The sequence below is a fragment of the Rutidosis leptorrhynchoides genome, chromosome 5 (genome assembly GCF_046630445.1).
Source record: "Rutidosis leptorrhynchoides isolate AG116_Rl617_1_P2 chromosome 5, CSIRO_AGI_Rlap_v1, whole genome shotgun sequence".
In the NCBI taxonomy this organism is placed as follows: domain Eukaryota; kingdom Viridiplantae; phylum Streptophyta; class Magnoliopsida; order Asterales; family Asteraceae; genus Rutidosis; species Rutidosis leptorrhynchoides.
Genome location: NC_092337.1, coordinates 412,735,036 through 412,807,124, shown reverse-complemented (window position 1 = coordinate 412,807,124; position 72,089 = coordinate 412,735,036). Strand labels below are relative to the sequence as shown.

At 32.8% G+C, this 72,089-nt stretch overlaps 5 protein-coding genes and 1 non-coding gene across 6 annotated transcripts; 2 read left to right on the top strand and 4 right to left on the bottom strand.

Moving 5' to 3' along the window:
- The first annotated feature begins 8,640 nt into the window (after nt 1-8,640).
- LOC139847492 (uncharacterized) lies at nt 8,641-11,898 on the top strand. Its single transcript, XM_071837164.1, has 8 exons — nt 8,641-9,064; nt 9,173-9,267; nt 9,385-9,488; nt 9,717-9,817; nt 9,974-10,077; nt 10,156-10,593; nt 10,972-11,103; nt 11,403-11,898. The coding sequence occupies exons 1-8, from the start codon at nt 8,822-8,824 to the stop codon at nt 11,563-11,565; spliced, it is 1,380 nt and encodes a 459-aa protein (XP_071693265.1). The 5' UTR covers nt 8,641-8,821; the 3' UTR covers nt 11,566-11,898.
- A 7,007-nt stretch (nt 11,899-18,905) lies between these two features.
- On the bottom strand, nt 18,906-22,680 carry LOC139849943 (lysM domain receptor-like kinase 3). Its single transcript, XM_071839553.1, has 10 exons — nt 21,984-22,680; nt 21,688-21,900; nt 21,274-21,413; nt 21,106-21,195; nt 20,918-21,023; nt 20,237-20,388; nt 20,060-20,157; nt 19,831-19,969; nt 19,604-19,705; nt 18,906-19,080 (listed from the first exon to the last, which is right to left on the bottom strand). Exons 1-10 carry the CDS (start codon nt 22,678-22,680, stop codon nt 18,916-18,918), a joined length of 1,902 nt encoding a protein of 633 aa, XP_071695654.1. The 3' UTR covers nt 18,906-18,915.
- Nucleotides 22,681-24,001: 1,321 nt separating this feature from the next.
- Nucleotides 24,002-28,389, bottom strand: LOC139848267 (protein POOR HOMOLOGOUS SYNAPSIS 1-like). The gene is made up of 9 exons (XM_071838002.1): nt 27,924-28,389; nt 27,078-27,191; nt 26,375-26,443; nt 26,206-26,291; nt 25,696-25,755; nt 25,397-25,596; nt 24,854-24,903; nt 24,734-24,761; nt 24,002-24,375 (listed from the first exon to the last, which is right to left on the bottom strand). Exons 1-9 carry the CDS (start codon nt 28,215-28,217, stop codon nt 24,317-24,319), a joined length of 960 nt encoding a protein of 319 aa, XP_071694103.1. The 5' UTR covers nt 28,218-28,389; the 3' UTR covers nt 24,002-24,316.
- A 3,196-nt stretch (nt 28,390-31,585) lies between these two features.
- On the top strand, nt 31,586-34,354 carry LOC139849942 (uncharacterized). The gene has a single exon (XM_071839551.1). The coding sequence runs from the start codon at nt 31,586-31,588 to the stop codon at nt 34,352-34,354; it is 2,769 nt and encodes a 922-aa protein (XP_071695652.1).
- A 5,149-nt stretch (nt 34,355-39,503) lies between these two features.
- Nucleotides 39,504-40,134, bottom strand: LOC139849941 (uncharacterized). Its single transcript, XM_071839550.1, has 2 exons — nt 40,032-40,134; nt 39,504-39,940 (listed from the first exon to the last, which is right to left on the bottom strand). Exons 1-2 carry the CDS (start codon nt 40,132-40,134, stop codon nt 39,504-39,506), a joined length of 540 nt encoding a protein of 179 aa, XP_071695651.1.
- Nucleotides 40,135-65,279: 25,145 nt separating this feature from the next.
- On the bottom strand, nt 65,280-65,386 carry LOC139850897 (small nucleolar RNA R71). Its single transcript, XR_011760273.1, has one exon. It is a non-coding gene; the product is annotated as a small nucleolar RNA R71 (small nucleolar RNA).
- Nucleotides 65,387-72,089: the final 6,703 nt, after the last annotated feature.

Genomic DNA, 72,089 nt, shown 5'->3' with positions numbered 1-72,089 from the left:
ACCTCATCTTCGATTTTCAGGGGACCATCAACATAGTGCTTGACCCGGTGGCCATTCACTTTAAAAGTATCACCCTTCCAGTTCACCATTTCAATTGTACCATAAGGGTACACCTTTCTTACAACAAATGGTCCCGTCCATCGGGACTTAAGCTTTTCTGGTGATAACTTGAAACTAGAATTGTAAACAAGGACACGATCTCCTTCCATGAATTCCTTTGGATTTTTCAATCTCTTATCGTGCCATTGTTTGGTTTTTTCTTTGTAAATTAGAGAGTTGTCATAGGCTTCAAGCCTCAACTCGTCTAATTCATTTAACTGGGTCAAACGTAACCGACCCGCCTCTTGGTAATCCAAATTACATGCCCTTAGCGCCCAATGCGCTTTGTGTTCAATCTCCAAAGGAAGATGGCATGCTTTTCCGTATACCATACGGAAAGGAGTGGTTCCAATTGGTGTTTTGTAGGCCGTGCGAAAGGCCCACAATGCATCATTTAACTTAACAGACCACTCTTTTGGATTTGCACCAACGGTCTTTTCAAGTATGCGTTTTAACGACCTGTTGGTATTCTCCACATGCCCACTTGTTTGGGGATGATAGGATGTTGAAATTTTATGGATCACTCCATATCTTTTCAACACCTTTTCCAATTGCTTGTTGCAAAAGTGGGTGCCCCGGTCACTGATAAGAGCTTTTGGTGTGCCAAACCTAGAGAAAAGTTCCATAAAAAAGTTTACTACAACTCGGCCATCATTTGTGGGGAGAGGTTTTGCCTCCGCCCATTTGGAAACATAATCAATGGCTACGAGTATGTAGAGATAAGAATGAGATTTTGGAAAGGGCCCCATAAAGTCAATTCCCCAAACATCGAACACCTCGCATACTTGGATGCTTTGTTGAGGCATTTCATCCCGTTTAGTGATTTGACCGGCCCGTTGGCACGCTCACAAGCCTTACAAACGGCGTAGGCATCTTTGAATATTGTAGGCCAATAAAAACCGGCCTCGTAGACTTTTCTCCCCGTAATTTGGGGACCAAAGTGCCCACCCGTTGGACCACGGTGACAATCAAGAATAATTAGAGTGCATTGCTTTCTCGAAACGCACCTTCGAATCATACCATCCGTGCAACGCCTAAAAAGATAAGTGTCTTCCCAGAAGTAGTATTTCAGGTCACTAAAGAATTTTTTTCTTTTCTGATGTGACCAACCGGTTTCTAAGTACCCTCCAACAAGATAGTTGGCTATGTCAACAAACCAGGGATCATAAATTTTCTCAATTTTCATGAGATTTTCGTCCGGAAAGTTATCTTGGATAACAGTCTCATGGAGAACCTCAAGATTCGGGTTCTCAAGTCGAGAAAGGTGATCGGCAGCTAGGTTTTCGGCCCCCTTTTTGTCTTTAATATCAATGTCGAATTCTTGCAAAAGCAAGACCCAACGTATAAATCGGGGTTTAGCATCTTGCTTAGCAAGCAAGTACTTTAATGCTGAATGGTCTGTATAGACAACCGTCTTTGCTAGTACCAAATAAGATCGGAATTTATCAAACGAAAAGACAATTGCCATGAGTTCCTTCTCGGTAGTAGTGTAATTAAGTTGGGCTCCTTGCAATGTCTTACTAGCATAATAAATGGGCTGAAAATATTTTTCAATTCTTTGCCCCAAGACGGCACCAATAGCAAAGTCACTAGCGTCACACATAAGTTCGAATGGAATTGACCAATTCGGCGAAATGAGAATGGGTGATTGCGTGAGTTTTGCTTTAAGGAGGTTAAAGGCGTTAAGACATTCGTCCGTAAAGATAAATAGAGCGTCTTTTTCAAGAAGTTTGTTCATTAGGGTTGCAATTTTAGAAAAATCTTTAATGAACCGACGGTAGAAACCGGCATGCCCCAGAAAACTTCTTACACCTTTCACGTTCGACGGTGGTGGTAATTTAGCTATGACTTCCACTTTAGCTCTGTCCACCTCCAGTCCCGCAGAGGAAATTTTATGACCTAAAACAATGCCCTCTCTTACCATAAAATGGCATTTTTTCCAGTTAAGTACAAGATTAGATTCTTCACACCTAATCAACATACGCTCAAGATTATGAAGACATAAATCAAAAGAATCACCGAAGACTGAAAAGTCATCCATGAATACTTCCATAAAGTCTTCAATCATATCATGAAAAATAGCTACCATACACCTTTGGAAGGTGGCAGGAGCATTGCATAAGCCAAAGGGCATACGTCGATAGGAGAAAGTACCATAAGGGCATGTGAAGGTGGTTTTCTCTTGATCCTCGGGTGCTATAGGGATTTGGAAATATCTCGAGAAACCGTCAAGAAAACAATAAAAATTCTTTCCTGCCAACCTTTCCAACATTTGATCAATGTAAGGAAGGGGAAAATGGTCTTTTCGGGTAGCATCATTTAATTTTCTGTAATCAATACATACCCTCCAACCCGTGACAGTCCTAGTGGAAATTAATTGATCGTTTTCGTTGGTGATAACGGTCATGCCACCCTTTTTGGGTACACATTGGACTGGACTCACCCAAGGACTATCTGAAATTGGGTAAATAAGACCTGCATCAAGGAGTTTGACAATCTCCTTTTTAACGACTTCTTGCATATTAGGGTTCAGTCGCCTTTGTCTTTGTACACATGGCTTATAGTTATCTTCCATTAAAATCTTATGCGTACAATAAGAGGGACTTATACCCTTGATGTCATGAATTTTCCACGCTAGAGCCTGTTTATGGGCTTTTAACATGGAAACAAGTTTAGACTTCTCACTTACAGAGAGTTCGGATGAAATGATAACCGGGAGAGTAGAATCCTCTTGAAGGTAAGCATATTCCAAGTGACTTGGAAGTGGCTTCAGTTCCAAAACAGGAGGTTCTTCAATCGATGTTTTACATCGGTACTCATTTTTTAAATCCAACTTTATGTATTCTTCATTATTTGGCTCATAACCGTTAGCCATCAAAGCGGTCAACATCTCCACTTCTTCCACCATGTTCTCTTCATCACCTTTCGCAAAAATGCATTCTCCCGAACCTTGCAATTCTGGAAATTCCTGCAACAACTCTGAATATGTGTCTACGGTTTGCAAATAATAACATTGATCATCAGTAGACTCGGGGTATTGCAAGGCATGGTCAACGGAAAAGGTGACCTTAATATCCTCAATGCTAAGGGTCAATTTCTGCCCATGAACATCTATCATAGCTCTAGCGGTATTAAGGAAAGGTCGACCCAATATAAGAGGCACACGTGTGTCCTCCTCCATGTCCAAAATTACAAAATCGTTCGGAAATACTAGGGTACCCACTTTTACTAACATATTCTCTAAAATTCCACGAGGGAATTTAACAGAGCGGTCTGCTAGTTGAATTGCCATTCGGGTTGGTTTTAGTACCCCGGGGTTTAGCTTAACATATAATGAATAAGGCATCAAATTAATGCTAGCCCCTAAATCCGCTAATGCTTTAATGCATTCCAAATCTCCTAGGAGACATGGTATGGTAAAACTTCCAGGATCTGCTAATTTCTTTGGTATTTTGTTCATCAAAATTGCGGAACAATTAGCATTCATGGTGACGGATGAAAGTTCCTCCATTTTCTTCTGATTAGTAAGTAAGTCTTTTAAGAACTTAGCATACTTGGGCATACCTGAGATTACATCAATGAAAGGAATATTTATGTTAATTTTTTTAAACATATCTAGGAATTTTGACCTTTCGGCCTCTAGCCTTTCTTGTTGTTGCTTTCTTGGGTATGGGAACGGTGGTTGATATGGTTTCACTACGGGTTTCTCCCGTTCTTCCTTTTCAACCACTTGTTCCGGCTCCTTAACCGGTTCATCATTTCGGTTCAACGGAACACTGAAATCAGAATTTTTGGGCATTCTTGGAGCGTCGTATGCTAAACCACTCTGTGTGGTAATAACATTGGCGTGCTCATTTCGGGTGTTCTTATTGGTATCGCCCAGTAAACTTCCTGGTTTTCTCTCACTAAGTAAACTAGCTAAACCACTCATTTGCTTCTCCAAATTTTGAATTGAGGCTTGTTGGTTCCTAAATTGGTGTTCATTTTTCTCATTCGTTTGATTTATGTTTGTAACAAGCTGGGTTTGTGATGCAATCAACTTTTCCAACATACTCTCCAAATTTGACTTTTTTTCTTCCTGTTGGGGTTTTTGATAAAAACCCGGAGTTTGTTGTTGGTACCCACTACTTGTCCCTTGTTGGTAATTGGAATTTTGACCTTGAGGGTTGTAGGGGTTGTTGAAGTTTCGGTTAAACTGGGCTCTTCTTTGAAATTGATTATTATTTCTTTGGCTTGTGAAAGCCACTTCTTCTTTTTGAGCCATTGTTAGATCGGCATCACAATCTTTTCCTAAATGGAGTCCACCACAGTATTCACAACCTACTTTCATACTATGAATTTCCTTGGTGATTTTGTCCATGTTTTGAGCAACACCGTCTATTTTTACACTTAGGGAACTAAGGTCATCATAAGCACCGGCGCTTTGGACTTGAGCATTACGAGTAATTGGTCATTCTTGATGCCACTCATGAGAATAATTGGCTAGCTTCTCGATTATCTCACAAGCCTCTTGCTCGGTTTTGTCCATGAGTGAACCTCCGGACGCTTGATCAATGGAAATTCGGGTTGCAACATCACAACCCTTGTAAAAGATTTGGACTTTTTGGAAAGTATCCAAACCATGGTTTGGACAACCTCTTAGCATTTTGGAAAATCGATTCCATGCTTAGTACAAGGTTTCCATCGGCTTTTGACAGAATTGGGTAATTTCGTGTTGGAGTCTCGCGGACTTAGAAGCTGGAAAATATTTCTTAAGAAATTTTTCCAACATACCATCCTAAGTTTCTATCGTAGCCTCGGCCAATGAATCCAACCAACTTCGTGCTTCCCTGTGGAGTGTCCATGGGAAAAGTCTTAAAAATATGGCCTGGTCAGTTTCTGGTTTAAGTTTGAAAAGAAGACATATCTCTTGAAAAAGACGAATATGTTCGTTTGCATCTTCATTCGGACCACCACCAAATTGACACATGTTATTAATCATTTAGAGAATAGGTCCTTTTATTTCAAAATTTACCTCACTAGTGGGCGGAGTAATGGCACTACCTTGCCCGGTTCGGGTTGTCTTCATCTTGGCCGCCATTGATTGTCTTGGTACCACCGGTCTTGCTTCTCCTTCCATTTCAAATTTTGGAGGAGGAACGGGCTCACCAAATTCAGAATATCTCGGCTTGGTTGTACTTGATTCTGTATCAAAAGTTTCCTGTTTTGATGAAGATTCAAAAAGTTCAAGTACATCTTTCGGGATCCTACCAAGCTTTCTATAAGGTTCTGTAAGCGGTGTAAGTAATGGAGAATCTGAACTTCGGGTATGTGGCATATGCAACCTAAAATCTGTCAATCACACAACTAACAAAACTATTAATTGCACCGATTCTATAAGTCTAAAATTCTAATAACTATTAATAATTTAAAATAATTAAGAAACTACTTAATCACAAATTAGTCAATAATTCTATTTTGACACAAAACTGTCCCCGGCAGCGGCGCCAAAAACTTGATGTGCAAAATCAGGTATATAAATTATTGTATGGAAAAATACCGGTTAAAAAGACTGTTACACACTAACGGGCAGTGTACCCGATCGTGTAGTAGTATAAATAATGGTTTAGTTCCGTGTATCGTTCCAAGGACAGTTGTATTAGTCAAACTAGAATTAGAAACTATATTCTGATTAACTAAGTAAATGAAACTTAAAAGTATAAGATATTATGTTTTTGTGGCTATTTAACGATTTAGCCAAATCAGAGAAGGTTAAAAGTAAAAACAATATTTTTGGTCTTTTAAGTTTATAATGAAAACAGATGCAAAGAAAACAATTAAGATAGTTTGATTTAGATCAAAGAGATGAAATGTTCATCTAGATATTTTACCCTCGGTATTGGATGTAAGTTTTGCTATTAAGGCCTGATTGAATGATTATGTGTGTAAGTTATCTAATAGGTTCACTAAGAGTTCTCTTAAATAAACACGCAAACACAATTACAAGATCAAGGGTTCCCTTTTCTCTATAGTTCTTGTGTTTGTAATCAAATAACTATGAAATATGCTAATCACCTAAATCGACCCGCCAAGAGTTCTCTTTAGCGAGTACTCAAACTAGAATTATTAAGTGAGGGTTCCCTATTACCTAGACCTTTTCGTTTGTGACTAGTTGATTACCAAGATCAAAGACTTAAATAACAATTGTCTTTGCGTTCGCTCTACACAATTCATTCCTATATCGTTTAATCGTATTGATCTAATTTACCCCCTTGGTCCGGTTTAGTAAACAATCAATCTAAGACAAGTTGATTGTAAATCAATATGATACATCAATAAGAGTTCTCTTTATCAACAACATATCAATTAACTAGATACAAATGATTAAACATCAATAAGCATGGTTCTTTAATTCAAGCTTCAATCTTTCACACATAGTACATACAATCAATAGAATTACATCCAATACCTCGGTTATTAATCTAGACAAACATTATAGAAACTAGCCAACAATCATGGTAACAGACAACATAACAATCGGATTATCAATGAAAATCATTGCTTTAGAACAAGGAATAACCTACAAGAACAATGAGTTCTTGGATGAAGAAGGTTTTGATCTTTGATGCCTTGATGTTGAGCCTCTTCCAAGAGCTTGGAGTTCTCCAATATTGCTCCCAAAATTCGTCTCTGTACTCTCTGGTTCGTCTATTGTCAACTGGTCTTCAATCAATGAGGTTATAAAGTGGAGAAAGTAGGTCAGAAAGTCAAAAGTAGGCTGAAACCTACTTCTGGACGGCGTCCTGGATTTTGGACGGCGTCCCATTGTTAAGGCTTGGACGGCGTCCCAAATGTTTGGACGGCGTCCAAGTATGAAAATCTGGACGGCGTCCCACAATCTTGGACGGCGTCCAGATGTACTGGATTTTACTGTCTCGTTTTCTTTTCAATCTTCTTTTATTTAGCCGAACTCCCAATCATTTGAAGCCTTGTTTTACCATTTTATAGCACTAATTAGACCTTAACTTGTATCGGGATCAACCACGGTCATAAATCATCAAAACTCTTTACAAATCACTCTCCGATACAAATTTGCATATCTTGGCCTATCACTTGTAGAAACGCTTTCAGTACCCTTGATTCTAGAGCATTTTACACGATATTGCGATAGATATATATAATGTTATTGAGCAATATCACTCAACGAATAGGTTTTCTTCATCTCATCATTTCTAGGGGTTTTCATGTTCTTTAATGATTAGTCACTGTATTGTTGTAGGAACAACAACCTAGATAACTCGGGAGCAACATGATATGGAAGTACTTTATCCAAGTCAACAAAAAACTAACAACCATGTGTGATTTTCTTACTGATCGTTCTGATTTCTTTGAAGTTTGGTAAAGTTTTTAGTTAACGGTTTGATTAGTTATCTTACATATTTTTAATTCAATGAAAATTATTTTGATTTTGTTGATTCTGTAGGATTAACTTAGTTTTGGCATCTAAGTTTGATTTATTGGTCTATGTTGTTGGTGAAAGCTGTAAGATAAAGAAAGATTCTATGTTCCTCATATGTATTCTTAGAATCTTGAAACTTTGTTGAATGAACACAATGTGTTCGATGAAATGTCAAACAAGAATTTGGTGTTTGGAGTTTGTATTTGCATTTCTTCATGAACTAAGTCATATGCAGAGTAGTTTTTGTTGTTGGTGTTTTGCTCCTGATGCATATCCGTATGATCCAGGCGGGTTGAACATGTTGAAGACAATCTGGAACGTGGCAGTAAGCACCAAGCAAAATAATAGACTTCCAAATTAAATATGAGTCTAAGTTAAAATAATAAAGATAATAACTAATAGATAAATAAGTAGATAACTACTAGATTTTTAGTTAGATGTTTACTCCGTACTATTGTCACGTGAAAGATAGCATATTTATTTACGGAGTATTAGTTAGGATTATTATTTATCTAGCTATATATATAGGAACGTAAGTTTTAGTTTTGATTCAGTTTATTGATATTTTGTTTTATTGAAATAATATTAGGTGAAGTAATATAAAAGCCGTGAAGGTTTTTGGTTATCTGAACCGAGAAGGTTCTCCACCATTGATCCGAGAAGGATTAACTACTATCCATTCTTTATTTAGCCATCGATCCTTAAACTACGTTAAGTTCCTTAGTTAAACCCGTAAATTCACGGGTCAATAAACTAGTATTAAATTTAGATTACAAATTAAACAACACTTATCCATTCGACCATTCCAAAGTTTCATATGGTATCTCAATCTCAATGCTGAATTGCTGATTCACCTAAGAATGTGGGATCCACAATATTTTACTGTCTATGCAATGATTATTTTATTTTTGTAATTATTTGATCAACGTTTACTTCTATGCCACGTGGCACCAATCCACACCAACCTCGTTGGCCCTTTTCGAGTACAAATTTGTGCAAAAATGAATGAGTGAACAGAAACCTGCCTTCTGTAATTCGTTGTGACTTCCGAATTTTTGAGATGACATAATTTGAAAATAATGAGAAATTTGTGGAAAAAAACTTTTTCATCCTCCAACAAACCAACCAAACTCTAATCAATTTCTATAAAGAAAATATTTTTTTTATTTGGGTATACAAAATCTTGAAATAAATTGAAACCCCATAAAAGTTTCTTGAAGAAATTAGGGCCTTCTTCTTGTTCTTGATTTAAACAAAGAAGAAGGCTCTGTTTCTGGAAGAAATATGTTTAGGTTTTCTGTAGCAGCTCTTCAATTAATTGAGGTTTTTGTGAGTTCTGTTGTTCATTTATTATATGGGTTTTACATATTTAGCTCTGCTGTTGCTGGTGATCTTTCATTAGCTCTAAATGATTTGTTTTTTAAGTCAAATATTGAAGCATCAATTAGAGATGAACAGTTGATTGGGTCTGATAATGATCTTCCTCCCATTGTTCTGGTTCATGGTATTTTTGGATTTGGAAAAGGGGTAATGTTTTTCATCATAAAGTTTATGCCTTTTTGGTTTAATTTGACCCAACACAACACAATATAATATAATATAATCTAATCTAATTTTATTATTTGTATGATACAGAGATTAGGTGGGTTATCATATTTTGCTGGGGCAGAGAAGAAAGATGAGAAGGTTTTGGTGCCTGATTTGGGTTCATTAACAAGTATTTATGACAGGTTTGCATCTTCTTCTGTTAAATTGTACCAAGTTTGTTGCTTTCTTGATGTTTCTTATGTTATGTTGATCAAGATTTTTTGGGTTTTGATTAAAGATTATTGGGTTTATTGTATTAGGGCTAGGGAATTATTTTATTACTTAAAAGGTGGGCAAGTTGATTATGGTGAAGAACATAGCAAGGCTTGTGGGCATTCTCAACTTGGAAGGATGTATGAACAAGGTTAGCTATAAATGTATCATCTTTTTTATATTTTATTGAATGAATATATGTAATAATAGAAATTGAAATTGTTATTGGTAATCTTACATTGAAAATAAAGATGAAACCAGTGAAGACTTGAATACATATGTAATTGTAGGCTCTAAAATTTGTTGTAGATTTAAGGTTTGGGTTATGATTTGTAGAGATTTTTGCTAAATTCCGTTAATTGGTTTTATGGTGTTTTAGGACATTATCCTCAATGGGATGAAGATCATCCGATTCATTTTGTTGGGCATTCGGCTGGAGCGCAGGTGATACGGGTTTTGCAGCAAATGTTGGCCGATAAGGTTAGTTTTTGTTACGTGTTGAATTCAACATCTTCATTTTATAGATCTTTTACTTTTCATGAAAACACACATGGTATTATGGTCACAACTCACTAGGGTCACGTGATTATGGTCTTAAACGCATATTAAAAATGTGAGTGTTTGTAAAATATCCAGGCATTCAAGGGATATGAAAACACATCCGAAAACTGGGTACTAAGTGTAACATCGTTATCTGGTGCGATCAATGGGACTACTCGAGCTTACTTAGATGGATTACAGTAAGTTTAATTTCTTAAATTTCTAATCAAAATTTGTTGCTTTATTGAAAATAATATCAAAATTTGTTTTCTTTTTAGGCCAGAAGATGGGAAATCAATGAAATCTATATGCCTTCTTCAATTACTACGAATCGGAGTTATTGTTTACGATTGGATCGATATTCCATTCTTGAAATATTATTACAATTTCGGGTTTGATCATTACAACATGTCATGGAAGAAATCGGGTGTTTGGGGACTTGTTGATAATCTTGTTGGAAATTCAGGCCCGTTTGCAGCCGGTGATTGGATTCTTCCTGATCTAACGATCCAAGGGTCGTTACGTCTCAATAGCCATCTAAATACATTTCCTAGTACATACTACTTTAGTTATGCAACTAAACGTACCAAAAAGTTCATGGGTCATATTGTCCCTTCGAACATATTCGGAATCCACCCGTTGCTTTTCGTTAGAGTCTTGCAAATGTGTCAATGGAGGCACCCGCCCGATGTCCCGCCACCTTTTAAAGGCTACAGGTTGATCTACATTTGACAAAATCTGTAATATTTGACAATTTTGTGCTTTTTTTAAACTGTTTAGGATTTTTCTAACGACAGCCCTTAGGTTTGTCGTTAAGTTGCATAAAAAGCTTGTCAAATTTAATAACCGCCACTTTAAAGTTAAAGATAACTGCTATGTACAAGTCTTTTTATGTACCTTAATGACAGCCACAAGGGCTGTTGTTAGAAAAGTCCTTTTTTTAATAAGACAATATTGGACATTTTTAGGTAACTTTTGACCCGTCTTACTCTAAGCCTATCTATTATAACCCATTTGACTTGTTTCCAATAAAATACAACATGAATGAACCGATTTCTAACATAGTATGTTCGTATTATAAATTTGATTTTTAGGGACGAAGAATGGTGGGATAACGATGGTGCGTTAAATACCATATCGATGACGCATCCTCGACTACCAACCGAACACCCTAGTCGATTTGTGGTTCAAGATTCTGAATGCCAACCATTGCAACCAGGCATATGGTACACCCATTCAAAACCCATACGAAATAGTTACTATTTATTTTATTATTATTATTATTTTTTTTTTTTATCTTGCCAACGACAACCTTTAAGGCTGTAGTTAACGCCCATAAATTCATTGTACATTTTCATAACCACCATCAAGTTAATCTCAACCACTATGTACAATACAATTATGCACGTTAACGACAACCCAAAGATCCGTCGTTAACAAAATCCTCGTTTTTTATGTATAATAATTATAAGTTATATTAGGTAAAAAATATATCCCATATTAATATATGTTTTCACTCGTGTAGGTATTACAAGATAGTGGAGGGGGATCACATTCTTTTTATAGTGAATAGAGAAAGGGCAGGGGTACAGTTTGATCTGATATATGACAGTATTTTTGAGCGTTGTAGGAAACACGCGTTTAGAAAAATTCCAACAATGCCTGACCATGTTCAATCAGGAGATTAATCTTCTAGCTACTATTATACGCATTTGACATTTAGAAGTAACGAGCGTGTCTTTTTCATCACGTGTGTGTCGATGTTGTGCTGATTGAATGATGCATGCAGATACACATTGCTGTTGTATAGCTCTTAAACTGTCAAGATTTGTATGCAAATTCAATGTATTCGCCCTCTTCTGTTATAATATTACAACCCATATATTCTTTCGCATTCTTTTGTCTGTTTTGTCAAGGTTGTGAAAGTATAGTTTTTGTGATCTGTTTATTGTCTTTAAACATTGACTTTGGTAGTCTTTTGGTGATCAGGATTAATTAATTTGTCGATAGATTCTATATTAGTGCCTAAACAGAAAGAAACGGAAGTTAATAGTTGGAAGCTTGTAAAAACAGTTTAGATGTGCTTTCCGGTCTGTTTTTCTTTACCATGTTTCTATAATTGAGCAAATGTACTTGTAGACCTGCTCTCTGATTCGTTTTAGAATGCAAAGTTAACCAATTCTTATAATCTGAAACGAAAAAAGCAGTGATGTATGAATCGTCTCGCTTGTTTAAAACATTCGCTTGACCGTGTTAACGCTAGTTATACTATATCTCGAGTGAAATTGCGAGAACATGTTTTAGCTCAAAGGTACTATTCGATACATTACTATAAATCTGTCAGCATGTAGCACGGTTGATTAGAGTTGAATGGGACGGTTTAGCATTGAATGTTGTTTAGCATTCAGCTCGTCTGTTTGTTCTGATTGACAAATGATGTCGCCCGACAAAAAATTGTGTTAAAACTATCAGAGTTGAAATAGTTCTTAATCATTCAGCATATACATTTACCTTTAAACTTTTTTATTGAGTATATTTAGAATATTTATCAACAACTTTATACTTTTTATTATTCATGTAATAGTTAATACGGAAATTTTACGTTATTCAGGGTGTACATTCAGAATGATTATCAAACGGTATTTTCAATTAGAATAAATTCATTCACAATATGGATAGCAATTACAATCAGTAGGACACTTGAACTTATTACGTGGAGAACATTTCCATTTGAATGGAAAACCCACATGGACACTAGTCTCTCCAACCAAAATGTCCACTAATATAAATAGTTTGCAACATGAGATTATTTAAGTACTATGTGTTATAATTCAGTAGGCTTATAACTACCTTTAGTGATTTGATTCTTGATGTTATAATTCAGTAGGCTTATAACTACCTTTAGTGATTTGATTCTTGATTAAGAATACTAATAATGAAGTGTAAAAACAAAGATGATAATGGAGAGAAAGAAAGAAACACTTTGTAAGTGTGAGAAATGGTGCAAGTTTAATGCTTGCATTCATGGCTATTTATAGCAAAAATATCACAAGTTTAGGTAATACAATAATATTACTTTTGTGTATCAATAATTGACTATCCATTTATATATATATATTTATATATTATAACACTCCCCCTTGGATAGCAATTTTGTTTGTTGAAGATCAACTGTAAGTTACTGCCTCGTTAAAAACCTTGCTAAAGAAAACCCAGTGGGAAAAACTTTAGCTAAGGGAAAAAGAGTGCAGCATGGAGTTGAATCCCCCTCAAGTAGACATCGCTTCGGTTGTTACATCTTTTGAACATGTCTCATGCCAATGTTATGAACGTGTGTTCTGAAAATAGCAGTTGGAAGTGCTTTCGTGAAAAGATCAGCAGAGTTTTTGCTGGATTGAACATATCTCATTTCAATCTCGTTGTCCTTAATGAGATTTTGAGTGTATGAGAAGAATCTAGGAGGTATGTGTTTGGTTCGGTCACTTTTGATATACCCTTCTTTCATCTGTGCTATGCAAGCTGCATTATCTTCATAGATAATTGTTGGACTTTTATCGCGTTCTAGTCCACAAGAATCAGTAATGATTTGTGTCATTGATCTCAACCAAAAACATTCCCGAGTAGCTTCATGTAATGCAATCACTTCGGCATGATTTGATGATGTAGCAACAAGTGTTTGTTTTTGAGAACGCCATGATATTGCAGTACCTCCATTTAGGAATACATATCCAGTTTGAGATTTAGCTTTATGTGGATCAGATAAATAACCTGCATCAGCATAACCAACCAAATCTTGTTTTGATTCGTTAGAATAAAATAATCCTAAATCAGTAGTTCCTCGAAGGTATCGAAATATGTGTTTGATCCCATTCCAGTGTCTTTTGGTAGGAGCAGAGCTGAATCTTGCCAACAAATTAACTGCAAAAGAAATGTCAGGTCTTGTACAATTTGTAAGATACATAAGAGCTCCAATTGCACTAAGATATGGTACTTCTGGTCCAAGAATATCTTCATGATCTTCACATGGACGAAATGGATCAGTTTCAACATTGAGTGATCTAACAACCATAGGAGTACTTAATGGTTTTGCCTTGTCCATATTGAAACGTTTCAAAATCTTTTCAGTATATGTTGTTTGATGTACAAGTAAACCATTAGGCATATGCTCAATTTGTAAACCAAGGCAATACTTGGTTTTTCCGAGATCTTTCATTTCAAATTCTTTCTTTAGAAGTTGAATGGCTTCATAGATCTCTTTATTTGTACCTATGATGTTAAGATCATCAACATAAACAGCTATGATCACATATCCGGATGTTGTTTTCTTAATGAAAACACAAGGGCAAGTAAGGTTATTTGTATACCCTTTGCTTATCAAGTAATCACTTAATCGGTTATACCACATACGTCCAGATTGTTTTAACCCATATAAAGATCTTTGTAATTTAATCGAATACATTTCTTTGGGTTTTGCATTTGATGCTTCTGGTACCTTAAATCCTTCAGGTATCTTCATATATATATCACTATCAAGTGATCCATATAGGTAAGCAGTCACAACATCCATGAGATGCATTTCTAAATTTTTAGAAACTGCCAGGCTGATTAAGTACCTAAAAGTAATTGCATCCATAACAGGGGAATAAGTTTCTTCATAATCAATTCCCGGTCTTTGAGAAAAACCTTGAGCTACAAGTCTAGCTTTATACCTTGTAACTTCATTTTTCTCATTTCTTTTTCGGACAAAAATCCATCTGTATCCTACAGGTTTCACATCTTTAGGAGTGAGAATGATGGATCCGAAAACTTTTCTTTTATTGAGTGATTCTAATTCAGCTCGTATTGCTTCTTTCCATTGAGCCCAATCATGTCTATTTTGACATTCAACCATAGATGTTGGTTCTGGATCATCATCATTATTCATGATGTCATATGCAACATTAAATGAAAATTTCTCATCAAGATTTTTCATTTCATTTCGGTTCCATAATATTTTTGAATATGCATAATTGATTGCAATTTCTGTATTGACATCATCAATCTCCTCTGCAGTAGGAGTACTGATTTGTGGTTCTTCTTGAACACTTTCTTTTACTTCATTATCAGCTGATTTTCTTTTTCGAGGATTTTTATCCTTTGAACCAATTGGTCTTCCACGTTTCTGACGTGGCAAAGATTCATGAGTGACGTTATTGCCAGCTTTTGGAATTTCAATTCGAGCTGGAGTATTTACTGCTGGTATATATGATTTTATCACCGTTTTTGTATCTGTAAATGCATCAGGCAATTGATTTGCAAGTTCTTGTATATGCATTATCTTTTGAACTTCTGTCTCGCATTCTTTTGTGCGAGGATCAAGATACTTTAATTGAGGTTCACACCATGAAACATCATTTTCTTTATTTTTCATTTCTCCCCCTAATCTAGGGAACAATGTTTCATTAAAATGACAATCAACAAAACGTGCTGTAAAAACGTCACCTGTCATAGGTTCAATATACCTTAATATTGAAGATGTTTCATATCCAACATATATTCCCAACCTCCTTTGAGGACCCATTTTTGTACGTTGTGGTGTCGCAATTGGAACATACACTGCACAATCAAATGTTCTAAGATGGGAAATATTTGGCTCTTGACCAAAAGCAAGTTGTAGGGGGGAATATTTATGACTTGCACTTGGTCTGATGCGAATCAATGCAGCAGCATGTAAAATTGCATGACCCCATATAGATACAGGGAGTTTTGTTCTCATTATCAATGGTCTAGCGATTAACTGTAAACGTTTAATCAATGACTCGGCTAAACCATTTTGTGTATGCACATGAGAAACAGAATGTTCAACAACAATTCCTATAGACATGCAATAGTCATTAAATGCTTGAGATGTAAATTCACCAGCATTATCAAGTCTCACCCTTTTAATGGTGTAATCAGGAAAATGAGCTCTCAATTTAATAATTTGGGCAAGAAATTTTGCAAATGCCACATTACGGCTTGATAACAGACAAACATGAGACCATCTGCTAGATGCGTCTATTAGAACCATGAAATATCTAAATGGTCCACATGGTGGATGAATTGGTCCACATATATCACCTTGAATTCTTTCAAGAAACATTGGTGATTCTTTCTCAACCTTAAGTGGTGAGGGTCTAGTTATCAATTTTCCAAGAGAGCAAGATGTACATGGAACCATTGTATCATGATGGATTTTTCTATCCTTTAGTGGATGTCCATGAGTACATTCAATAATCCTTTTCATCATTGTTGATCCTGGATGGCCTAATCTGTTATGCCATAAACTGAATACACCAGGATCAATATATTTTTCGTTAACTACCATATGTATTTCTGGTACATTTATATGTGTATAATGTAATCCAGAACTAAGTCTTGGCAGTTTTTCAACCACATGACTCTTGTTAGTGATACTTAAATATTTCTCATTTTCTGTTGTCACTGACTGATAATCATACCCGTTAAGGTATATGTCGGAGAAACTCAATAAATTTCTGCTTGACTTGGGAGAAAATAAGGCATCATTTATTAAAAATTTTGTACCATTTGGTAGTATGAAATTTGCCTTTCCTATCCCTTTTATCAAGTTAGCAGGTCCTGATATTGTATGTATAGTTCCTTCCGTTGGTTTTAGATCAATAAAATATTTCTCGGATTTAAGTATAGTGTGTGTAGTTCCACTATCTGCTATACAGAGATCTCCACCACTTGATTGATGTTGTATTCCAGCAAAATTCATATTGAACTTCATATATAAGAAATAAATAGTGAGTACATTAATATTACACAATATTTTAAACGCAAATAGATAGTACTGAAACATTTAGCAAACATAATGACAAAGACAGACGATATTAAATCGTTTATTTTTCGAAAGACACAACTTAAACATTCAAGAAATCTTCATATAAATCAGATGGTTTCTCAGTGACTGTTGGATCGACGTTATCCACAAAGTTTACTTCCTTTTCTTTATCTTTCAGCGAATCCTGATACATCTTAACAAGATGTTTAGATGTTCGGCAAGTATTAGCCCAGTGGCCCATTCTACCACATCTGTAGCAAGATTCTTCAGAATTTTTAGAAGAATTTTCTTCAACATCTTGTTTAGTGGGCTTGTTTTGTGGTTGATATTTATATTTTCGTGGATTATTGTTTCTTTGACCACCACGGCCACGACCACGTCCTCGCCCATTACCATTACCATAAGGATGGTTTCTACCATAGTTATGGCTTTTGGCATGATGATGGTGATGGTTATTATAACCACGACCTTGCCCGCGTCCTTGTCCCTGTTTATAATTATTTGCAGTATTTGCTTCAGGGATTGCAAGTGTACCAGTAGGACGGGATTGCTGATTTTTCATTAATAGCTCATCATTTTGCTCTGCAACTAAGAGATATGAATTAAGTTCAGGATATGTTTTGAACTTTAGCATTCTCAAATTTCTTTGCACTGTGATGTTTGCAGCATTCATTGTGGAGAAAGTTTTCTCCATCATGTCTGCATCACTTATTTCATGTCCACAGAATTTAAGTTGTGAACATGTATTATACAGAGCTGAGCTATATTCATTTACTTTCTTAAAGTCTTGGAACCTTAATGTTCTCCATTGTTCCATAGCAGCTGGAAGTAAAATTTCTCTTTGATTATTGAATCTGCTTTTGAGACCTTCCCATAAAACATGGGGATCTTCTACAGTCACATAATTATTTTGTAAGCATTCATCAATATGTTGATGAATAAAGCAACATGCCGTTGCTTGTTCTTTTTCAGAACAAGTGTTGTTTTCATTTATGGCTTCAACAATGCCCATTGATTTAAGATGCATTTTTACTTTTATAACCCATGGCATGTAGTTGTTTCCAGTTGATTCTAAAGGAGTAAATTTAAGCTTTTCCAGATTCGACATTTTCTATTAAAACAAACAACATGATAAATTATAGTCACTTTATATTCATAAGTATATAAACATTAAACATAAATTTAATATAACATAAATGATAAGTAGGTGACAGTGTCGACCATATGTAAGCAATCATTAATAAATGTTATATAACATAAATATAAATATTAGTAAACATAAATGATAATTAGGCGACAGTGTCGGCCATATAAATGTTAGATAATAGAAATATAAATGTTAGTAACATAAATGATAATTAGGCGACAGTGTCGGCCATATAAATGTTAGATAATTGAAATATAAATGTTAGTAACATAAATGATAATTAGACGACAGTGTCGACCATATATTATTCAGGTGGTATAACCGACCATATATCATTTAGGTGGCAGAGCCAACCATAATTAGTATTAAGATTATCGTGCTGATAACGTGTTATAATTCAGTAGGCTTATAACTACCTTTAGTGGTTTGATTCTTGATGTTATAATTCAGTAGGCTTATAACTACCTTTAGTGATTTGATTCTTGATTAAGAATACTAATAATGAAGTGTAAGAACAAAGATGATAATGGAGAGAAAGAAAGAAACACTTTGTAAGTGTGAGAAATGGTGCAAGTTTAATGCTTGCATTCATGGCTATTTATAGCAAAAATATCACAAGTTTAGGTAATACAATAATATTACTTTTGTGTATCAATAATTGACTATCCATTTATATATATATATTTATATATTATAACACTATGCTAATAATCAGATGCCAAAAAAGTTGTATTTTTGGAACGAAAGTATATAGTACAATATAGGAATTGATATTTATAATGTGAATATCTACAATGATTATACTTGAATTTAACAAGAAAAGGTACTCAATTAATATACTAAACTTGATGAATATTACAAGAAATTAACTAATTGCAAGTGAAAACTGTGTTGTTGAAAAAAGTAACAGTATAATAAGCACAAGATACACCAAAATGAGAATTGTTCCAATTTCCATTGCACCATATGAGCTAAAAAATGGCTTACACATCATGCACATGAAAGAAAAATCATTGACAATAATATCAGTTTTTATAACAACAATCAACTGGTATCCAAATATTTTTAGCGGCCATCGAATACACCACTAAAAACCTGGCTACTCCCTCCCAACGATGCTTCCCATTCAACTGATGACATCACAATTCGCGCTAACGATTCCACCACCTCTCGTATTTCTGGTCTGTTATTAGGATCTTCACTTAGACACCAGTACGAAATTTCAGCCATCTGCAAATTAGGCGCGTTGACCAGATGTAATTCAAGGAATTAGCATATACTTAAACTGTGTTTGATAAAACATAATGATTAAGCATTGAATGGATCTAATTGGTTCAAAGAATCTGAATGAACTTGATTTTGAATGACGATAACCTGTTTGATAATTATTCTGAATGATCAATATGAATAATGTACAATTACATTATTAACCTTTTACATGAATAAAAAATTCAATATAGTTGTTTGATAAGTGTTATTGATACACCGTGTAATTTGAGGAGGATATTACTGATAATTTAGATTCTTAATGGTTAAGAGAGTGTTTCAACTCTGAATGGATTGGTGCTAAACCATTCAGCATCATATGTCATTCAGAGGTCAGAAACAAACGCGTTAAATGCAACATTCAGTGTTGAACTATTCAATTAAAAGATAAACAAAAACACCCTCAAACTGATATACAAGCTAAATTTAGTTGGTTCTTATTGTTCCATAAAGACAAAATGTACTAGGAGTAATTTACGAGACTAACCTTGTATAAATCGTCCATAGGATAACTATCTCTCATGCTACCGTCTCTAATAGATACTAGTGCAGCTTCTGGATCGTCTTCTTCTTCAAATACTTTAGTTATCTGAGCACGCGACAACATAAAACTTTAGTTACATCCCTAAAAATGTGCTAATATGCGTACCATCAGCATGTTCCTTATATTATATTTGCAAGTTTATGTGAGTAGTGATTTCTGTATAGACTTACAATTGTGATGAGTGATTTCATTTTATTGGATTCTCGATTGTCACGCATAAGTGCACGCTTTCCAGTTATAAGCTCTGCTAGAACCACTCCAAATGCAAACACATCTGTTTTTGTTGTTACATGTAATTCCTTAACAGACCTGTTTCATGAGGTGGGAATTGTAGGTTTTTTAGAGAGTTAATCGAGTTTTGGTGACGTAAAAACGTGAACGTTTATCTGGAAAACTTACTCTGGAGGAAGATATCCTGGTGTCCCAACAAGGCGAGTTGCTATAAAATCGTCGTCGTTTGTTCTTCCAACAAGTTTGGCCAAACCAAAATCTGCAACCTTGTGAACATTTATTATAAGGTCAGTCTAACTTTAATCCTTATTGCATTTAGATTTACCTAAATTTGTTAGTAGGTACCTTTGCTCGGATGCTTCCATCAAGTAGTATGTTACTTGTTTTTATATCACGGTGTACATATCGCTCCTTTGTGTGATCATGAATATACTCTATACCTTTTGCAGCATCTAATGCTATCTGTGCTCTTGCGGTCCAAGATAATGGCTGGTGACCTGAATTAACTTCAGATCAGCAATGATTTTTCTTAAACTAACACATCATGTGTTTATTTTTTCTTTTGACGAGACGTGGCAAAATGGGCAGGTTGGTTGATAAATCAAAATGATAAATTTTAAGTGTTGACCAAACATGCCATGTCAAATTGGGCCGACACACTAAAACTTTTTGTCCTTTTTTTTTTGTTAAAGTAGACTGCAATGTATTAAATATTTGAATACATAACAAAAACGGTACTTTTAAAATAACAAGATAATTGTTTGTAAAAAAAATGATTTAGGACATTGATAAGAATTTCAAGTTTTCAACAGCATTAGGAGGCCGTTGACCCATATAGCCCATTCAACCCATTTTCTTTTCTGATAATTATACACTTTTGAAAGGAAATCAATTGAAAATAACCCAGATTTGACCTGTAATTTGATTGGGTTGATTTTACCACCTTTAGTATCGGCGTTAGTTCATTAATTTCTAGTTATCCTACAGAACTTCAAAATCTTAACTGGTATGATTGAAAGTTAATACCTTTGAGTAAAGGGTCATGCAGATGCTCACTTAAAGATCCATTTGAAACAAACTCATAAACCAAGTATAAATGGTCATCACCACTTGCAAATCCTAATAGCTCCACCTATTATTCACTTATTTAATTATGATCATCAAATTAGTTTCATTAAACTATAAAATTTTGAGACACTGAAAATATATCTTACCACATTGATATGATGAATCTTACATAACACTTTAAGTTCTGCTAGAAATTCTTTCGACTTGTTGGATCTCATTTTCTTTACAGCAACCTCCTAAAAGCATGTCATTCAGATCACGAATTTGAACATCGAATGTTTGTCAAAATTGAGAAAAAAATAAAATTTTTGTACCTTTCCTCCTAATATACCGAAATATACACTCCCATATCCACCTTCTCCTATTTTCCTACTATCATCGAAATTGTTTGTAGCTTCAGATATCTCATCAAGATCGTATACTAACGGTCTTTCAGTGTCAAAACCTGTGATACCTATTTATATGTTTGCATAACGCTTTAGTAAATAGTTACTGTCATTTATGGTTAGAAAATGTATACTGTTTCTTCGGCAACTTAATACTGAATAAAATGATTTGAGAGGTTGTAAGCACTAAAATGGATCAGTTCTTGCCACGTGCCACTCGTTAACTTTTAAGATACTTTTATTTCCTAATTTTCCATGTTAAAGATAATACATAGCCTGAATTAGCCCATTAATATATATGGGTCGCAATTGCTACCTGTAGGAAAAAAAAAATGAACTCACCATCCATATTTTCTTTACTCAGGTATCGAGTGTGCTGAGGACCTGATTTACGATAACTCATTGCTTTAGATACAACTTTTGAATTTTCCGTATCAGATTCTCGGGATCTTTTTCTCTTCACGATTAATACGAGTGACATGCATAATAAAAGTGCAATAACTGCTAGTAGTACACCAAGTACAATCTCCCACTTATGATTCTTTCTCGGTGAACCTAAAATAAGACGAGTAACATTAGCTATCGAATTTGAAACAAAGAATACATACACATAATAAAAAGAATACAAAAAAATTTACCTTTCTTCGCTGTTAATGATGGAACACCGTTTTTATACATAGGAACATAAAGGACCCAACCAGCCTCTATGAACCCAGGTTTCTGAATCAGATCTTTATTAACGTTCTCAATCTCAGCCACGTCAGCAGAGAGCCGACTAGCAATATCAGAAAGTGTATCATGTTGTTCAACCGTATAAGTGATCATAACTTGAGAATCTGTTACCGTACACCCACACAATAAATGCATCGTGACATTCGTTCCATTAATAAATTGTGTCCCAACCTCCCAAGCTTGCCCACTGTAAAACTGATCAGAAACATTCAAGAATGTATCATCTGGTTTAACCGAATAAACTGTATCATAAAAGTATGCAAATTGGTGGTCCACATTTTGGCAAGAACATGGGACTGTTACAAGGTGGTCTCCTTGACCAAATGTTTGAATTTGTGATTTATTAACTGAGTAAAGTGAAGAGATATTGTTTTCGGTAAGATCATTGTTTTGATATAGTATGGAATTACATGGCTTAGATTGTTTAGAGCAAGTGAAAGGGATCTGGTTTATCTCATTTGTCGTAGGAAGAGCAAGAATCGTTTGGATTAAGAACGAAGTGAAGATAATAAGGAGAGAAACTTGTTTGTGAGAAGCCATAAATTGTTTGCATAAGAAAAGGCAATTGAAGGAATATGAAGGTTGGTTTAATTTGTTTGTCATTATCTTTTTGTTTGTTAATGCAGTGACAGATCTTTTTGTGTTCTTATTCTCTCCATTTGTGTAGTATACAAAAATTTGGTTTAATTTCGCTTTGTCGATATAAACAATTCATGGCTAGCAGCTTGGTGAATCAGACAATTTTTCGGCATGAATTTCTTGTCACTGTCTTCAGTTTATCCTAAGACATTTGCACGCAAGAAGCTGTGCTTTGTTTTTATCTTTGATGGTGGGTGGAGACTTCAACACCATCCTAACGAGCTGTTTCCAGTCTGTTTACCATTTACCAAAACACGTTTAAACCGATTTAAGTATCGTTATTTTTCCATAGTGTGCAAGTCATATAAAGTAGTAACATTTCATTTCAGCTTTCAAGTTACATATAAATAACCAATCGAGTCATTAAGATTAACATTATGGTCTTCCTGTTGTTTCTTGTGTTTTTGGATGTACGCTTTTTGTGTGTCTGACATTGTTTGTTAAACATATACAATTGTGATAATGTTTGGTTAGTTGATAGTTAAATAAAGTCAAGTTTATAAGTCTAAAGAAGGGAAGATGCCAAAGATTCAGGCCGGCAAGGATGATGAATACATCATCACTATCACATAACAGATGTAAATGTAACAATGAATTTTTATTTATTATTATAATGATAACGAAAACTTTACATGTGACAGTATAATAAAACTGTGATCAAGAGTGACTTCAAGTGATATACTCTTGGTCAAATCGGCCGGCCACCCAGTTTTTTTATTTTGAGTGGGATGGGATCAGCCATCGGTGGGCCATACCAATACTCTTGGGCTCTTGGCTATTATACTTTATATATTGAAGCCTGGTAGGGCATTGGGCATGATTCACTGAAAATAGGAGCCTAATATTTGTTGGTTTGTTAACTGATCTAACCTCTACAACTGGTAGTTACTCCTAAATTTGTAAAGGTCAATTAGATATCTGACTTTTTAAAGTGTAATTAATATACATTTCAAAAACTAAACACTTTTTGTCTAGTAGACACTCGTAAGATGAAGCGACTATATTTCAAGTATGTTGGGTATATATCAATCAAGATTAATCTTAATAACAAGGCTAATCAGATCCTAACCACATTATGATAGGCATATATGACCCAACTTCACCGCTCATCCGCAGCATTCTACTTCTCATTACTGATACATAAAGAGGCTCATATTGCCCAAGTATAACGTACAAGTACTAATGCATGTATGTATAGAAGACAAACAGTAAAACATGATTAGTTATTCAAAGTCTAACCATAGTAGCAGGTTTATATACGAAACTTCTGCCATCAACCCAAATCAAATTAGTAACAATGCCTAAGTTTGCGTTTCCATAACTATGGACCTATAGGTCTAGGTCACCCTTACGAAGTCCAAACCACTTACGTAAGCCAACAAAACTTCGCTTACTTATTATTCTTCTTTTAACCTTCTAATGGTTTATGCATAATGATGTGACATACTTGCAATACTTTTCATCTATATAATAGATTAGTACTCAGTACCATGTAGCTGATGACAATACTAAAAAGAAAAGGGAATACAGTTGAATGTACTTGTGTACTTTTCAATGCGGCCACGGTTGAATATTGATTGGCCCCATACCATCGGGATGGTTACATTAGAAGATCGTCTTCAAATTCACTCATGACCTCCTGTACCTTGCTTAATATATCTGTCAGCGCATAAAAGTCACACCTTAGCTTTTCAACAATAAAAATATATGAAACAATAGTAACCTTTCGAGCAGCTATTTTAAGATATATACTCCATCAGTTCTAACAGAATCATGGCAATCCCCAGAATATTTCATATTATGTATTATATTTTCATTTTTGTCTTTCGTCATATTTCCACAAGTAACTAATGATGGTATCTTTATAATTTATATTTGGTCACAAGGCTCCACCTATTTAAACTAATATATAGTAACAATTTGCAGTTTACACTGTATTATGAGCTTAAGGGATATTGATTCGAATTGTTTGTAGCACTAGCATGGGCTTATGAACAGTATCAAGAGCAACAAATACCTTGAAAGGAAGAGTCTTCTAAATATTTCTGTGAAATACAATTAAGTTTGTCATTGCAAAAATGAAGAAACCGTATAGATGAAGTAGGGAAATGTGAAAAGATTAAGCGATCGATATTACCAGGATTTCCTTTTTGAGATTGACTTCATCGGTAACAGTTTTTTGCGTTGCTGTCATGATAAATTACAAGTCCAATATCATCAATTGTAGCAAATTCACTACACTTTATTCTTTTTCTCTTTTGCCTTATGCCCTCATGCATCCAACTCAAAGAATAACAAGTAGCATAGGCAGAGAAACAGATGGTCAGCGGGTAGAGTAACGGGTTGAAGTAGATTGGGTCGGAACCAGTAAATATTAATACATATCAAAGGGACGGGTTGGATTGTCTGCTCAAATTTAATGTTTCTATTTCCTTGAAGGATATGAGAAAACTATCAGAATACTAATTTATTCTCTTTCTTTTACCAAAGAGTTTTAAATAGCTTTAAGCACTGAAATGTACCATTGATTACGCCCAAGGGCCCAACCAGTGTAACACATTTCATTTTCAACCAAGTTAATGAAGTTGACCCGTTAGAAATAATTTATAATCCATATCTACTTTTAAATAAATGGAATCAGAGAAGAATTAGAGAGTAAGAAAGAGAAAAAAACACGCACCTTGTTCATTAACAGGGTAGCAGCCCGTGAGTAATGATGTAAAACTAGGAGGAAAGGCTGAGAGCTTTTGAAAATCCTGAGTAAGCGTAGTTTCCTGGGAAGTTGAGTTTTCGCCAGAATCATGGTTCTCACTTGGGTCCACTGGTTGATTATAAGTGTCAGCAGGAGATGTTTGTGGACTCCACTCCGGTATTAATGGTCTGCACAAACAAGTTAAAACTCGGCTAATCAGCCTACATTTTCGCTGTGGACTTTAAAATGTTGAAAACATGCAGATAAGTTATTATATTCTCTCCCACCTATACACATCTTGAGAATAATCTGCAGTTGACGTTATTTGGTCCAAGTCCTCTAGTGAACTGCAAGAAGACATCAGAGCTTAACTTCTATAATAGAACTAGTCATTGAATTTTCGATAATTTCTATTCGTTTTTCAGAGAAGATTAAACCACCATTCTTGTTATATAACAAAAGCATATCAATTTTTGTAAACATGAGCTACAAAAAATTAGTATTTGTTATTGCAAATTTACTTTTTTAATCATCTCAACTACCTCCCAAAAGGTCTCGGGTTCAGACCTCACTGGAAGCATATCTTGGTTGGTCAGGGAAAAGGGTTGAAAACGGGCTCGTGATACCCAGTAACCCAGATAAGCCACGTACATCTGAGTAAAAATACTTCCCTGACCAGTGAAAACCTCATCTGTTTGCAAAATTACTTTTTGCTGGTAGTTTCACACAAAAAAAAGGTGCTCAGCTTCTTAGATAACTTCTGTAAATTTAGGTTCAGTTGGGCATGATAATCTCACCCACGCAAGATCTCAGATTGATAGGGCGTTTTGGATTTAGAGATTGCAGACATAGACGAATCACTTTTTTCATATCCAAAGACCTCCTGGAGATGAGATAATGATGTTAGATTTGTCAGCGTCACACATAAATGAGCAGTGGAGAGGGGGAAAAGGGAAAGGTTCAAACCTTTATACAATTTACAAAGCTTTCAGTCTCCTCAACTGAGTGAAATCGCACAGCGAACTTTTGGATCTGCAAACAACAAAATGCCTTATCTGAGATCGTAGATTGTAGACTAGTAGTATGAGAGTAATCATTGGTGAATAGTGATGAAGTAAGTGACGATGGATGGGTTCAATTAGAACAGTAATGATCTCGATTAAGGGGTAACATTCTGATTGTAATACACATGCACTACTTCGCTAAATCGGAAGGGGATTAAATGAAAGCTCGTGGTCAGTAGACAAAAAAAAAAAACTTTCTCAAGCTCACTATCGAAGCCAAAGACACAAAGTTCGCACAAATTTATTATGCTTAGTGGAGGGAAGCAATCATGTATCCAACCTGGTTATCAGACAAAGTAGACATGTGGAGTCAGTCAGATGAGCAACAGCTATTTCAAAATCCGGCCAGATATAGTTATTATAATTGTCCCGTCTCAACATTAGAGTTCGCATGTTTGATCTTTAAAATCACATAATGAAAAACGACATATGTATACACACGCACACACACTCACGGCCAATGCATTTGCCATAAAAATCATGGCTCACTAACTAAGTAAATGTAAACAGCAATAGGTTATAGTTGGACATGACAAGATCTACAAAAACAAAGGGTATAAGTAGGTAAATATATACAGAACATGCAGGTTCGAGGGCCTTTCCTGGCCCACTTGATCTCTGTAGCTGATGAATACAGATTTGCTGCCTCTAGGAGGGTATCCAGACATACATGTGATCTGCGGCCAGGTGAAATGTAGATTTGAAATGTAATGTTCTTCCTGGAATGATTCAGATGCAAAGTCTTGTTAGCTTCAAACAGTATTATATGAAATGCATTCCTAAACAGATTAGACAAGCACAAAGGCTACCAACATAAGTATACAAGATAAATGAACAATTATACTTTCTAATAAGATATACATTAATACATATACGAAATTAAGACATCAGAACTACAATTGACAGCTAAGGTTTCAGGCAGCTACTTAGCAACTGTACATAGTACTACCTACCTACCAATAACAGATATATCAACAAGGAATCTGCAGGCCTTTAGGACTCGAATTGTTGCAGAGCAACATACATAACAAACATTTTAAAACTTCGATACGAATATGATAAATACCGATCGCATTTACTTATCAACATCACACACTCGAATCCTGCAATTGTAGACCTGAGACTATTTATCTGCTACTTGCAAACAATACCTATTATTGAGCTAGTGAAGCCAGCCAACAGAAACATACCAAATCATATCTAATTCATTACATCTAATATCACTACCAGGCAGTATAAAAAAATTAACTCGTTCGATATTCGAATGTAATCAACTAACATCAAATAAGTCATTTGAACACGATTTAGGTCTCAACGGCGTTGATAACTGCTTCAATTTGTGATCTGATAACACATAAGGCGTATAAATGAATAATAATACTAAATCAATTTATTACAGTAATATAAAATATAAAATAAAATTACATAAACTAAACAATAATATAACTTACGATGACGTTGCCGAGGAGATTAACAGTAAGGATGATTGATGGAAGAGTATGAGAGTGATCGGTCGTAGCAGTTAGCAATTTGAGATCGGCGAGTGCAGTGACGGATGAAAGCCACGTGCCTTTGAATTTTTTAACCGGATGAGTGAGCGACGGATGAAGACCGGCGGAAGAGGAACGTGACGGAAAGTTGAAGTGACGAGCGTATTGAACCTCCCAATGTTCTTCGATTGAAGCGGCGGCGGCGGCGGTTGTTATAATTGATAAGTCTAATAATCCTTGATTATTGATATTCATTTCTTCGTTTTCGTTTGATAGATGTGATTCCTTCACGTTTGAGCTCTCGAGCTATGCAGTTTGTTACGATTCGAAATTTTTTATGATTCCTTATCCCGCCATGTTTAGCGGTTTATGCGCACACGTTTGAAGGAAAATAAGGTTTTTATATAACGTCAGAGCTTCAAAAGCTTGAAATTAGCTTGATATATTGATAGTCCGTAAATTGGGAAATTGGGTAAAATGCCCTCATCTCCAAAAGATTTTAACAATATGACCTTAAAAACCGAAATTGCGAAAAATATTTTCTAACCACGCATCACACACAACGCATGATGCGTGTAAATCTGTTCATGATACGTGTTTTCGAGATATTCAGTGAGACAACCTTTTTTGCTCGTAAACACGCACAAAAAATCGCGCAACACGCACCGTACGTAGTGCTTGGTGCTACGAGTCAATACGTCCATTCAAAGTTCTGCTATTTTAGCACCAAACACCAAGTATCACGCACCGTCGGTGGCGCTTGGTGCGAGTTTGCGAGGGAAAATAGTTGTCTCGCTAAATATCTCGTACACACGGGCTTGCGCGCATCATGCGTGGTGCGTGATGCGTGTACAGAGGGCATTTCTTTCAATTTCGAATTTTTGAGGACATATTGTTAAATAGGGGTGTTCATCGGTTTGGTTTTTATTTTTCGGTTTATTCGGTTCGGTTTATTCGGTTTTGAAACTTATAACATCAAAACCTAAAACCAAACCGAAACCAAATTTAAATATCAAAATCATAACCAAAACCGAACCGAAAACCGAATTTGATTTCGGTTTGGTTTCGGTTAAAATCGAAAATCACTAAAGATAAAAATCCTAACTAGCATAAACTTACATATAAATTAGGACTAACGGTTGTGAAATTAATTTAAGTTTACAGGGTATATAACATGTTTATTGTTTAATAAATATGTAATAATACATCAAATATAATATAAATATATAAATATTATAATCATAAATATGTTTTAATGTATTATTAATTTGAATTCGGTTTTTAGTTCAGTTTTCAGGTTAACCGAATTTAAAATTTTCAAAACCGAAAATCAAACCAAAAACAGAATTACGAATTCGTTTTCGGTTTCGATCGATCCGAAAACCGTTTAAAAAAATTCTATTTGATTTTTTTGTTTGGATTTGATATTCGGTTTATTCGGTTTGAAACCAAATGGTTCGGTTTGAAACCAAATGGTGCACACCCCTATTGTTAAACACTTCAAAAACCGGGGGGCATTTTGACCATTTTCCCTCATGATAATTCGTTTCGCTTTAAAAATCCATTCTTCTAATGTTGTTTAATAAACTAAATGATTTAGTGGTAAATGTTTTATAATCTGAATAATTTAAAGTTTCTGAATAAACTTGATTCTAAATTGAAATAAATTGTTTGATAATCATTTTCAACAAATGATATGAACTGGCTAAATTTACTTTTTTTATCGTGTTACATGCAAAAAAAAATAAAAAAATGTAGGTGTTTAATAGTTAAGTAAAATGTTTAAACTTTGAATATTTTAGCACTGAATTGTGAACCATTATGATGTCATTAGCGCTGAACCAATCAATTAAGAAGTAAACCTAAGCTCATAAAAGTGGCACGGCCTTTGTTTCCTTTATTGGATTCAAATCCATTTGAACTAAGATATGTTGTTGATATCTGAAGTGTTTATCAATTATAACTTTTATGTTTTTTCAATTTATTATGTTCGAATTAAATTATTTGAAATAATAGCAAAATACCTAAATTAAAACTAGATTAAGATTCAAAATCTAAACCGGAGTTAAATTCATAAACTAAACTGAAAATCGAATTCCGTTCGGTTTCGATTATAAACCATAAAGGTTTGTAATTTTAATCAAAATAAGTATAAAAGTTGATTTTGAATTGTTTGTAATTGGTTAGTGGCATGTGTGTGTATATTATCATATCGGTTTATTAGTTTGAGACAAACAAAAATATCTATATTCATATGTGGTTGGTTCAAAATGTATGTAGTTATATATCATACGTCTATGAGTAAAAACTTGTGGACATGACTATCTCCGGTTGCCAAGTTTTCGGAATTAGCTAACTCCATGTATTTATATTATATTATTAAACTAGTTCGGGTCTGGCCCGCGCGATGCGGTAGGGGCTTTCGGCCTGCGTATTCATATTTAACGTAGCTTTATATATTTACAGAAGGGAAAACGACCCATATGGTAAGCGCCGTTGTTGGTGTTGTCGTCTTTACTGTTTTTTTAAAATATGTCTGGTTCGAGCGTAGTTAATTTCGTTTTGTTGATAAAATTATTTCGAGCCTGACGGTGCTGGGGAAAAATATAACTCGCGGCGAGCAGGAAGATACGGATTGTCGTTGTTTTTAGCGTTTTTTAAAAAGTGTCCGTTTCAAACGTACCTTTTATCGTTTTGTTCATAAAATATTTCGAGTATGACACTCATGTCGAAAAAATTTAACTCGCGGCAAGCGGGAAGATACGGGTTGTCGTTATGTTTAGCGTTTTTTGAGAAGTGTCCGTTTTGCGTATAGTTAGTCCCGTTTGGTTCGCAAGATTTTTTCGAGTTGAACAGTGGTCTCGGAAAAATTTAACTCGTACCGAACGAGAAGATAGAGCCCGTTATAAATTCGGGTGAAGTTAGTTTCTTTTATTTTAATAAAATTATATATTTACATTTTTACTCTTGAAAAAGTGTAAACTTGAGGGGCCGTTATGTAAATATAGTCGAAGTTGAGTGACTGTTTGTAATGTGAAAGCAAACTCAAAACACAATTCGATATAACTGAAACGACGCAAACGGCCACCACTTTTAGTATATAAAGTATTTATATTAATATTAATATTAATACTAGTATTAATATTAATATATAAGTATTAATAATATTAATAATTAATAATATTAATAATTATGTAGAATAGATAGAAGATAGATAGAGAATAGAAAAGAAAAGAAATACGTAGAATATAGAATAGAATTAGAATTATAGATTAAATTATTATTATTATTGTTATAGAATAATAATAAAAGGAAAAGGGATTGGAATCGTTAACAAAACATTGACATTGACATTGACTTATGTCTAATACTACATTCGTTCTAAATCTATTACTAATGTATTAATTTAAGAAAAAATGATTGACACGTATATTTTTTAACTTTTTAGTTGTATCATTTATTTTTCATCGATATTTTCATTCTACATGTTAAATTAAGAGAATAAAGAACGTTGTTACAATATTTTTATCTATTTATGAAAAGTGAACAACTAATTTCTAACATTGAAATATGAAATAGTAAACAATAAATTCAATAAATTGGATGAAGAGATTAAGGGGTTAATGGAAAAGGCAAATGACATAGAGAAAATTGCAGAGTCTCGAAGTTTGGTAGACAGTGAGTTGCTAGTATGGAAAGAAAGTAGGAAGAGTTGGATTGAGAAGGAGAAACTAAAAAGTGACATGCTCAAACAAAAGTCGAGAATTAAATGGTTTGTAGAGGGAGATGAGAATTCCAAATTTTTTCACTCGTTTATTCGAAGGAACTATAACAAATGTAATATTAGAGGATTGAACGTTAATGGAATTTGGATTGATACGCCTTCCTTAATCAAAGACGAAGTATGCAAGCACTTCGAACTCAGGTTCCAAGAGACAGATTCCGACAGGCCCTCTATGGAAGACCTGATCTACCCGTCGATATCACAACAGCATGCTGAAGAAATTGAGGCTGCTTTCGGTGAAGAAGAAATCAGGTATGCGGTTTTTGAGTGTGGAAGTTCGAAGGCCCCCGGACCTGACGGGTTTAATCTTCGTTTTTTCAAAGAATTTTGGGAACTTATTAAAGGGGAGCTAATTGAGGCTGTAACATGGTTCTGGAATCGGGGCGAATTCTCACGTGGTTGTAATGCTTCATTCGTTACCCTTATCCCAAAAGTTTCGAATCCATCGGGGCTTAACGACTTCCGACCTATTAGCCTTATTGGGAGCTATTATAAAATAATTGCAAAGATCCTTTCCAACCGGTTGAAGAAGTGTATCCCGAAGCTTGTAGGTAGTGAGCAAAGCGCGTTCATAAAAGGTAGATTTATACTCGATGGCGCTTTAATTGTGAATGAAACGATCAACTTTCTTAAAAATTCCAAACAAAAAGGACTCCTATTTAAAGTTGACTTCGAAAAGGCGTTTGATTGTATTAATTGGAATTTCTTGATGGACGTTATGAAATGTATGGGATTCGGTGATAGGTGGAGGAAATGGATATTTGCGTGTCTGAACTCGGCTTCTATCTCGGTACTTGTTAACGGGTCGCCTACTAAAGAATTTGCCTTAGGACGTGGGATTCGACAAGGTGATCCGTTATCGCCATTTCTTTTTATCCTTGCAGCGGAAGGTTTGAACATACTTGTAAAATCGGCTCTAGATAGAGGACTTTACGAAGGTATCAAAGTGGGGCGTGATAATGTGACAGTCTCTCATCTTCAATACGCCGATGACACGATTTTTGTAGGAGCTTGGAATCGTGAAAACGCTCATAGTCTTCAAAACCTACTTAAATGTTTTGAACTAGTTTCGGGCTTGAAAGTCAATTTTCATAAAAGTTTTTTGTATGGTATTGGTGTTGGAGAGAATTCCATACGGAACATGGCTCAAGGTCTAAATTGTCAAGTTGGTGCATTACCTTTCACATACCTCGGGCTTCCAATTGGTGCAAATATGCGAAAATCACATAGTTGGAACCCGGTTATTGATAAAATTAAGGCTCGGTTGTCAAGTTGGAAAATGCGTAAGTTGTCGTTTGGTGGTCGGCTAGTCCTAATCAAATCGATCCTCTCGAGTTTACCATTGTACTTCTTCTCACTCTTTCGCGCTCCGGCGAGTGTTTTGAAATTACTTGAGAGTGTGAGGCGTGTGTTCTTTTGGGGTGGGTCCGATTCGGGGCCCAAACTTTCGTGGGTTAAATGGGTAAATGTGGTTTGTTCTTACGAACTTGGGGGGCTAAATATTGGGTTACTAAAACACAAAAATCTAGCCTTACTAGGGAAGTGGTGGTGGAGATTTTTCTCCGAACCTAATTCCCTTTGGGTTAGAATTATTCGAAGCATCTATGGCTTATATGGGGGTTTGGAGTTAGGGCGTGAAGAAATTCGCGCCTTAAAACCAAGCACTTGGCGTTCTATTATTCTGACAGGTCATGATATTGAAGATACAGGTGTCTCCTTCGTGAACTCTTTTGTACAACAAGTTGGATCAGATTCGGCAGTCTCTTTTTGGGACGGGTTATGGTTAAATGGGAACAAACTTAGGTGTGCCTTTCCAAGACTTTATCAACTCGAAGACAACAAAGAGGCGAGGATCAAAGATCGGGTGGAGGTTCGAGACAAACAGGTGCTGTTCAGCTGGAGTTGGCTGCGTGATCCTCAAGGCAGAACAAAGGATGAGCTCGACACGTTATGCAGTCTGATTTCGGCGTACAGCTTCGTGGATCAGGGGTGTTCGGTTGTAAAATGGATGCATGCTGACGGGTTTTTCAAGGTAAAAGATTTATGTGGTCTGATCGAAACTCAGGCTATGGATATCTCGGTAAACAACTTAGAAACGATGCGGAATAATTTGGTACCCAAAAAGATTGAGTTATTTGTATGGCGAGCGGTTCAGAGGCGCCTTCCTACCTTGGTCGAACTTGATAAACGGGGAGTAGATCTACATAGTTTAAGGTGTCCACTTTGTGACGATTGCTTGGAATCAATCGAACATACATTGGTTTTTTGCAATCACGCCTTGGATCTTTGGAAGCGTGTGTATTCATGGTGGGGTTTAGGTCATGTTTCCAACCTTAGCATGGCCGAGATCCTACGTGGAAACACCACGACTCCATGTTCGAGAATAGGGAAAAGAATTTGGCAAGCGGTTGAGTGGGTCTGTGCTTACTTAATTTGGAAAAATAGGAACAATAAAGTGTTTCGGGGGAAATGTTGGAACACATTAGCTGCGTTTAACGAATTGCAAATCATGTCGTTCGAGTGGATCGCGAATAGGATATCAAAGAAGAGAAAAATCGAGTGGCTTTCTTGGGTCAATGATCCTAGTGTGTATTTAAAGTTGGCATAAGATTTTGTATATAGGTGGTGGTGTGCTTTCTCCGCAACCACCATTCGTGTTTTTGTTCTTGTAATTGTTTCGTGTTTCGCCCCGTCTTAATTGGGGTGGCTTGTAATCACATTTTAAGTGAATAAAATTATCTTGCCTTTCAAAAAAAAAAAAAAAAAAAAAAAAATAGTAAACAATAAAATTAGAATGAGTTAGTATATTGCTAGAATATTTAGAAGATTATTGTACAAGATTATTACTTTTAGGTCCTCAATTCCTCATCTTTTGGAAAATATACATATATTGTCTTCACTTTTTCACTTAATATATGGAGAGTGGTACAAGTGTTGATAACATAAAAAGAAGAAACATAACATGTGAAAAGCTAAATGAAAGCATAACTGAAAATCTGAAAGAAAACAAAAAACTTTTGAATGGTCGAATGTTAGCAACAGAAAATGGGTGGTTAACATTTCAAGTCTTCATGAATGTAGAAACACCGAGAAATTGCAATGTAAAGAGGACACGTGTGATGTGAATCACGACAAAAGGGGTGACACCTAGACAGCCTACATTTACAAGTGTCATTCTGTATTGTATAGGTCGATCTCTCTGATGAATAAAACGTTAAGATACAGTATGAATATAGGGTTTTTGTGATTTTAGCAATCGGTATCCACTTCTATTTCAGCGTTAGCGGTGATTGATGATCGGCCGACACCGTATTGACGTCAGTTCGGCATTTTCGATCACAAGGGTCGCCCAAGCAGCGGTGGTTTTGAATGAAATGGGAGGTTCAATTTCGAATTTTACAATCATTGAAGCCAACATATTTGTTATTATTTTTTATATTATTATAAATACTACTAACCATTTAACATTTTACACACCATTTCAAAAAGTTATACACTATTTCTCTCATAAACCGATTTCAAATTTCAATAATTTCCTTTGATTATCAAATAAACATTGTCTCAATCCAACAACGATATCATAGCAATCGACGTTTATGTTAGTGGTGAATTTGACTCAAAGAAAAAGGTGTACGCGAATGGCTCGAAAACAATCGTTTGATGATATAAATGTCCGTGACGTTGAGTTATCGACATTGTATGTGTTACTTGAAAACGAAGTACCTTCTCTCTACACGGAAGTTTTGTATTTCAGCGACAACACGGAAGTTTTGTATTTCAGCGACAACACGCAAAGATTTGAATATCTTGACTATCCGAAAAGAGGTATGAAATCGTAGGGAAAGTCAAGATAAAAGAGACCAAAATTAATATGTATCTTGAATTCAATCTTGTCAATTATTATCTTTTCTATAAGCATACGAATAGTTCCGATGACAGATACTATACTGACTAGTAATTTCATGGAACATTTAGTATTTTAGGAGTTTATTTTATTGTGTACTCGTAATTTTAATTATGTAATCGAATTTAAGAAATTATGTAATCGTATTTTAGCAACTTATGTACTCGCAGTTTAAATTTATATTATTTTAAGTGTGTTATTTTTAATATAAATTAACAATAAAATGAATAAATTAACTAAAATAAATTAACTAAAAAAATATATAAATAAATAAGTATAAATAATAAATATTTTCTCTCTCTGTAAAATACTTAAAACTGACACGGAACGACTTCATCACTTTATCACCAATGTTTGTTTTTAACAGTCAGTCACCATTCAGTAATCAGCAAGATACTGAAAAACACTTGGTGCTCTTATGGTGTGATGATGTAAAATGATACGAGTATCAATGAGACTTGGACACTAAGTGTTCTCGGATGGCGTTTTCACTAATCAAAGCGGTATTTTTTGAATAAATTCATACCAATTTATTTTATTTATGAACATCACAAAATAATTGATATTAAAAATTGCATTTATATGTCGTGTAGTAGCATTAAACATGAGTTTTAATTTTACTCATATCCCAAAATACTAAAAGAAATTAAAGGGCCTTTGACATAGCATTATCGACAAATTTCTCTGACTTTAAGTTCGTGAATTCGAGTCATGTTTATGACATTATTTATGAAATATTATAGGGTGCATGAGTTGCCGTTGTAAAAGAAATACCAAAAAAATAATATAGCTACAGATACAGATACAAAGTTATACTCCGTAGTAAAAGAGTCGGTCTATATGAACGCAAGGTGTTAATATTCATTTTTATACGAATTCGATCAAATCAAATTGAGAATATCTTCATTCTTTCTTTTTCATTTCTTTTCACTTTAGTTTATTTTCTTTCGTTAAAGAAACTCGGAAACAGTCGCGAACCTTAAATCATAGTCAGTCATTGGCCGACATGATACTCAAACATAGGAGTAATAATATCTTTTCAATTGTCCCTCACAAAATGCACACGAAAGCAAGAATCCGAAGACCCATACCCGATTACCCGGAACAACAACAAACAGACTATGCCCCACCTCACCTCACCTAAACAGCATCTATCATGGAACCTTTAACAAGGTCGACATCTATACTTCTGTTCTATAAATAATGTGGCACCAATAGCTCCCTCTTTAACCTTCAAGAAGCAACCAAAAAAAAAAAAAAAAAAATCCTATTTTTTCAACTTTTAAAAATGGCAAGACCTTCTATTAGCAACCCTAAAACCAAAACCAACACAACTATCAAATTTGTTTGTAGTTATGGTGGTAAAATTCTCCCTCGTTTTCACGATGGCAAACTCCGTTACTACGGTGGCGAAACTCGAGTTCTCTCCTTTAACTGCTCCCTCTCTTTCTCCGGTTAGTACTCCTAAATCGATTTTACCTTTTAATTACCTTTTAGATAAACGAGTCTCTTTCGCGTAATAAAACAGTGATTGTTTGTTTACATTTTACCTTCTCGTATAACAAAGGATAATGATATGTACACAACATTTTTTCCTTCATACACAACCAAATCTAATTTTTTAACTATAATACCCTTCCATGTTTAAAAGAGTCAGTTTGTTATAGGTGGTGGTAACATGTACATAACCTTTTTTTTCTTCATTAACAACCAAATTAAATATTTGGACTATACTATCCTTTCCTCATCTTAAATTTAATCACACCTCTTAAACATGGAAGGGTATTATAGTTAAAAAATTAGATTCGATTGTGTACGAAGAAAAAAAGATTGTGTACATATCACCACCCACCTATAACAAACTCATTAACTCAAAATTTAAGTATTACTTTCTCCGTCTCAAAATTAGTTTTTAGTTTGACTTTTCAAGATACTTATTTTGATATTATTTTGATATTTTGACTTTAGATATTTTTATTTATATTATATAATATTTGATAAAATTTATATAAATAGTTTCGATTTGATATGTTATCGTTGATATAATTTTTATTAAATATTATATAGATATCTGAAATCTAAGTTTTAACGAAAGATCATGAAATGTTAACAATTTATTTTGGGACGGAGTATTAATTTTGTTGTATCACTTTTTTTTTTTAAGAAAATGTAAAATTAATACTTCCTCTAATCACAAATAATATCATTTATATTACAGAATTACTTGTGAAGCTTGAAGAACTTTGTGGTACTCCAGTAACTCTAAGGTGTCAATTGCCAACAGAAGACTTGGACACGCTAGTTTCAATCACCTCCAATGAAGATCTCGCTAATCTCATTCAGGAATATGATCGAACGGTTAGCGTGCAATCTTCACCAATTCTCAAAATTAAAGCGTTTCTTTCTAAGAAATCATCCCCAATTTCGTCACCAAAATCTCCTCTCCCGAGATCTCGGATGGCTGCTACGAATCATTGTATCCAACAGATGATAAAGCCACCAGTAAAACAAAAAGTTACTGCCGGGAATTTGTTACGTTATGCATGTCAAAATTCGAGCCAGTGTTACCTCGTTCAATATGGTAACCATTGGCAATACCAATAATAATTTTAATTAGTTGTCTAATAATATTTAGAACAGTTATGGAATTAAAGAGATTATATTAATTAGATTATGTACATATATATAGATGATGATGATGATGATGGTATATGAATTGTTATTGGAATCTATATGAATTTATGACACGAGGATCGGTGGTTTTTACGATCCATTAGTCATATAGATACGGAGTATTTATATTATTTATTATATAAAAATATACACAAGCTTTAATCTTATCGTGTATCGTATATGTTGTAATTTGAAAAATGGGTACAATTTGATGAGATCAGCGTCCGTTGTGAGTTAACAGAAAATGCAGAGTTTGTCTTTTTGTGATAGGTGTTTGTTATCTGTGTACTTACGTGTCACACTATCTTGGTAAGTTTTCAACTTTACGTAATGAAAGGTGTCGTTTACTGTCCCATTTCCGTCCCATTTCCAGTGATCATTTTAAACATTGAAATTGATTGATTGTGCTAAAAAATTGAAGACGTCCTTCCGCGTTCAACGTCTAATGTTCTTCTGTGTCTATTTTCAGTCTTCAATTTTACTGTATTTATTTACTTTAATTATCTATCTTTATTTAATTCATTTTAGTTTAAAAATAATATTTAAAATGAACAATTTAAACTTCAAAAAACACTCATAATACAAAAAATACAGTTCATAATAAATAAATTAAATTTCATAAAAAATATTTATTCTCGAAAACACCACAAATGCTCAACCAAATAAAACCGTAATGTTTCGTGTGCTTCTCGACCACGTAGTTCCTTATTTCTTCGATCGTGAGATGAACACCTATCGATCCAAGTGCGCTACATATTTTGAACTGGTTCATATATGTTATGACTTGTTTTTAACAATCATGTTGTGTAATATGATGCAACAATACTCGAGTCTTCTCATAATATTCACCTCGTAAACCCTTACAGGTTGTTGAAGAATATGCCACAGACCTGGTAGAATTTGGAAAGTCCTCTCGGTGTCCTTACAAGCACTAGCTTGTTTCTTTGAAAAATAAGCACGCTTTGGATCAACTACACTTGAATACGATTCACGAATGACGACCACGTTGGGTAATACCGTCAGCTAAATAGTACTCTCTTATGTACTCTACGCCGTTACAATACAAGGAATGTATGGAATCTCCTTGTTAAGCATTGAGATGAACAAATTACTATTGTTTAAAACTTTTATGTCGTCGTTTGAGCCCGCTACACCAAAGTAAACATGTCATATCCAATTATTATACGAGAACGGCTTCAAGCATTATAGTTGGGTAGCCATGATCACCTCGGGTATATTCGCCTCTCCACGCCTTTGGACATTTTGCCCATGCCCAATGCATACAATCAATGCTCTCCAATATTCCCGGAAATCCACGAAGTCTTTCATGAGCGTCGTACAAACGTACAATGTCATGATGTGCATGCTCTCTCATGTACACAATTGCATACAAATCAATTATGCACTTTGCGAAATTTTGTCGAGTTTCTCGTGAAACTCGTTCCGAAATTTGCAAATACTTATCCAGCGCATCTGGTGTACTACCGTATGCCAGTTGACCTAAACCCGATGTGATTTTTAATTCGGTACTAATACTCAAATCGCCTTTTGCGTCGCGTCTTTGATGAAACCATCCATAATTCTGAGAAAAACGCGTCGTTTCATCTAAAATCTTCGCTTGAAATTGTCAGAAGTATACTTACAATTTTCTACAAAATAATCACTATAAATCGGTCATGAGCCGCATAATGTTCACGACTTATGTAACAAAGAGAATATAATGTAGCAATTGAACTTAGATTGTCATCTTCAGAATCATCGTCTAACGCCATTAATTCATATTCATCTTTGGAAGAAAATGATGATGACATTATTTAATAAAATTACGAACGTATACAATATAATATATTGAGAGGGCTTGCTTTTGTTTAAAATAAATGGGATACATTGCATATATAGCTAGTAAATATTTTTTCAAAAAAAAAAAAAAAAAAAAAAAATTGTTTAAAACCTTCAAAGCCAACGTTGATTTGCCGAGGGTGAGAAATCGACGTCGGCCAGGGACGCTTGGTGTCGATTTCTCAACTGTCCTCGACGTCGATTTAGTATAAAGGCGAAAAATTGCAACGACACTCGGTGGTCTAACAACTTATATAAATGTTAATGATTTTAGATTATTATATAATATGTTGAACCGGGTTAATTTCTGTCATCGGCATCTCGCCAGCGCCAGGAGGGTTTTTCTGTCCTTTTTTTCTCCCCTCACTCTCTGACGGTAGTTGTACTATCTCCGATGGTGGTTGTTAGTTCTGGTGGTGTTTATCTTTTCGTTCATCGGTCTTCCTCCTCTCGGCGTTAGGTTATTTCACTTTCTCTGTCTTTTAGCTGGAGTTTCGTAATTTCGTTCGGCTTCCTTTTTCTTGTTTTCGCGAGGCAGACGACGAGTGCATCTAGTTCTTTAAGTGCATTCCACTCTCTGGCGGTGGCTATGTCACCGGGGTTCTTTTTCCGGTAACTTTACCTCTAATGTGCGCAGGAGTCGAATTACTTTTGGAGTTCTGCGTCCATTTCAGGTTAGTGGTCAGTTAGTGGTCGGTTTATTGTTGGGTTGTCGTTCATTTCCGGCTGCGGGACTGAGCGGCAGAGTTTTTTCAGTAGTGTTATTTTTCCTGGATCTATGTACCGGTGATCTTTTTTTTATTTCAAAATGGTATTTTTTTCATATCTGGAAGGATTTCGTTGTTTCAGCATTTTCTACCTATTTTCTTTTCTTTTGTTTCCTCCTAATCACCATGCTTTCCGTTTCCTATTTGTTCTCGGTTTTCAGCAAGAATTGGTGTTGATGCCGCTGTTTTGGCTGAAATTTACCGGTGCGCTTTTTCTATTATGTCGTCGTGTCTTTCGCTTCCTAGTTCGGTTCATTCGGTTTTAGTCTCGCTCATTCCACCCTTTGTGATGACCCGGGAATTTTTGACCAAATTTAAACTTGATCTTCATCTGAAACCGACACGATAAGCAAAGTCTGTAATAATGAAGTCTCAAAAACTTTGAACTGTATTCATGTATACATTTGACCTCTGACTATTCCCGACGATTCACGAATCAATATTATATAATAAATAAAATGTATACATTCATCAATTAGAATTAAAAATGTAAGATAACAAACAAAATAATTAAGTTGTTATAAAAATAAATATATATAAATAGATATATGATATTATTATAAATCTATATAGTTATAAGATATAAAGGATTTCTATATTGAAGTATTTATAAAATATATAAATAATAAATATTCAATAGATGTAGTCATATAGTATATAATATAAATTGTAATATAACTATATTTAAAAGTAATTACAAGTTTAATTATAAGTTAAATTATAATTTAGTAATATTATTACTTCATTATTATGACTACTAATATTAATAACTAATATCAGTATTCGATATATTATAGACATTATGTAGATATGAAATTTGATATGTATAACCTGTTTTATCCTAAATATTATTTGTATTATCATTAGATATTATTATTACCTTTATCATTAATAATCATTATTTATATCAGTATTAATAATATTATTGTTATCATTATTAATATTATAAATAGTAGTAAAATTATAATTTTAGTTACTACCGTAATTATTATTATTATGAATAATTATCTTTTATTTAAAATTATTTATAATTATTGATATTATTATTATTACTTTTATTATAATAAGTATCATCTTGATATTATTGTTATTAACATCATTATTAACATTATTATCAATAATTATCATTATATTTAATAATGATATTATTATTATTATTTTTGGAATAAAAAATATATTATTATTATTAATAAATATATATATATTTAATAATTATAAATATCAACTATATATATATGTAGAATCATAAAGGAATCAAATACTGCTTGCATCCCTATATATCCGCTTAATTTGTCTAATAAATTATGTAAATGTTGATTTCAGTCCACAGAGCAATCCAAAATCAGTTATCGATCTGTTTCACTTTTCAATTTATTTTAATTTTTTACTGATTAATTCATATTGAGAGAGATTTGTGTACCTTCTGTCTGATATTGTTACATGTCCACATCAATTAATCCATTTAGATTTCTATAACCTTTGTACACTTACATTCTATCTAACATTCATCTGCAACTCGAATTCTTAAAAACAAAAACCAAGAAAAATAGTCCCGTATCATTGTTCTTGAAGATTTTAGTCAAAATTCGAATTCGAGCTTTATTTAAAAATCTATAAATGTGGAACTGTTAGGAATCATTTAAGTAAACTACCTGCAAAAGATTATCTTCCAATTCTTCTTATTGAATCTGAATTTCAAGGTCAAAGTTTTGATTTTTAAAAGTCAACCGATCGTTCTTTGATCAAATTAGAGATTGTGTTTATGTTTCTGGCTCTATTGAAGGTATAGAAAGTTTCAGGGAACAATTTAGAAACCAATTCATGTAAGAATCTTTGTCTAAAACGTCCAAAAATTTGAAATTGGTCATGAGAGTCATTGTGTTCTTCGATGGGCTGTTACAGCCTTTAATTATTATTATTTTCTTTATCTGTTTTAAATAAACTCAATTACTCAATCAGCTGTTTTCGGTTTAATCATAAAGCCTAAATTAAGATTAGTAATTCATTGGTGGATTTGAATTTATCCCTGGTCGAATTCAAGTTTGAGAGGAAGGGATGAAAAGGGAACACAAAGATATACGACTTTTTTTTAATAAAAAGATAGATTAGAACAGATAAACACAAACGGAGCATTGGTTAAGGGCGTTAGCGGGCGAACGAGAGGTCGGGGGTTCGAGCCCGGGCTATGGCAACATTTTTTTTAAAGCCTTTACTTTGAGGTAGTAATCTTATTATTATTATTATTTTTATTTCATTAATATTATTATTATTATAATTATAATTATTAATATTCTGATTATTATTATTTTTATTATTATTGTTGGTATTAAAATTAGTATAAGTGTTATACTCATTACCAATACAAGTAGTAATTATTATTATTATGATTATAATTGCAAAAATATATATTATTATTAAGTTAGGTATTATTATAACTATCATGTTACAATTTATTATGATTATCATTAAATATTAGTATTATCATCATATTTAAAATTATTATTATAGAAATGATTATCATTATCAATATGGTTATTATTATTATTAGGGTTAAGTTAATTATTTGTATTACTATAATATTTCAATTACATATTATTATCATTAAAATGAGTATTATCATCATAATTATAATTATTTTTGATTTTTTATTGTGAAAATAATACAAATTATTATTATTTTTGTAAATATTAGTATTAGTACCTTTTTATAAATAATAGAATTGTTAATATTAACATAAGTATTATTATTTGCATTATCACGAGTATTATTATGTAAATTACTAAAATAGGTAACATAACTATTATTAACAGAAAAATTAATATTTTACAAATATAATTACTAATATCATTATTATTAACATTAATAATATTTTACAAATATAATTACTAATATCATTATTATTAACATTAATAGAATTATTAATATTATTATCTCATTAGTAATATTAAGTATCATAATTACTACCATTTCTACCACTATTAATATTATTTTGGTTTTATTATAAATACAATTATTAAAATACAAATGATATGTATATATATGTGTTAAAAATATTTAATACATATAACATAACGAAAATTAATATCTTATATAACAAAATGAATATATGAAACATATATATTATTAATATAAAAAGTATACAACTAATAAATTTATATATATATATATATATATATATATATATATATATATATATATATATATATATATATATATATATATATATATTGTTCTATTTCAATTATGTTTATTAATAAATATACAAATGATATAGGTTCGTGAATTCAAAGGCCAACCCTGCATTGTTCAATATAGTCATATGTATTTTTACTACAAAATACATTAGGTGAGTTTCATTTGCCTTTTTATCCTTTATATTTTTGGGCTGAGAATACATGCGCTGTTTTTATAAATGTTTTACGAAATAGACACAAGTAATCGAAACTACATTATATGGTTGAATGATCGAAGCCGAATATGCCCTTTTTGCTTGGTAACCTAAGAATTAGTAAACCGATCTACTAATTGACGCGAATTCTAAAGATAGATCTATTGGGCCTAACGAACCCCATCCAAAGTACCGGATGCTTTAGTACTTCGATGTTGTTTTTATCATATCCGAAGGATTTCCCGGAATGATAGGGGATATTCTTATATGCATCTTGTTAATGTCGGTTACCAGGTGTTCAATCCATATGAATGATATTTTTGTCTCTATGCACGGGACGTATATTTATGTGAAATGAAAATCTTGTGGTCTATTAAAATGATGGAAATAATTATTTATGTTAAACTAATGAACTCACCAGCCTTTTGGTTGACACTTTAAAACATGTTTATTCTCAGGTATGAAAGAAACCTTCCGCTGTGCATTTGCTCATTTTAGGGATATTACTTGGAGTCATTCATGACATATTTCAAAAGACGTTGCATTCGAGTTGTTGAGTAAATCAAGATTATTGCTAAGTCAATTATAGTTGGATACATTAGGAAATGGTATGCATGCCGTCAACTTTCGATGTAAAGAAAGTGTGTCTTTTAAAAACGAATGCAATGTTTGTAAAATGTATCATATAGAGGTCAAGTACCTCGCGATGCAACTAAATGTAATGTATTCGTCCAGATGAATTAGGACGGGTCATTAAAGTTGGTATCAGAGCGGTGGTCTTAGCGAACCAGGTCTTGCATTAGTGTGTCTAACTGATAGTTGCTTAGATGCATTAATGAGTCTGGACTTCGACCATGTCTGCATGTCAAAAGTTTTACTTATCATTTCGCGTCAAAAATCATCTACTTATCATCCTTAGGAAATTACCTGCTTATCATTCCTAGTCTAGACACATCTTACTGCATTGATTGCATGAATAGTGTATGGACAAATCCATATCTTAGCGTATCTATTACTGTAGACTTTATCTGTCACATTTCCTTAATTTCCTCCGTAATCTATGGGATCTTCTGTACTATATTAGATATTCTGTATAATTAGAATATTATCCGATAACCGAAAATCATTTTATATCGAAAATCCTCTAACTGATCATAAGAGATGGATCCTACACCTAGCTTGGATTCCATTAGTTCCGGAAGCAATTTCGAGATGCGTATTGAAGTAGACTCCGAAGTCAATGAACCCAAAGTGTCTCCACCGTTTAGCTATTTTTTTTTCTGGAGGAGATGGGGGTGGGTCCGAGATTTACTCACTCGATGGAGAAATGAAGAAGGCGAACCCTACCACGAACCAAACTTACCTCCTAACATCGGAGAAAATGATGTACTCACCGGTGAACCTATGCGCAACACTGTATTCACCCTTCTTGCTAAAGTTTTCCACCTCGAAGGTCGCATTACTGCAATCTCAGAAAATATCCAACCTCTACTTCCGAATACCAATCGAAGGGGAATATTAGAAGAAGTTAGGGAACTTTGAATTGATAATCAAGATCTATCGAATCAGATGAGTGGATGGATAGAAATGATAGAGGGTAGGATAGAAACCCTGACAAGAATGGTGCGTGATCTACAAGCTATACTTACTACACCAACATCATCACCAACCTCAGCACCAACAACACTTGTAGCATCGACAGCAACAGTACCACCATCAGCAGCACCAGCAGCATAACCAGTACTAACAACAACAACATCATCACACGTCTCAACCTCGCAATCTATACCTCAAGCGTAATCATCGTTCTACGAATCGTTCTACGAATCGTTCTACATAAACTATCTTCGTCCTTCATAGCGATTATGTAATCTCTAATGTTTTAGAGATTATGTACTCTAATTCTAGCCGTAAATATGATGAGCTTAATATCAAATTGACTCATTAAATCCATAATTACGTCTGAAGAAAATATATGTATATGTATGTTTTCATAAAGATTGTAATTAAAAGTTTTATTGACAAACTGTTAATGGTGAAAATATTTTAACGGGTACGTAATACCCGAGGAATATTTAGATTTCACATTAATAAATTACAGTGTACATTCTTCGAATCTGATTCAATATTCATTTACTCTCCTACTTACATCAACAGAGATACGAATCCGTTCATCGCAGAATAACCATTTTCATTCAATTTCATATTTGGATTTTGACCTATCAGAATCCAACAAGTGGCACAATGAAGAAAACATTTGACAAAATAAAATTTGTTAGAAACAAACAATTTAACTATGAGAAGAATTTTTTTAAGAATCCACGCTAACTGTTCCTAGCTAACTGATTACATTTTATTTATCGCAATTTAATTATCGCAATTTATATTCTCGCAATTTATTTATCGTTATTTAATTTCTGTTATTTATTTTACGCACTTTAATTATCGGGACACGTATACAAGATTTTGACATATCATATCGACGCATATATATATATATTATTTTGAATAACCATAGACACTCTATATGCTGTAATGATCGAGTTCGCTATACAGGGTTGAGGTTGATTCTACAATAATATATATACTTTGAGTTGTGATCGAGTCTGAGACATGTACACGGGTCACGATACGTATTAATTAAATTCGAATATTATATATTAAACTATATATGAATTATTGGACTGTTACTGTGGACTATCAACTATGGACTGTCGACATTGGACAATTAAAATGAATTAAAATATTGATTATAACATATGAAACTAAACAATTCTTCAAGTTTGCCACTTGATTTCATCTTAAACCTCATTTGTATCTTGACAATTACAATCCGCGTTTAAACCTTTCATAATTCTTGAAAACACCTCAATCGAGAGGATGAATCAACCGCACTTCATCTACGGAAGAAAAGATTGATGCATATAGTTATGCACCTGAAAATACTTGGAACCTGAGTAAATGTTTAACACGTATCTCTGCTAGCTCCTTTGGCATTGCTATTACCGAAAATCACTTTGAAATTCCCTTCCAGATTAGCCAATTTTGTCACAGCTCCAACAAGTCAACTTCGATTTTCATTTGGATTAGCCTTATTATAATCTTGATATATATGCGTGCTCTTTTGTTGTTACCGGAGAACCTTTTATATCCCACCATATTGTCAGCAGACGTACCAGCAAACCCGTTGCTCCTTGGCTTAAATCTCTCCGACAAATCACTATATTTATCTATTGAAGTCTCATCATGTACTCATCCACATCTTGTAACAAGGATTACCATACCATTTACCGGGAATCAGCAAATCTGTATTGTGAGTCTCGCAACGTTTCCACATCAACAGTTATATGTATCCATATAACATTTATCTCTTAAAAACTATGATCTTCCATTCTGAAATTCTGAAAAGCACCCAGTCTGTGAATTAATGCTCTGAGTTTTAAAAAGTTGAATGAAGCAACAAAAACTGTAAACGACCTCAACAGCCAAAAGTTGATGATAAAGAATTGTATGTTGGCAAAGCTCAGAAAAAGTTTGAAACTGAAAAACTGATTGAGCAAACTACGAAGGAGTCTCTGAACAAATCACAAGGACTAAACTTGTACATTAAGAATCCTGATGATTCTGTTTCTGATAAAATCTTTAGCGAATACCTTGCTTCTGACTCCAAACTCTTGCGAAAATATTTTCTTCACCATCCTTCGATATTAGAAATTCCAAGATATCATCGTATCTTTCATTATAAATATCCTCCATAATTTTGAAGATATTTTCATAACTATTCTTATCTGAAATCATTAATCTCTTCGTGCTATCAGTGTTACATCATATAGAAACTGTTAGTTTCTATATTCTGTAAACTTTCGAGCTTAAAATATGAATGTTATTGAAGTAATGTTGGGAACTGATGCATGAGTTAGTATAATATAATGACACTTGATCAACGTGATTATATTACAGTAATTCATGCTGAGTTTCTAATGGGACATGATGATTCACAGATCATAACGTCATCATGTGCCATGTTACATGACTCTTTCATTCCGCTTAACTTCTGAACATATCAAGAAAGTATATTCTTGATAGTTCTATTCTCAATGATTCTAATAATTTGACAAATCAAATCGTACGATTTCGTTCTTTCTTGGTAAGAACATTAAGTTCATTCGAAACTCCGTACTTACGAATTCTGGACCGTTGCTCGCTTTAATAGAGGTCGAGAGGATAATAAAAAGGCAAAGAGATATAAAATATAAGAGAAAATATAAAGCCCAATAACAACACGGAGGTTACAAATCATGGATATTAATACGAATAGCAATATAAAGATACGGTATAATTAAGAATAGTATCACCCTAAGGTAATAGTAGAAGTAAACAGATTTTTCTGGTGAAAGATTGAAAAGAAGGATGACAGAAATGATAATTAGAAAAATATCAAGGATTAGAACTGGATTAAGCATTTTCAAAATCTTTTGGATGTATGAACTAAGAAAGAAAGTATAGGAATGGTGAAAATAATGGAGCGGAAGAGCTTAATTTTTAATGGAAATATCAGACAGAGTAATCGAGGCAGATCACCGTATTTATTTATAGAGATCTTCATTTCCTTTTTCGCCGAAGAATCAAATCTTTTAAATTTCGAAGATTTTCTTTAAATTCCTTGAATTCCGGAAATCAACCATGATTAGTCAAAAGTTGTGATGAAACATGTCTTTCTCATTTCACTATTTGGTAATAGCTTCACTTGTACTCTTCGAGTAATCGAATTATCTTATCCATATTACTCAACAGTAATAAAATTCAATTTATCAGCTCAAATTCGTCATGAAAATATTTTTAATGTTAGCTTTGACGACCTCACTCAAATTTCGGGACGAAATTTCTTTAACGGGTAGGTACTGTGATGACCCGGGAATTTCTGACCAAATTTAAACTTGATCTTCAGCTGAAACCGACACGATAAGCAAAGTCTGTAATAATGAAGTCTCAAAAACTTTGAACTGTATTCATGTATACATTTGACCTCTGACTATTCCCGACGATTCACGAATCAATATTATATAATAAATAAAATGTATACATTCATCAATTAGAATTAAAAATGTAAGATAACAAACAAAATAATTAAGTTGTTATAAAAATAAATATATATAAATAGATATATGATATTATTATAAATCTATATAGTTATAAGATATAAAGGATTTCTATATTGAAGTATTTATAAAATATATAAATAATAAATATTCAATAGATGTAGTCATATAGTATATAATATAAATTGTAATATAAATATATTTAAAAGTAATTACAAGTTTAATTATAAGTTAAATTATAATTTAGTAATATTATTACTTCATTATTATGACTACTAATATTAATAACTAATATCAGTATTCGATATATTATAGACATTATGTAGATATGAAATTTGATATGTATAACCTGTTTTATCCTAAATATTATTTGCATTATCATTAGATATTATTATTACCTTTATCATTAATAATCATTATTTATATCAGTATTAATAATATTATTGTTATCATTATTAATATTATAAATAGTAGTAAAATTATAATTTTAGTTACTACCGTAATTATTATTATTATGAATAACTATCTTTTATTTAAAATTATTTAAAATTATTGATATTATTATTATTATTACTTTTATTATAATAAGTATCATCTTGATATTATTGTTATTAACATCATTATTAACATTATTATCAATAATTATCATTATATTTAATAATGATATTATTATTAGTATTTTCGGAATAAAAAAATATTATTATTATTAATAAATATATATATATTTAATAATTATAAATATCAACTATATATATATGTAGAATCATAAAGGAATCAAATACTGCTTGCATCCCTATATATCCGCTTAATTTGTCTAATAAATTATGTAAATGTCGATTTCAGTCCACAGAGTAATCCAAAATCAGTTATCGATCTGTTTCACTTTTCAATTTCTTTTAATTTTTTTCTGATTAATTCATATTGAGAGGGATTTGTGTACCTTCTGTCTGATATTGTTACATGTCCACATCAATTAATCCATTTAGATTTCTATAACCTTTGTACACTTACATTCTATCTAACATTCATCTTCAACTCGAATTCTTAAAAACAAAAACTAAGAAAAACAGTCCTGTATCATTGTTCTTGAAGATTTTAGTCAAAATTCAAATTCGAGCTTTATTTAAAAATCTATAAATGTGGAACTGTTAGGAATCATTTAAGTAAACTACCTGCAAAAGATTATCTTCCAATTCTTCTTATTGAATCTGAATTTCAAGGTCAAAGTTTTGATTTTTAAAAGTCAACCGGTCGTTCTTTGATCAAATTAGAGATTGTGTTTATGTTTCTGGCTCTATTGAAGGTATAGAAAGTTTCAGGGAACAATTTAGAAACCAATTCATGTAAGAATCTTTGTCTAAAACGTCCAAAAATTTGAAATTGGTCATGAGAGTCATTGTGTTCTTCAAAGGGCTGTTACAGCCTTTAATTATTATTTTTTTCTTTATCTGTTTTTAATAAACTCAGTTACTCAATCAGCTATTTTCGGTTTAATCATAAAGCCTAAATTAAGATTAGTAATTCATTGGTGGACTTGGATTTATCCTTGGTCGAATTCAAGTTTGAGAGGAAGAGATGAAAAGGGAACAGAAAGATATACGACTTTTTTTAATAAAAAGATAGATTAGAATAGATAAACACAAATGGAGCATTGGTTAAGGGCGTTAGCGGGAGAACGAGAGGTCGGGGGTTCGAGCCCGGGCTATGGCAACATTTTTTTTAAAGCCTTTACTTTGAGGTAGTAATCTTATTATTATTATTATTATTATTATTTTATTTCATTAATATTATTATTATTATAATTATAATTATTAATATTCTGATTATTATTATTTTTATTATTATTGTTGGTATTAAAATTAGTATAAGTGTTATACTCATTACCAATACAAGTAGTAATTATTATTATTATGATTATAATTGCAAAAATATATATTATTATTAAGTTAGGTATTATTATAACTATCATGTTACAATTTATTATGATTATCATTAAATATTAGTATTATCATCATATTTAAAATTATTATTATAAAATAATTATCATTATAAATATGGTTATTATTATTATTAGGGTAAAGTTAATTATTTGTATTACTATAATATTTTAATTACATATTATTATCATTAAAATGAGTATTATCATCATAATTATAATTATTTTTGATTTTTTATTGTGAAAATAATACAAATTATTATTATTTTTGTAAATATTAGTATTAGTACCTTTTTATAAATAATAGAATTGTTAATATTAACATAAGTATTATTATTTGCATTATCACGAGTATTATTATGTAAATTACTAAAATCGGTAACATAACTATTATTAACAGAAAAATTAATATTTTACAAATATAATTACTAATATCATTATTATTAACATTAATAGAATTATTAATATTATTATCTCATTAGTAATATTAAGTATCATAATTACTACCATTTCTACCACTATTAATATTATTTTGGTTTTATTATAAATACAATTATTAAAATACAAATGATATGTATATATATGTGTTAAAAATATTTAATACATATAACATAACGAAAATTAATATCTTATATAACAAAATGAATATATGAAACATATATATTATTAATATAAAAAGTATACAACTAATAAATTTATATATATATATATATATATATATATATATATATATATATATATATATATATATTGTTCGATTACAATTATGTTTATTAATAAATATACAAATGATATAGGTTCGTGAATCCAAAGGCCAACCCTGCATTGTTCAATATAGTCATATGTATTTTTACTACAAAATACATTAGGTGAGTTTTATTTGCCTTTTTACCCTTTATATTTTTGGGCTGAGAATACATGCGCTGTTTTTATAAATGTTTTACGAAATAGATACAAGTAATCGAAACTACATTATATGGTTGAATGATTGAAGCCGAATATGCCCCTTTTGCTTGGTAACCTAAGAATTTGTAAACCGATCTACTAATTGACGCGAATCCTAAAGATAGATCTATTGGCCTAACGAACCCCATCCAAAGTACCGGATGCTTTAGTACTTCGATGTTGTTTTTATCATGTCTGAAGGATTTCCTAAAATGATAGGGGATATTCTTATATGCATCTTGTTAATGTCGGTTACCATGTGTTCAATTCATATGAATGATATTTTTGTCTCTATGCACGGGACGTATATTTATGTGAAATGAAAATCTTGTGGTCTATTAAAATGATGGAAATGATTATTTATGTTAAACTAATGAACTCACCAGCCTTTTGGTTGACACTTTAAAGCATGTTTATTCTCAGGTATGAAAGAAACCTTCCGCTGTGCATTTGCTCATTTTAGGGATATTACTTGGAGTCATTCATGACATATTTCAAAAGACGTTGCATTCGAGTTATTGAGTTCATCAAGATTATTGCTAAGTCAATTATAGTTGGATACATTAGGAAATGGTATGCATGCCGTCAACTTTCGATGTAAAGAAAGTGTGTCTTTTAAAAACGAATGCAATGTTTGTAAAATGTATCATATAGAGGTCAAGTACCTCGCGATGTAACCAAATGTAATGTATTCGTCCGGAAGAATTAGGATGGGTCATTAAACCCTTCCCGTCATAGGTTCTTTTTTCAAGGAGATCCGACGTTGTTTCCAATTTAGCCGATAGGGTTTGTATCATACCCCGTCCTAATCCATCTGGACGAAGTCACCAACATCTGGTCCCATTGCGATGATCGACTCCAAATAATGTCTTTAAAATAAGCAAATGCACAGCGAAAAATTTCTTTCATACATGAGAATAAACATGCTTTCAAGTGTCAATCAAAAAGTTGGTGAGTTCATAGGTTTATCATAAAACAATAAATTTCATCATTTTGATAGACCACAAGATTTAAATGCTGCATGGTACAAATGGACCCGAATCCTACACCCACCTCTAATGTACATGCAATATCTTTTAAATACAGTACACCTTTCTCGTGTACGAAATCCATTTTTCATAAATCTTAGTAACCGTACACATATCTCGTGTATAAAAATATCATACACATGACCTGTGTATAAAATCATTCTCTCGATATATAACATTCACTTTTCATTCATTTCATGGCTTGGTAACTGTAACGACCCGTCAAAATCGCTATTGACGCGGCACGTTAATCATTGATTCCACAGTGAGGTTTTGACCTCTATATGATACGTTTTGATAAAATATTGCATTCATTAAAATAAGTGACTTTCTAAACATAGAAAGTTATAAACATGTGGGCGAGTGCTTAGGTATAAGCAAAATCCCAAAATACATAAGTCTTTAATTTACAGGTTGACATCACAGTCCAATTATTTATTACACAACGCAGTTTTATTTTGAATGCAATAAACTTTGTACAAAGCATGAGAGACTCCATGCAGGCAACAAGCACATCACAGCGGAAGCATTCTAAGGACCTGAGAATAAAACATGCTAAAAAGTCAACACGGATGTTGGTGAGTTATAGGTTTAATTGCTCGAGTCATAAACATATATAAAGATAGACCACAAGATTTCATCAAAAGTTTATCAATAGATTCTACGTAACAGAGCACCCTGGTAACTAAACTTAACGCTATAGTGATAATTACCCCATTCGTTTTAATACGTGCAAACCAACGTGTCTTAAACTCAAATAACATACGTCCGTTAAAAGGCTAGCGCTCTAGCTCGGACGGGGATGTCAAGCCCTATGGATCCATATACAATTATTCGCGCCCACCAGTCCATATCCTATGTACTGGCAGCTACTAGTTACCAAAGCTAAGGGATTTTCGGTTTAACTCAGTGTAGAATTTTGTATGTACTTGTGTCTTATTGCGTTTAAAATAAATTGCATGTATTCTCAGCCCAAAAATATTTAAAGTATTTAAAAAGGGAGACTATAACTCACAGTTCAATATTGCGATTCAATATTGTAGGCAAATTGTGTAGACGTAATGATGGTAGACGACTGTATGGTTGGTCTTGGATTCAAGAACAATACCCCGAACAATACCCAATATTTCCTTATTTTAAAACGGTTTGAAACCCGAATTAAAAATACCCTCGAATATACTTTATTATTATTAAACTTAAAATTAAAATTATAATTATAATTATAAATATAAAATTTACGTACATAAATATTTATGAAAAACTTCGTCGAGCAAAACTGACATTTTATAGTACTTTTCGATTTACTGTAGCTCATGCGATCGCATGAGTTTTCAGTGTTTTTGCCATGCGATCGCATGGCCGCCTTTTCTGTTTTTGTTTGCTAGTTCGCCGACATCAAATAGTGTTTACTGTAGCAAATAGTGTTTTACTGTAGCAAATAGTGTTTTACTGTTGCAAATTACTGTAGCAAACTCGTTTTCACTGTAGCACTGTAGCAAAATACGGTTTCGCTGTAGCAAATAGTGTTTTACTGTAGCAAAGTAATTTTTACTGTAGAAAAGTCGTTTTTACTTGTACATATATATACATACATATAATTGTTCATGAATCGTCGAGAGTAGTCAAAGGTAATTGTATATATGTAACAGTTCTAAAATTTTGAGACTCAATCTAACAGACTTTGTTTAACGTGTTAAAATAATAAATCGTATAGAGAATAGGTTTAAATAAGTCAAAAATTTTCGGGTCATCACAGTAACCGACCTTAACATATAATGCGCATCAATAATATCCCCAAAACAGAACATCTCGTCTGTATAATATATAAACTTCGAAGTACTAAACACCACGCCCACTAGCCCTTCCGTCTAGTGAACATTCTGGGTGGGGGTGTTAAACCCTGTAGCTACCTTTAGGATTCGCGTGAATTAGGGCCATACCCGATTCTAATTCTTAGGTTACCAAGCAATAATAATCAGGGGAAAATATTCACAATAATTAGTGGCAATTATCACGTCCAACTAATTCAATAATAATCCACAGAACTTCTGTCTGCATAATAATTCATTTGAGGAATGTTTTGCTTGTGTCTATCTCATCAAACATTTATAAAAGCATTTCATGTATTCGCAGTTCAAAACATATTCCAAAAGTATTTAATAAAGTAGTTGTAAAAATAGCGCATGTATTCTCAGTCCCAAAAATGTAAAGAGTAAAAGGGAATCAAATGAACTCACATAATGTATTTTGTAGTAAAAATACATATGACTATATTGAACAATGTAGGGTTGGCCTCAGATTCACGAACCTACATAATTTGTATATTTATTAATACACATGATCATAATCGAGATATTATCTATGTATATATATATATATATATATATATATATATATATATATATATATATATATATATATATATTGTTAATAATATACTCGTTATACTATATATTGTTTTGATGAATTTAATATATTTAGTTCATATGTTTTGTATAACTAATATTTATCATAAATGATCAAACTGTATATTAACGTTTAATATATATTTATATATTAATTGATATATTTTACATATAGTTTAATTAATATCTTTTAATAATAAAATATGGTGTAATGCATTTTTATATAAAAATATCTATTTGTAACAATGTTACTAGTTTTAGGGATAACAGTATAATAAATTTTAGTAAAAATGATAATCATGATAATAAGTTTAATAATAACAATACTAATATTCATATTATTAATAATAATGATAAGATTAATAATAACACTTATAATGATAATAATAATAATAATAATGGTTATGATATTTATAACTATGGTAATAATAATAATTCTATTATTTATGGAATAATACAAATACTAGTATTTATATTAATAAGTTGTATTATTTTCATAGTAATAATAATGGTACTAACACTGTTAATACTTATATTAGTAATAATAAGATTAGTTATAATACTTATAATAATGATAATAATAATAATAATAGCTGCATTACTAACAATATTAATCATAATAACTTTAATAATAATCATAATAATAATAATAATAATAATAATACTTGTAATAATAACAATTATTAATAATAATAGTAACATAACAATAGTAATCATAATAATAATAAAAATGATAATAATAAAAAAATAAAAGGTTTATACCCTTTTAAAGCTGCTGTAAAAAGATTTGCACGAGATGGGGCTCGAACCCGCGACCTCTCGCTCACCCAACCACACTCTAAACCAATACTCCAAGTCTGTCTTTCTATTTATAATTATACCCCGATTATACTTAACCTGGTAAATTCAGTTTCATCTCCTTCATGTATAACGAACCAGAATCAAGCAACCATAATATCAAATAATTCGTTCAGTGACCAAATCCATTGTAACAGAGGGTTGAATGTTTAATTTAAAACTTGTAATTTTATCATAACCGACCCAGAATCTAATTGAATTGAATTACTAAAAAAATAAATTGAATCTGCTATTTGACGAGAGAAAAAAATAAGAATAAACTCCAACATCAAATCCGATTTCTAGGCCATTTTGGATTCAAACTTCTACATAAATTAGGTTAGAAATCCTTCCTAGAAACTTTCTATATCCTCAATTTCACTTGAATCATAATAAAAATCTTGAATTTGATTGAAGAACATTTATTGACTTTTTCAATTCAATACTTTGACTCGAAAATTTGTATTTGTTAGGAAGAATTGAATATTGAGATTTTGAAGATAGTTTAAAAATGGAATTCCTAGCAGAATTACATTTTTACAATTTGAAAACTGATTTAATTTCGAGATTTTGGTTTATAGATGACGATACAGAGTTGTTCGAGCTGTAGAGAAAAAAAAATAAAAAAATTTGATTAATCTTTATAAAAAAAATGGAATAATTGTGTAATTGATACTCACATTAGGAATCGATTGTATTACTTATATATTGAATCCTTGATTGATTGATTTTTATGACCAATAATGGATTGATAATAATGAAGCAGACAAGGAGGTACATCAATTTTCAATCAGACATTTAAATAAGAAAAGAAAGAAAAATAATAATAAAAAGGACGATCCTTTCTTAACAGATTTGTATTGTATTGAGATTCTGATATTGACTGGTAACAAGAGGAGACAGAAAGCAAATTACAAAAGGAAATCGATAGAGGTAGTTAGCTGAATGATTCTTCACCAGATTTTATAATTAATAATTATTAATTATGTTAATAATTAATAATAATTAATAATAATAATAATAATAATAATAATAATAATAATAATAATAATAATAATACATAGCATTGATAATAATAATAGTAAACTGATATTAATAATATTATTGCTGTAATTTATATATGTATATGTAATGTATTTATATATATCTTTATTTGTATAACTATATATATATATTTTGTATATCAAATATATAAAGAAATCTAATAATAATAATATTAATTATACAAATATTAATATTAACTAATAGTTTTAATAATAATAATGAAATTAAAAGTGACAAAAATCATAATTTATCACCAAGTATAATAATAATTATATTAATAATAGTAACACTAATATTAGTAATAATTATAATAATTTTAATGTATCGAATTTATAATAATACTATTAATTCTGATTTTTATTATAAATCTTTATTTTAATGAAAGTACTAATATTATAAATGTGGTAATTATATTTTATCTTTTAGTAATTTAACATATTGATATTACATATATTTAAGTATGTAGTATTTAGTAACATCTAATATACATAATAACACATATTGATTATTTAATACTTATATATTTCATATATATATAGTAATATACATATAATATTAATTAGGTATAGAAACCATGTATCTATATATATATATATATATATATATATATATATATATATATATATATATATAATCATTTTAATAGCAACTTAATTATTTTGTATGTTCTTTTGTATTACATTTTACGTATTCAATTCTAATGTTTAAATTATATTTTATACTTTCAAACTATTATAAATACTTGCATATATATATATATATATATATATATATATATATATATATATATATATATATATATATACACATGTTTATTTACAAACATTTGTTCGTGAATCTTCTGGAATAGTCGAAGTGTAATTAAATATATGAACATAGTTTAAAACTTTTGAGACTCAATCATTACAGTCTTTGCTTATCGTGTCGAAACCATATAAACATTAAGTTTAAATTTGGTCGGAAATTTTCGGGTCGTCACAGTACCTACCCGTTAAAGAAATTTCGTCCCGAAATTTGAATGTGGTTGTCATGGCTAACAATAAAAATATTTTCATGACGAATATGAGTTGATAAATAGAGTTTCATCATCACTGAGTAATATGGATAATATTCTATCACTTGAAGCGTGCGAGTGAAGCTATCACAAAAGAGTGAAATGAGATAATAAAGGTTCGTCTTAACTTCTGACATAGTCACGATTGATTTCCGACATTCAAGGGATTTAAAGAAAATCTTTGAAATCTATATAAGATTTGATTCTTCGGGATTTAAGGAAATTAGGATTCGCTTTAAATGAGATCATCCGTTTTGATTGCTCTCTCGGATATTTTACTATAAATCCACCCCTTTCGTTTACTCACAACTCACACCTTCTATTCTTTCTTCCTTAATTCAAACTTTTGTTTTTCTCTTCCCGACTTTAAGTCGAACGAATAATGATCCAGAATTTGTAGATATGAAATTCGGAATGAAAATGGTTAATGTTTTAAGAAGGAAATTGTAATGGCGCGATCTTGATTGGTTAACTTACCAGAATTCAAGAGAAAAGATAGAAATATCAAGAAAATAGGTTCTTGATATGTTTATATATTTGATAGAATGTAAGAGTGGTGTAACATGGCACATGATGACGTTATAATTTGTGAATTCATCAAGTTTCATTAGAAACTCAGCATGACTTACTGTAATATAATCACGTTGATCAAGTGCCATTATATTATACTAACTCATGCATCAATTTCCAACACTACTTCAAAACATTCATATTTTAAATTCGAAGATTTACAGAATATAGAAACTAAAACAGTTTCCTTTTATGAAATAACACAGACAGTGCGGAGAGATGATTAATATCGGACGAGAATATTTATGAAGATATCTTCAGAAATATTTGGGGTATTAATAATGAAAGATACGATAATATCTTAGAATTTTAGAATCAAATTATGATGAAGAAATTCATTCACGATGATTTAGAGCGATTAAGGAGCAAGGTATTCGTTAAAGAATTTATCAGAAATAGAATCATTTGAATCCTTTATGTACAAGTTTAGTCCTTGTAATTTGTTCAGAGTCTCCTTCATGATTTGCTCAATTCATTTTTCATTATCAAAATCTTTGAGCTTTTTCAACATTCCGAGTATTGATTCGTAGACTGGTTGCTTTTCAGAATTTCAAAATAAAAGATCATAATTCTAAGAGGTAAATATTATATGTATACATATAACTGTTGATGTAGAAATGCTGCGAGATTCGAAATACTGATTGCTGATTCTCAGTAATTGGTATGGCAATTCTCGTTACCAGATGCTGATGAGAATATGATGAGACTTCAATAAATAAATATAGTGATTTGTCGGAGGGATTTAAGGCAAGGAGCAACGAGGTTGCTGGTACGTCTGCTGGTAATATGGTGGTATATAAAAGGTTCCCCGGTAACAATAAAAGAGCACACATATATCAAGGTTATAATAAGGTTGTTTCGAACGAAAAATCGAAGTTGACTTGTTGGAGCTGTGACAAAATTGGCTAATTTGGAAAGAGATTGCAAAGTTATTTTCGGTAATAATAACGCTAAAGGAATTAGCACAGCTACGCGTTAAACGTTTACTCAATTTTTCGAGAGTTTTCAGGTGCATAACTATATGCATCGATCTTTTCTTCCATAGATGAAGTGCGGTTAGTTCATCCTCTCGATTGAGGTGTTTTCAAGAATTATGAAAGGTTTGAACGCAGATTGTAACCGTCAAAATACCAATGAGGTTTAAGATGAAATCCAGTGGCAAACTTGAAGAAATGTTTAGTTTCATATGTTATAATCAATATTTTAATTCATTTTAATTGTCCAATGTTATTAGTCCACAGTCGATAGTCCACAGTTAACAGTCCAATAATTCATATGTAGTTTAATTTATAATATTCGAATTAATTAATACGTATCGTGACCCGTGTACATGTCTCAGACTCGATCACAACTCAAAGTATATATATTATTGTAGAATCAACCTCAACCCTGTATAGCTAACTCCAGCATTACTGCATATAGAGTGTCTATGGTTATTCCAAATAATATATATAGATGCGTCAATATGATATGTCAAAACCTTGTATACGTGTCCCGATATTTAAAGTGCGTAAAATAAATAACAGAAATTAAATGACGATAAATAAAATTGCGAGAATATAAACTGCGATAATTAAATTGCGATAAATAAAATGTAATCAGTTAGCTAGGAATAGTTAGCGTGGATTCTTAACAAAATTTTTCATAGTTAATTTGTCTGTTTCTAACAAATTTTATTTTGTCATATGTTTTCTTCATTATGCCACTTGTTGAATTCTGATAGGTCAAAATCTAAATATGAAATTTAATGAAAATGGTTATTCTGCGGTGAACGGATACGTATATCGGTGGTTGTAAGTAGGATAGTAAATGACTGTTGAATCAACTTTGACGAATGTACAGTGTAACTTATTAAGGTGAAATCTAAATATTCCTCGGGTATTACCTACCCGTTAAAATATTTTCACCATTAACAGTTTGTACAAAAGAATTTTTAATTACAATATTTATGAAAACATATATACGTATATATTTTCTTCAGATGTAATCATGGATTTAATGAGTTAATATGATATTAAACTCATTTGGTTTACGTTTAGAACTAGAGTACATAATCTTTAAAACATTAGAGGTTACATAACCATCATGTCAAACGAAGATAAATGATGTAGAACATCATGTAGAACGATGATTATTCTCGAGGTACTGATAATGCTAAAAACGAACATATATTTCATAGCATTATCCCTCAAGAAAGACAAGCTTTTAGTTGCAATTGTTCTATTTACAAGTGATATTCGTTTAAATAATAAAAGGTGAAGACAAAAGACAGATTCGACGAATTGAAGACGCAAACGACCAAAAAGCTCAAAAGTACAAAGTACAATCAAAGTGGTTCAAATTATTGATGAGAAACGTCTAAAAATTACAAGAGTACGAGTCGCAAAACGCAAAGTACAAGATATTAAATAGTACGAAAGGACGTTCGAAAATCCGGAACCGGGACATGAACCAACTTTCAACGCGCAACGCAACGGAGCTAAAATTACAAGTCAACGGAGTACAAGAATATAATATAATATATAATTAATTATATATAATTAATTATATTATAAAAATCCAGCAGCCCACGTTTTGGAAGCTTTGTGACCAAGAAAAAGTGGCCATGCGATCGCATGGCCAGGCAGTGTAAATGTCATGCGGTCGCATGGTGCACAGTATCAGCTCAGGTCCTATAAATTGCAAAGTTTGGTACGAATTTTACATCTTTCTCTACTCTCTATCTCTCACGATATATATATATATATATATATATTAAAATTTTAATTTTAATTTTAATTTTAATTTAATAATAATAAGGGTATGTTAGCGAATGTTGTAAGTGTGTAAGTCGAAATTCTGTCCGTGTAACGCTACGTTATTATTAATCATTGTAAGTTATGTTCAACCTTTTTAAATTAAAGTCTCGTAGCTAAGTTATTATTATACTTATTTAAATCAAAGTAATCATGATGTTGGGCTAAATATTAAAGACGGGGTAATTGGGCTTTGTACGATAATTGGGGTTTGGACAAAAGAACGACACTTGTGAAAATTAGACTATGGGCTATTAATGGGCTTTATATTTGTTTAATTGAATGATAGTTCGTTAATTTAATATAAAGATTTACAATTGGACGTACCTATAAATAACCATATACACTTGATCAGACACGATGGGCGGGATATTTATAAGTACTAATAATCGTTCATTTAACCGGACACGGGAATTGATTAATAGTTAATGGACTTATTAAAACAGGGGTGAATTACATACAAGGAAAATTGGTGTAATTATAGTTTAAGTTCCCAATTAGTTGGAATATTTGACTTCGGATATAAGGATAATTTGACGAGGACACTCGCACTTTATATTTATGACTGATGGACTGTTATGGACAAAAACCAGATGGACATATCGAATAATCCAGGACAAAAGACAATTAACCCATGGTAACAAATTAAAATCAACACGTCAAACATCATGATTACGGAAGTTTAAATAAGCATGATTCCTTTATTTCTTATTTCATCGCACTTTTATTTACTGTCATTTTATTTAATTGCACTTTTAATTATCGTACTTTTTAATTATCGCAATTTTATTTATTGTCATCTTATTTATCGCACTTTAATTATTGTCATTTACTTTACGCTTTAAAATAAGTTATATTTATTTTTAATATTTTACATTAGGTTTTAACTGCGACTAAAGTTTTAAAATCGACAAACCGGTCATTAAACGGTAAAAACCCCCTTTTAAAATAATAATAATACTTATATATATATTTATATATTTACAACTATAGTTTTAAAAATATAGCGTTAAACTTGGCTAGATCCATGTGGAACGAACCGGACTTACTAAAAACTACACTACTGTACGATTAGGTACACTGTCTATAAGTGTTGTAGTAAGGTTTAAGTATATCCACTCTATAAATAAATAAATAACTTGTGTAAAATTGTATCGTATTTAATAGTATTTCCTATTAAAATATAAGCTATTTCGTATACACCCCTACGCACATCAAGTATTTTTGGCGCCGCTGCCGGGGACAAACGACGCCGAAAGCGAAATGCTATAAAAAAAAGATTTTTATTAAGCTTTAATTCATTTTTATAAAAAATACGTTTTATATAATATAATCAAAAATATAAAAATAAAAATATATATATATATATATATATATATATATATATATATATATATATATTTTAAGAGTTGTTCAAAATATAAAAAATTTAAAAGTTTGTATTTTCTTTTAGTTACAAAAACTAATAGGTAGTTTTTTTTTAAAATTAAGTTTTTATTTATTTTATATAAATACTTTATATAAATATAAAACAAAAAATAAAAATAAATAATAAACTGTAAACGGGCTCGACACTGTAGCAGCCCATAATATGGCCTGGAACCCTAACCCATGCGACCGCATGGAATTATAACTCCAAGCTCATGCGATCGCATGACTGGATTTGACAGCCCAGGTACCTGGTACGACCAGAATTAGGGTTAGTTTAATAATAATAATTATTAATTAATTAGTTTAGGGTTTACTTAAATATTAATTAGTTAAGTTTTAATTAAATTTTGTTTTTTAGTTATAATTAGTTTTATTAATTATAAACCTAATACTTTTTATAAAAATAATATTTTTATAAAAATTATATTTTTATAACTTTATTTTTATTTTTATATTTTCGTATCTTTTTAGTCGTTTAATCATAATTTGTATATTTATCGTTCGTAACTAGTTTTAAGACTTAGTATTTTGCCGTAGTTATTTTTTTATTTCTAGATTTTTTTAGACTTTGCCGTAAAATCCCTTAAGTACTTTTTCTTTAGACTAAGATTTAGATGCTTTAGAATTTTTCGATGCCGTTTTAAGATTTTAGTACTTTTTAAGTTATTGCCGATTTGGATATAGAATTCCTTTAAGCTTTAATATCTTTAGACGCAACTTTTAATATTTAGTTTTTAGACTTATAAGTTTCGACGCGCTACGTTCTTTTTATTATTTTTCGACCTTTTATTTTTCGACGTTTTTTGACGCGCTCTTTTTCTTTCTTATTTCTCGACGCTCTAGTTTTAGGACATAAAATTTTCTATTTCTTCTCTAAAATTTCTTTAAACTTCGATGAAAAATTATTTTAAGCGGTTAAATTGATAGACATCCTAAATTTTCTGATTCGTAGTAATAGTTGGATTTGTTAGTGGCGAGTTGTGGGCTTCCGATTTAAAGGGTCCTGACTACCTGCTGCATCTTTTGGCTATTCGAAACGTGGGCAAAATCAGAAAAGTCTATTAATTTGATAACTTATATAATTTTTATTTTTATAACTAATAGGATATTCAGTGAATGCACCGAGCAAAACATTCACCACCTTTCATACATTCACCACCTGTAACTCGATCAAGAAATCTAGCCAATATTGTCGCCTTTGATTTTTCTTTAGAATCGTCATCCAGTCGACCAAGTATTCCAATTCAAATTTCTGATAATCCATTTTTTGAACCCGACCTCACAATTGAGAATCTGGAGGATATTCAGGGACAATTCAGAGATCCTGAACCACTAATCATTCCTCCGGAACCACAAATCATTCAAACAGAGATTGTCGAGGAACAAACCATTAAATCAGAATCCTCTAGTGATTCAGATTCAACAAATTCAATCATGGAAAATCTAGAACCTCTGAGTATGGAAGACCGAATGAGAGCTAAATGCAGTGGCCAAGGTCACGCAATTACTCAATCAGACATTAATGCGCCAGATTATGAAATTAAAGGACAAATCCTACACATGGTAACTAATCAATGCCAATTTAGTGGTGCGCCGAAGGAAGATCCAAATGAACATCTTCGTACCTTTAATAGGATCTACACTCTATTTAAAATAAGAGAAGTTGAGGATGAACAGATATATCTCATGTTATTTTCCTGGACTTTAAAGGGAGAAGCCAAAGATTGGTTAGAATCGTTACCTGAAGGGGCGATTGATACATGGGATGTTTTAGTTGAAAAATTTCTTAAACAATTCTTTCCGACATCTAAAGCCGTAAGACTTCAAGGAGAAATTGTTACGTTCACACAAAAGCCAAATGAAACTCTATATGAAGCATGGACAAGATTTGGAAAGTTGTTAAGAGGATGTCCGCAACATGGTTTAGACACTTATCAAATAGTACAAATATTTTACCAAGGATGCGACATCACTACAAGAAAAGACATAGATATAGCAGCTGGTGGTTCCATTATGAAGAAAACCGCAACTGAAGCTTACAAAATTATTGATAACACTGCTTCCCACTCACATGAGTGGCATCAAGAAAAAGATATCGTTAGATCATCTAAAGCGGCTAGAGCCGATTCTAGCCATGACTTTGATTCCATTTATGCAAAGATAGATGCTGTCGAGAGACGAATAGAAAAGATGACTAAAGATATTCAATCAATACGAATTAGTTGTGAGCAGTGTGGAGGACCACATTTGACAAAAGATTGTCTCAGTATTGAACAAACAATGAAACAAAGAGAGAATGTTTCATACATTAACCAAAGGCCTGGAAATAATTATCAGAATAATTATCAACCACCAAGACCAATTTACAATCAAAACTAGAATTATAACCAAAATGTTCCATACAACAATCAACAAGGTCCTAGCAATCAACAAGTATCCAATAATACTTACAACCAGCAAAGACCTATTTTTCAAAACAAACCACCACAAACCGATGATAAAAAGCCAAATTTAGAAGATATGATGTCAAAGCTAGTTGAATCTCAAACGCAGTTTTTCACATCTCAGAAACAAACCAATGAACAAAATGCTCAAGCATTTAGAAATCAACAAGCTTCTATTCAAAATTTGGAACAAGAAGTAAGTAACCTAGCAAGGTTGATAGGTGAAAGAAAACCGGGAAGTTTACCTAGCGATACAAATGCTAACCCCCAGAATGAAACAGCTAAAGCTATTACCACAAGAAGTGGTATCACACTTAAACCACCTGAAATACCTGTAATTTCTGATGACTCTATTCCTACTCCACAGGCACCACAGCCTGAACAAGATAAGGAAACAGAACCGGTAGTTGAAAAGGTTAATAAAGATAACACAGTTAAGGCTAAACCTTATGTTAAACCATACCAACCACCACTTCCTTACCCGAGTAAAATGAGAAAAGAAAGACTTGAAGCCGAGCAATCCAAATTCTTGGATATGTTTAAACAAATAAATGTAAATCTTCCTTTCATTGATGTGATTTCAGGAATGCCTAGATATGCTAAATTCTTGAAAGATGTAACACCCCGTCAAATTCCTTTAACGAAATGTTAAATCTGGTCCCAGTGCTTGGCTTGACTTCTACGTAACAGCAATATTCTACAGCGGAAGCAATTAATACCTGAGAATAAAACACGCAAAATGGGTCAACAATAATGTTGAGTGCTTCTACAGGTTTTAGGTAAACAATACTGTATGTTTAAGAAATAACATTTCGAAAACGTTTACTAGTGAAAGACCACCAAAGTTTAATGTTAAAGTTTTTTTTAGACAACACCGTTTCTCGTTTCAATAGTTTGTTGACACTACCATGTCAAATTTCAATCATTTGTAGACAACACCCTGTCAAGTTTTATCTCATTTGCTCGTAAACCACAGTTTAAATATCATTGTATAGTATCTGAAAAACAGTTATCAAAAAAATAGTTTAATTTCCTTGACCACGAGATTCTATCGCTGCATACACCGAGCACCTGAATACAAGCATTAACCCGAGTATAGAAGCCACTATACCCGCCTTTACCTCCTAAAATGTTATACACTTGTTCAAATGTATTTAATGTTTAAAATAAAGGCACCACTGCTTTTATAGTGGGTGAGGTTGTCAACCTAACGGATCCGTCCATCTAAATTGTGCTTACACCGATGGTATTAAAAGTATTCAAGCTAGAGGCTTTTTGAACAAAACTCAGTATGCATATGTGTAGTACTCATGTCAATATAAAGTAACTTGAAAATGTAAATATAACAGCGTGTATTCTCATCCCTGAAAACATATATAAAAAGCGGGACTGTAGACTCACCTTTGAATAAAGCTCGGAATGAAAGACAAACGACTCGTACGGTTTAGACCCGAGTAATGTAACCTAAGTATATGTATTTAGGTTGGTCAATATATGTATCTTAAACAAGTGTGGTTTCATAGCATACGTTGTCTTATTGCTCGACTCGACGCGATTTAAAGTAAAAGTCAACTATATCATGCAAGTCAAACAAAGTCAACTGAAGTCAAACCGAAAGTCAAACTTGGTCAATGTGGTCAAATAAAGTCAACATCAGTAGGTTCATGTCAAATATTGGTCAACATGTCAACCCTAAGTCATACAATACGTTTTAGGTCATGAATAATCATTTTCACAATTTCAGTTTATCGTTGTGCACCAAATCCATGAACACGTAGCATACTTAGCATATTATCTCATAGTACAAAATTCACATAAACATGGAAAACTCCAGATCATAAATAGACTTAAAATTAATTCCAAAAAGTCCATCCAGGGTCTCATACGATAATTAAAAGTCGGGAATCAGAAGGGGTACATTTGGGGTTTACCAAGTCAGTTTCTGACCGCGCACTGATTTCATTTTGGCTATGACCGGAGTTAGGAACATTCAATTGACAAGACCAGTGGCCATAGTTCAAGGACAAATCAAAGTAACATATATAAAAAATATAGCAACTTTTGTTTGGCCAATTTGTACAGTTTATTCGTGCAAGTTGAACATTCAGTTTTCAGCTCAAATCAGAATTTGCATAAAGTATGGCTCTATTGTGCCTAATGAATAAGGTTTCAGAGATTGACATAAACTAACAATAAGTCACATATCATGTTAAGTTTCATTTCCCAGAAGCATACATGCTCAAACAATTCACATAATCCACAGAGTACAAAACCGTGATCAATTTACAGATTCGATTCTCATTTAGTTAGTCACATTCGCATACGATTATCCGAAGATCTAGATACAATTAGCCTATGATATCCATATGAAAGATGAAGTAATTTTTATCTACTTTTCAAATATGCAAAGCTTTAATAACAAAAGTTAACACATTTTATCATACAAGGTTATTTTCATGCAAGTGCTGTATAAAACTACTTTTACACTAATTCTAGCATATCTCGGGCTATACATAAGCAAACAACATGATATCCTAGTCTAACTTGAGTGTTTTTAAATTATATTTCCATTGGTATAAGTCTCACATGCCAATTCGTTTTCTATCAATACCATATTTCTGATCAAGCAACAAAAACACAACGATAATTCAAATCGACATAACTTAATCATACGAAAACGAAATCAAGTGAATCCAAAGTCTAAACTCAATAGTTTTTCGCAAAGAATCTGATTATAACATAATAATTAACATTTGAAAAACTTAATTTTTCTGATCAAGTAAATACAAATTCGTTTTTAAACCCTAGCGCATCAAACAATCAAAATAACGATTACAATTAACACGTACGCGTATAGACTTGAGCAATTGACAACATAACTATGAAACTTTATAAAAATCAGATTTTTAAGAATTAGGATTCATGCAAATATACCTTAGATCGCTAAATTGTTTATACCAATGGATAGAGAACGAGGAGATGAACGCAATTCGTGTATAACACTTTTGCTAATTTTGAAAGATGAAGGTATGGTGGTGATGGTGTTGGTCAACGATGGGAGGGAGCCAGGGAGAAGTCGACTGCCTTTTTTTTTTCTAGTGAGGGTTTATACCTAATTTGTGTTAATACTTGTTTTTATATTAACCCTAGGTTAAAAAATTAACACATAAGTCCCTAAAGTTATCAAAAATTAAACATAAAGGGGGTGGGGAGGGGGGTTCGGCCGAATGGGGCCCTCATGGGGTTCCCGGGCTCTCGTTTTGCAATCCCGTGTAATCGTGGTCCGTTTTAAGTGCCGTTTAGTCGTACCGAAGGCCTGGAACGCTAACCCGATAGTTAAACGCAATCAATTGTCTAATTTATTAAAAACCCAATAAATTAAATATTTTAAAAAGTTAATAATTAATAAAATTAATTATTAAAATAAACCCGAGCGTTTCGTCGCTCAAAAAGCTTTTATCAAAATCGTATCGTTTTTATCGTATTTCATTATCCAAAATATTTATTTGAATTAATATCAACCCATATCAATTATTAAAACCCTCCGAAGATCAAGTACGCATTTAATACAAGTAAACGCATAAAAGTTAAATAATCGCCGTTAAATAAACTAACGGAAGGTTAACGAAAGTAACGGAAAAATCAGGGTTGTTACATTATCCACCTGTTATTGGAAATTTCGTCCCGAAATTTTAGTGATCGTCCGCTAAAGTGGTTTTCTCGGGAAAAAAATGCGGATACTTCAGCCTCATCTGGTCTTCACGCTCCCACGTGAACTATGGTCCTCTTCTCGCGTTCCACCGAACTTTAACGATAGGAATTCTGCTTTGCTTCAACTGTTTGACCTCTCGGCCCAAGATTTCAACAGGTTCCTCAATGAAATGAAGTTTGTCATCGATACGTAGTTCCTCTAGAGGAATAATCAAATTATCATCGGCTAGGCACTTCTTTAGATTGGATACATGGAAAATGTCATGAATACCGCTGAGTGCTTGTGGCAGTTCCAATCTGTAAGCTACTGGTCCAAATCTTTCAGTTATCTCAAATGGTCCAACATATCTAGGACTCAGTTTACCTCATTTTCCAAATCGTACAACACCCTTCCAAGGTGATACCTTAAGCATAACCTTGTCACCAACTTGGAACTCTATGTCCTTCCTTCTAACATCGACGTAACTCTTTTGATGACTTCGAGCCATTCTCAATCGTTCCTGAATCTGTAGAACCTTCTCAGTTGTCTCCTGAATAATCTCAGGACCTGTCAACTGACTATCTCCCAACTCGCTCCAACAAATAGGAGATCTACACTTCCTTCCATACAATGCCTCGAAAGGTGTAACTTTAATACTCGCATGGTAGCTGTTATTGTATGAGAACTCAGCTAGTGGTAAATACTTATCCCATTCGTTTCCGAAATCAATGACACACGCTCTTAACATGTCCTCAAAAGTCTGAATAGTTCGTTCACTCTGGCCATCCGTCTGGGGGTGATATGTTGTACTCATATCTAAACGGGTCCCCATTGCTTTCTGTAATGATTGCCAAAACCTGGAAGTAAATCTGCTATCGTGGTCAAATATAATGGATATAGGCACTCCATGCCTAGAGACGACTTCCTTAATGTAGATCTGAGCTAACTTCTCCATTTTATCAGTTTCCCTTATCGGTAAGAAGTGTGCGGACTTAGTGAGACGATCCACAATAACCCAAAGAGTATCGTGACCTCCCGCCATTCTCGGCAGTTTTGTAATGAAATCCATGGAAATACCTTTCCACTTCCACTGGGAAATCTCTGGTTGAATCAATAATCCTGATGGCTTCTGATGCTCAGCCTTGACTTTAGCGCAAGTCAAGCACTTCCCGACATAAGTGGCAATGTCAGCTTTCAAGTTTGGCCACCAATAAAATGCCTTCAAATCTTGGTACATCTTATCTGATTCTGGATGAATTGAGTATCTCGACTTGTGTGCTTCCTCCAACACTAGTTCTCTCAATCCACCAAACTTTCGTACCCAAATTCGGTTAGCAAAGTACCGTGTTCCGTCCTCCTTGATGTCAAACTTCTTATCCATCCCTTTGAGAAATTCAACATCAACATTCTCTTGTTTCATGGCTTCTTGTTGTGCTTTGCGGATTTATGATGTGAGATTCGTACGGACAACTATTTTAAGCGCTTTAACCCTAAGAGGTTTCTCTCGCTCCTTTCTGCTCAAGGCATCTGCCACAACATTCGCCTTGCCCGGATGGTATTGAAGTTCGCAGTTATAATCGTTAAGTAGTTCCATCCAACGTCGTGGTCTCATGTTGAGATGTTTTTGATCAATTATGTGCTGTAGACTCTTATGGTCGGTGAAGACAGTAAATTTGGTTCCAAGCAGGTAGTGTCTCTACATTTTAAGTGCACCTAGAGCTACTTAGAGAACTTTGCATACAACTACTCTTCTCTAAGCACGGTCAATATCGATCGTAGATGCTGCTCGTGCTCTTCCTTGTTATTGGAGTACACCAATATATCATCAATAAACACAATAATGAATTTATCTAGGTATGGCTTACACACACGGTTCATGAGATCCATGAACACTGCTGGTGCGTTCGTCAAGCCAAATGACATCACTGTAAACTCATAATGTCCATAACGTGCTCTAAACGCTGTCTTCGAGACATCAGCTTCTTTGACTCTCAATTGGTGATACCCAGATCTCAAATCAATCTTCGAATAACAACTGGATCCCTGCAGCTGATCAAATAAGTCATCAATTCTCGGTAGCGGATACCGATTCTTGATTGTCAACTTGTTCAATTTTCTGTTGTCGATACACAACCTCATCGACCCATCCTTCTTCTTAACAAACAAGACTGGAGCTCCAACTCAGAAATTCATGGCTATGTGACCCATCTTCTAGTACCGGTCACAAATTAGGGCATTACAACTCTGATGTTCTTCACCACGGGAAGCTCTTGTAGTTCTAAAGGTGCAAGTCCGTATATCGTACGCGTAACGGGTGCAGCTGCTGGCACCAAATTAATCCGAGGGCCTTTGGCCTAGCGGTATCAAGGAGTCCTTCTGACTCTGAGGTAACGGGTTAAATTCTCGTTTAGTAGATTATTCGTGTAAAATTATCGGATGTTCGACTCATTCAACCCTTTATCAACTTCACGGTGGGGTGGACGTGTAACCTCA

Coding starts and splice junctions, on each gene's coding strand:
- LOC139848267 (XM_071838002.1), bottom strand. CDS start 28,217: ATGAATATCAATAATCAAGGATTATTAGACTTATCAATTATAACAACC. Junction 27,192..27,923: donor ATCTCCTCGGCAACGTCATC/GTAAGTTATATT, acceptor GAATCATTCCAG/GAAGAACATTACATTTCAAA. Junction 26,292..26,374: donor GCTTTGTAAATTGTATAAAG/GTTTGAACCTTT, acceptor TCTCATCTCCAG/GAGGTCTTTGGATATGAAAA.
- LOC139847492 (XM_071837164.1), top strand. CDS start 8,822: ATGTTTAGGTTTTCTGTAGCAGCTCTTCAATTAATTGAGGTTTTTGTG. Junction 9,268..9,384: donor TTAACAAGTATTTATGACAG/GTTTGCATCTTC, acceptor TTATTGTATTAG/GGCTAGGGAATTATTTTATT. Junction 10,078..10,155: donor GCTTACTTAGATGGATTACA/GTAAGTTTAATT, acceptor TTTTCTTTTTAG/GCCAGAAGATGGGAAATCAA.
- LOC139849943 (XM_071839553.1), bottom strand. CDS start 22,680: ATGACAAACAAATTAAACCAACCTTCATATTCCTTCAATTGCCTTTTC. Junction 21,024..21,105: donor AGATTCATCATATCAATGTG/GTAAGATATATT, acceptor AGTGAATAATAG/GTGGAGCTATTAGGATTTGC. Junction 19,081..19,603: donor CTATGGACGATTTATACAAG/GTTAGTCTCGTA, acceptor CCTAATTTGCAG/ATGGCTGAAATTTCGTACTG.
- LOC139849941 (XM_071839550.1), bottom strand. CDS start 40,134: ATGTCATCATCATTTTCTTCCAAAGATGAATATGAATTAATGGCGTTA. Junction 39,941..40,031: donor TGCTACATTATATTCTCTTT/GTTACATAAGTC, acceptor GACAATTTCAAG/CGAAGATTTTAGATGAAACG.
- LOC139849942 (XM_071839551.1), top strand. CDS start 31,586: ATGGAAAAGGCAAATGACATAGAGAAAATTGCAGAGTCTCGAAGTTTG.